General features: G+C 29.3%; 5 protein-coding genes and 2 non-coding genes across 10 annotated transcripts; 2 read left to right on the top strand and 5 right to left on the bottom strand.

The window, feature by feature from the left end:
• Window positions 1–7,092: 7,092 nt before the first annotated feature.
• On the top strand, window positions 7,093–9,566 carry LOC114193163 (transcription factor bHLH94-like). 3 transcript variants are annotated; one of them, XM_028082874.2, is made up of 4 exons: window positions 7,102–7,327; window positions 7,438–7,908; window positions 8,066–8,473; window positions 8,790–9,566. In XM_028082874.2, exons 2-4 carry the CDS (start codon window positions 7,450–7,452, stop codon window positions 8,883–8,885), a joined length of 963 nt encoding a protein of 320 aa, XP_027938675.1. In that variant the 5' UTR covers window positions 7,102–7,327; window positions 7,438–7,449; the 3' UTR covers window positions 8,886–9,566. The 3 variants fall into 3 exon arrangements, with proteins under 3 accessions (XP_085521404.1, XP_085521403.1, XP_027938675.1); XM_085665278.1 differs by having other exon boundaries at window positions 7,093–7,908; window positions 8,066–8,461; XM_085665277.1 differs by having other exon boundaries at window positions 7,101–7,908.
• A 30,635-nt stretch (window positions 9,567–40,201) lies between these two features.
• LOC114193502 (RING-H2 finger protein ATL54-like) lies at window positions 40,202–41,899 on the bottom strand. The gene has a single exon (XM_028083329.2). It carries the CDS (start codon window positions 41,806–41,808, stop codon window positions 40,699–40,701), a length of 1,110 nt encoding a protein of 369 aa, XP_027939130.2. The 5' UTR covers window positions 41,809–41,899; the 3' UTR covers window positions 40,202–40,698.
• Window positions 41,900–49,713: 7,814 nt separating this feature from the next.
• Window positions 49,714–52,000, bottom strand: LOC114195351 (uncharacterized). Its single transcript, XM_028085781.2, has 5 exons — window positions 51,540–52,000; window positions 51,272–51,328; window positions 50,855–50,937; window positions 50,567–50,766; window positions 49,714–49,921 (listed from the first exon to the last, which is right to left on the bottom strand). The coding sequence occupies exons 1-5, from the start codon at window positions 51,713–51,715 to the stop codon at window positions 49,823–49,825; spliced, it is 615 nt and encodes a 204-aa protein (XP_027941582.2). The 5' UTR covers window positions 51,716–52,000; the 3' UTR covers window positions 49,714–49,822.
• A 734-nt stretch (window positions 52,001–52,734) lies between these two features.
• Window positions 52,735–54,738, bottom strand: LOC114195205 (uncharacterized). 2 transcript variants are annotated; one of them, XM_028085596.2, is made up of 5 exons: window positions 54,464–54,738; window positions 54,325–54,390; window positions 54,127–54,212; window positions 53,818–54,017; window positions 52,735–52,971 (listed from the first exon to the last, which is right to left on the bottom strand). In XM_028085596.2, exons 1-5 carry the CDS (start codon window positions 54,646–54,648, stop codon window positions 52,870–52,872), a joined length of 639 nt encoding a protein of 212 aa, XP_027941397.1. In that variant the 5' UTR covers window positions 54,649–54,738; the 3' UTR covers window positions 52,735–52,869. The 2 variants fall into 2 exon arrangements, with proteins under 2 accessions (XP_027941397.1, XP_027941398.1); XM_028085597.2 differs by having other exon boundaries at window positions 54,127–54,209.
• A 4,678-nt stretch (window positions 54,739–59,416) lies between these two features.
• Window positions 59,417–62,590, top strand: LOC114193885 (uncharacterized). Its single transcript, XM_028083858.2, has 6 exons — window positions 59,417–59,804; window positions 59,901–60,167; window positions 61,148–61,299; window positions 61,424–61,529; window positions 61,614–61,748; window positions 62,216–62,590. Exons 1-6 carry the CDS (start codon window positions 59,613–59,615, stop codon window positions 62,348–62,350), a joined length of 987 nt encoding a protein of 328 aa, XP_027939659.1. The 5' UTR covers window positions 59,417–59,612; the 3' UTR covers window positions 62,351–62,590.
• A 1,673-nt stretch (window positions 62,591–64,263) lies between these two features.
• On the bottom strand, window positions 64,264–64,335 carry TRNAK-UUU (transfer RNA lysine (anticodon UUU)). Its single transcript has one exon. It is a non-coding gene; the product is annotated as a tRNA-Lys (tRNA).
• Window positions 64,336–71,781: 7,446 nt separating this feature from the next.
• On the bottom strand, window positions 71,782–71,853 carry TRNAK-UUU (transfer RNA lysine (anticodon UUU)). The gene has a single exon. It is a non-coding gene; the product is annotated as a tRNA-Lys (tRNA).
• Between the last annotated feature and the right edge of the window lie 236 nt (window positions 71,854–72,089).

Raw genomic sequence — 72,089 nt, 5'->3', positions numbered from 1 at the left:
AATTTTGTAAAGAAATAATCAACTTGCTCAAAAAGTAATTGGTACCAATGTTCAATTCAATCCTTAAAGTCATTAAGTTAAGTTTGTTGTTTTTCTTGGAGTTAACCTAGGGTATCGATATACTCTATAAATAGCAAACAAGTGTTATTCTACCTTGTAAGGAGTGGTGTATGTGACAAATTCAACCTTTCTCAAATTCAATTATTAACATGATCACCATAATAGAGAAGTGAATTAATTTTGATTGAGGTTAGAATGAAAATATCAATAACATGTTGTAGTGTTACAATCATTATGAATTTGCACCAACAAAAAGTCATAGGATGCAAAGAAAGGAAGGAAACATATGGTATTTGCAGACACCACAAGTGAAAAGATATAAAAGTTTAATCAAACGAATATCTGAAGTGTTTTTATTTGTATTTTTTTATCTTTCAGGATATTTTTTTTGTTCTTCGAGATATATTTTTTGTTCTTTATAAATAGTCTTGTAAAAGGATAGAATATCCTAAATGCTCTAAAATTATTATATTTTTTTATTATAAAAAAAATCAAACACTTTTTTTGTCTTTACCGGCATACTCAATAGATGTGGACAAATATAATGATATATTCGCAGTGGTAAATACATGCTACCTATAAAATTACATAAATACTCTAACTTGTTAATGGCAGAGTAGTAGGTGGTGACAAGTAACTTATAATCATCCTAATAAATCATCATAAAATATTTTTTCTTTATTAATCATAACAAATTTGCATCCGTTTGCTTACAAAGACAAATACAACCTTTTCGATATGTGGGACATGTAGTTTGATAACCACAACATACACTCCCACTAAGTGTCTTCCGTTTTTTCAAACCACAAATTTTAACGTGATCTTTATACATAACTAATGTGTGATTAAACTCAAAAAATATATACTTATACCATGAGCAATTAAGATACATGTTCGTGTTGCAGAATTGGTTATAATTGATTTTTTAACTAATTAATTAAAAATAATGATATTTTGACCCACTTTTAATCTATCATTCCAATTATTTTTAAATTATTTATTTTGATGTTTTATGGTGATGTAATATAATGATCTAAGGATGATTGGAGTTGTGAGTTAAAAGTGGATCAAAATATCATTAACTATCAATTAAAAAATAAAAATTCACATTGAATGAGGAGTAACTAATTATTAATTCTGTATGATGTAATAATTAACTGACATGTCCTTGATCAACCATTAACAACAGTTTTGTTGTACAATAACCATTAACAACACTTAGAGAGCAACAATGAAAAGCAAGTGTGAAGGTGGTGACAGGAGGGGATAGAAGAAAGAAGCGTGTGCGTGCAGGGTCGAGAATCTGTGGAGCTAGCAAAAGCCAACGAATAAAACAATGTTCAGGTTCCCACAATTTGATGAGGTCCTTTTCTTCTGAGTTTTCTTGAAAAAGTCAAAAATCCTATATATATATGAGCCAACCAGTATTGAGGTTAATTAATAAAACCAAATCTCTGACCAAATCATGTTTCACACAACATTATTGTAGTAGCATAGATTAATGTATGTATTTATGTGACTTGTGCCCGGATGCCTCGGTTGGAGTTGCTGGTGGCGTGTTCTGTGGTTGAAAACACATGCATGCAGTTCAGTGATTGACAACATAATCACTTATTAATTGCACAAAAATCTGGATTACATTATCACAGTTGGGTGTCTCATAAACAGACAAATTCTTAGATGTGATAGATTAGGGACTACGCGTTTAATTTCTTCGTCAAATAAGCTTTTAAGTCATCTGTCCCACACTATACTATACTCTTATTGACTAATATTATCAATACTTCTATGTAATTTTTTGGTTTAGAGAACAAAATGAAAGAAAAAAAATTAGATATTCTTTTGTCTTCTAATAAAAATTCAAAATGTGTATACTTTTTTATTTTTTAATTATTTTTAAAAATGTTTATAAAATGTCATTAATATTTTTAAAAATAATAGAAGAAGACTATTTCTATTTCTTATCAGCCAATTTAAAAAGGATGTATTTTTTATGAGTAGAACTGATTTGGTCCCTGTTTTTCTTCGAATGAAACTGGCAGAAGAAACAAGAAGTTACATAATTTTCATCTTCTCCTATACTCAAATAACATGGCAGAGAAGTATTAGACAGAGAGCTTTAATTAAAAGATAATATTTAGATTATACGTAATTAATATGCACTATTGATTTTGATAGTGGAAAATTAAAAATATAAAAAGGAAAATTAATGATACTATTTGCACTTTAATGAGAAGTAGGCCTACAGCAAACCAAACATGTTTTATTAAAATTAGAATTAGAATTTCTGTGAGATTTTAAGTTTCAAGTGAACGAAGAAAACATGTAATTAGAATATAATAGATCCATCTAAATCTTGTTAACTTTATTCTTCGAAAGATATTTTCTTTTTGACAAAAAAAAAATAGTATTCAAAATACTTAGACAAAAATAGAAAGATAGATTTTCATTTCCTTAATTATTTTTCCTTTTAATCGAAGAAAATGCAAATATATTTTACTTTTAAGCCATTCTAATGAATTGTTTGGAGTGTATGAAGAAAATAAAAAAAGGTTGTTTAAATTAAGAAAAAGAGAATATAAACAAGTAAAAAACAAAATAAATTCATTTGTAGCTATTAATTTTATTAATTATTTTAAGTGTTTATTTTATAGCACAAAAATATAAATACTAGTAATATAATAAATTATTATACCGAAAGATATAAATAAAAATCAATAAATATTAATAAAATATTTACAATATAATCAATAACAGAACATATCAAAAACATAATTTCTTACGTAACCATATAATTGGTTATGACAAATTTAACTCAACTTTTCCTACTATTTTTTTCATGTTTCGCGGAAAGATAACATACATATATTATTCATCGTTTTCTTTTATAATATTTCCTTCCCTCGTTGTTCGTATTTTTCATCTTTTTTCTGTCTCACGCGCTAAAGATTTAGTTTAAATAAGGGTTGGAAGATTTAGTTTAAAGTACCATGTACAGGTTGGATTGGCATTGAACATAATCAACCATATCCAAATTAAATAATTTGTTTGTGTTCAATATTGATACACGTCATAAGCATTATTATCAGATAATTTATGTAGTACCCTATTTTCATTATATTTTATTATTTGTATAGAACCCTAATCAGTTGACAACCTTGGAACCAATTGCATCAAAAAACATAGTACCACCATGGATAAGTTGTCAAAGGAAACACCACTTCCAAAATGTAAGAATCAGGAACCCCCGAGAGGGTTCCATGAAATCAGTTTCAGTTATGTTACTTTCTTCGTTAAACCCTTCATAGGAACTGAATGAATGGTCAAGATTGGCATTTTTTATTCGTATCTGTCTTGATTGAAATTATGATTAATCTCTTCAAAGCACACATGTAAATAAGAGAAGAAATAAAATCAACCATAAATTTAACTTCGATTCACTCGTTTCATCGCATACCTTCACAAATACTCACAATAATTTTTTTTTACAAAAACTCTAAACTTTCGTACAATGTACGAACATAAACTACAAACTTTCATACAATTTTTCTGACAAAAATTATAAATTTTTCCTACAATCTTTCATAAAAACTCTCTAATGACATATAACTATCTAAATCCTTTATACTACTTATGGAGTTATAATTAGAGATCTCATATCAACTAGAAAATAAAATAAATTATTATTTATTAGATTTATTATACCATCTCTCTTGAACTATTATCAAATCACCATTGATATCTAGTTTTATGTTCAAAATAAATGCTTTCACACGAAGAGTTATGTTACTCTTAGTTTTATAATATTTCTCTCTTCTTTATATTATTGAATATGCAACTTTGATAAATATACATTGGACAACCATTATGTCACAAGTTGGTGGACATCGAAGAGAAAAAGAACAATTTGTCGCTTTAGCTCTTTTAGGAGAAGTTTGATGTCCTTCTTTATATGATTCATATCTTTGAAAAAGAAGGAACAATGAAAAGGCCATGTCTGAAGTGGTTTCTGCTAGGTAAGTCCATCAACATAGATCGAAGGACTGATAAAACACTCAAAACTTCACAGATAAACAAAAATAAATTTCTTAAAAAATTGTTATCTGTACTTCATGAAGCTTTATAAATTACGCAACCAACACAGAGCACACTTTTTTTTTTATCATCTCATCTTGTATAATAATAATAATATGTGATCAACTAACAATTTCCCTCCTTGGGTCACAGCAGTTAACAGCCACATTAAACAAATTGAGATTACGATAAAAGAGATTGAGCTTTAAAAAAAATAAAATACTAGTAATGAGAAAATAGAGTACACCAGTTTCCAAGTTGTGATTAAACTTCTAAGGTGCTTCAATAATTCCAAGAAAAGTACAAAGGCAAAAAATAAAAGAGGAGAAAAACAAGAAACACAGAAGTAGAGAAGAAGAAAATGTGAAAACTAAGAAAAGAAAAAACAAGATTTGTAAGAAATTAGTATAAAAAAAAATTGTGATACGTAGGTAGTAGTAGCTGGGGGATTTCCTAATAAGCAAGTTGCCCTGATGTTAAGCGATCATGGAATCTCACAATGTACAACTTTTTCTGATACATTCAACGGAATGCCAGTTGGGTTTGGATTTTTGCATATTAGAATAATCCCTTTTATACTCGTAGATCAAACATCGCAATGTTATTCTATAATAAACCATGGTGGAACAAGAATAACACACAAACTATAGTATTAAGGTGTTAATAATAATATTGGGAATAATGAGGACCCAAGAAAAAGGGAAGAAACTCACAGAATGTCTTATCGATATGTGGTCAAATGGTTAATTAGTAGTGCCTTTGAACTAAAACAATTGCGTCATTCAGTCACTTGGTAAAAGCAAAATTTCACATTTACATCTTTTACGAAAATTAGATTTAAAAGTCGACATGAATAAAGTTTACATAATATTTTTTTCCTTTTCATATTTCAAAATAATTTTTTTAAATATTCCTACCCAACCCAACTGGCAGGATCTTTAGTAAATTTAGAAACAATCAATTATTGTATTTCTGAAATATTGTCTGTTTTAGAATTTGAAAGATAAAAGAAGAAAAAAAATATTTAAAATATATTTGATCTATTTTTGAATAAAATGAGAAAAAAAAACATAATAAAATATAGGTTTGAAATACCTGGTTGATATACGGTGATTAACGAGTTAAACACATAGATGAAGTGAGAAGAGTGTAGAGAGAGAGAGAGGGTGATGGGTGTGGTCACATGGATTCCTGTGAAATCTGAACTTGTCTTGAAGCCTGAAGTGAGTTGTTTGACTGTGCATGTTTTTCATTTTAATTTTGGTCCCTCATTTCCACTTGTATGGTTCTATCGCAGAATCTCTGAGCCATATCAGCTTTTGGTCTCTTTTCTCTGTCCCAGGCACAACTCTCGGACCACATTATTACCAAATCAAAGCCCACACGCACTTCCTTCAAAAAATTTAAAATTCTCTCATACTAATATATATTATTCTCAATACATCATTTCTTTTGTTTCATATATTTTTGTAAGAATTATTTTTTTCAGTTTAATTAAATTGTCATACTATTAATCTAATTAAATCATAGTTAATTCGATGACAGTTAAATAGTATTTTTTTTTATATATTAAGTAATGGAGTAATGCACTGTTGACGAAATATGCATCTGATACAGTTTATCTTGTATAAAGTTTTTGATATGCCTTTGTCTCCTTACCGACCAGCCGTTAGTTTCACACCTACATTATGTGCACCCACAATCACATTATTTTCTTATATATCATTTCTAATTCTTCTTATTACACTTCATTATGATGGATTTTCTGGATAAGATAGACTTATTCTGCAACACACAGCTTCAATAATTATATATTTTCATTACATTTTTTTTAGTTTGAATTGTTTTATTTCTTCAAGAAAGATATATATTGTGCATATAATGTTTTGTATGTAAAAAAAAGAAAGGTAATAACGAAGGTAGCATTTGACAAATTATAACACGACGAAATATTGTCGAAAGTGTATTACTTTTCTAACCTTGTAATATATTTAACACTTCTTTTCCCTCTTTGGTTTTTAGAAATTACTTTGAGTCTTGAGGTGGTGTGAGTCAAGTTATGTGAAAATTTGTAATAGAACATTTTGTTCTATTATTTAACTTGCCGTATAAGACTTTGATTACAAAAACAAACTGTTCTTTTTTTTGTCATTTAGACTCATGTAAGGTTGTTCAATTTCTCTCATAACTATTAGATTCATATTAGTGATAAATTCGCCCAAGATATTGAGTTAAAGTTAAAGTGACCATATAGGTGATAGATATTTATCTACAAATAATTTTCTTTTTATTTAGAGAAAGTATGTGATGAACTACATTCTCATCAATTGGGCAAAAATTTTAACCCCAAATCCAAAATATTGTTGGATTTTTGGAGAAAGATTTAATAGAAAAACACAATGTTAACAAAATATAAGTCCAATTTCAGTTAAAAGTTAATATTATTTTCAGTTTAAACCTTTAAAAAAATATGTTTATGAAACTTTCTTCTTTAACTTCCTTATAATCTCAAATTTGGATTCTCAACCATAAATAACTTATACACTTAAATAAATCATTTAGTCTCCACATTTAAATAAATGTGCAATTTTGATCCTATTAAATTTTAATTATAAATCCAGTCTCATGCAGTCTTCATAACTTGTGTTGGGCCAAAGCGAACCATTATATATGAAGACTGAGTCTGAAACCCAATATGGAAGAAATGAACAATGGTTAAACTGTGAAATTGTATACAATGAAGGAGAGAGTACAATAAATAATATGATGGAGAAAAGATAACAAAAATCATATTAGAATATTAGAATAAGAATATATGCATTTGAAAACAAATTAAATCACAAGATCGTTTAATTTTATAAAATATTTTTTTTTAATTAGTTAACATGTGTGTATTATTATCAGTCCATAATATTAAGGTTGTGTGGCATGAGAAGTGGTTGGGTTGGGAAAGTCATTGGTCTATTGGTTTGCTTGGTAGCGCTATTATAAATAGGAGATATTAAGAAATTGGGAAGAGAATCTTTCTGTGTGTTTCCCGGTGGTTAAGTTCGTGCGATCAAGGAACTCGTCTACGACGAAAAATCTCACGTGCATAGCTCTGTAGCTTTTTGTTTTTGTGGACTATCATTCCACTTTTAAGATTTCAATCCAAAAGGGAAATTCTTCTTCTTAAGCTCATCATCATAAAAAGGTTACTTTGTTTGCTCCATTACCACTACCCCTGTTTTCGCCTTTGCTAAAACGATCACCTAATCATTAACCCTTCACTTTTCTCTCATTTTTCCCGGTGTCTCTTTTCAGAACCACACAACAATGGCCCTAGAGGCCGTGGTTTTCCCACAAGATCCATTCAGTTACCCTTGCAACAAAGACTACTTCTACTCGCTGCTGCACAACAATTTTCAAGAAGCAGAAAACAAAGCCTTTGTAGGAATCATCACCAACAACATAGACCACACTCTGCATGCAAATTGGGATTCTTCTTCTCCTTCACCTTTGCAAAATATCAAAGACCAATGGGACTCACACTCCTCCCCTGAACCCTGCACCGTCGATCAATCTCTCCCCGCCGCTTTCCCTCCTCCTCCTCCCTCCGAACCCACCACCGCCACCGCCCGCCGCAAACGCCGCCGCACCAAGAGCACCAAGAACAAGGAGGAGATCGAGAATCAAAGAATGACCCACATTGCAGTTGAACGCAATCGAAGAAAACAGATGAACGAGTACCTCGCCGTTCTCAGATCCTTGATGCCACCCTCTTATGTCCAAAGGGTTAGTCTAAATACCATTCCTTTCCTCCTTACCAATCACAAATCTAAATTGTAGATTTTCATTACATGTGTTCGGTTTGTTTTACAATTGTTGTTTGTTTAAAAATTAAACCTTAATTAACTAACCTGAGCTAATTTTCGGAAATGTTACATTACAGGGTGATCAAGCGTCTATCATTGGTGGCGCCATTAACTTCGTGAAGGAGCTGGAGCAGCTTCTGCAGTGCATGAAGGGGCAGCAGAGAACAAACGAAAATGGCGGTGGCTTCTCTGACCCATCATCATCACCCTTTGCTGAGTTCTTCATGTTCCCTCAGTACTCGACACGTGCGACACAGAACGGCAGAGGCTACCCTAGCACGTGCGAAGCACGGAGCCATTCATGGGCCGTGGCGGACATAGAAGTGACCCTTGTGGATGGCCATGCCAACATAAAGATACTCTCCAAGAAACAACCAGGCTTGCTTCTGAAGATGGTGGCTGGCCTTCAAACTCTCGCCTTCACCATTCTCCACCTTAACGTTACCACTGTCCACGACATGGTCCTTACCTCGGTTAGTGTTAAGGTTGGTTTTTTCTTCCTGCTACCTACCTACCTAAACTAGACCAGCTTCTTTTTTTCTCTTTCTTTTCCAATTTTGATGCAAAACGTACACACTCATTCATTTTTCTAGCACCCCATTTTTATGTTTATCATTTACTCCTTTAGAAAATTTCTATGATACCTACCAATTTCACGAATGCTGACACCAGTTTCTGTTAAATGAATACAACCCATATGGGATTATTGATCTAAAATGATCTAAAAACTAAAGAAGTGTTAGCATTATTTTGTGTGTGTTTTTATGATTTGTTTTGTGTTATTATGTAACGGTGGAACAGGTGGAGGAAGGGTGTCAGATGAACACAGTGGAGGAAATTGCAGGTGCAGTGCATGAATTATCCCGCACGATTCAGGAGGAAGGTGTTTTGAGGTGATGACCCGTGAAGCCATATAGCAGAAGGGATAACGTTGTTGTACATGCATCAGTGATAAATAAGCTAGGAGATGCTAATTAAAGCATAGGTTTCTCACTCTTTTCTGGTTTCATATTTTTTTCCTCTTTCATGTGATTCTCCCACCTTCAAGAACTTGGCCAAAGAAGGGAAAAAGGGGTTGGAAGCGACAAGCAATTTACGCCGTGGAGGCCCCTCCTCAGAGAAGTGTGTGTGAATTATTAGCGTTATTTTTAGAGCATGAGCATCGTTAATTTGCTTGGAATGTCTGTGGACCTCTTTGCAATTATTTTGTACTGTAGAAGATTTGGATATTAAATAATGAATAATATTGGCATTTGAAGAGGGGAAAACAAAAGGAATGAATGAATGGAAGTTGATGAGGATGCAGTGTACCTAGAAATAAAAGATGAAGATCTACGGTGGAAATAATAGGCATCTACCATTATTAGTATACGCGCCTAGTGTATAATTATTGTATACCATGATTTTCCTTGTCCTTCTTTCCACCAAACCCGATATGAGATCACTCTTCTAAAAATTGACCTTTCCACCGCGTGTTTGACTCTACGGATCACTCAAGGCATGGCATCAGTGATATGTAAAGATCATGTTCTCGCTCATCGGAATACGTATACTAAACAAAACTCTCCACTTTTGCTATTTCTTACAGCAACATTTCATTTTTTTAAATTAAATAATTATACATTTCATTTTAGCGTAACTAAAATCGGAATGTACATGTATAAGTCAGTACACTTTTTAATATGTCAAACATTGTATCATAATCCACAAATCACGGATGTTTGTCATGTAAAAGCAATGTTCTTGATTAGGTATTAGATATATTATTTTTTACTGTATAAAAAATTAAGTAGAGCGCTTATGAAGTATAAGAACTGAAATTAAAATTGATCAAATGTAAACAAATTCCTTTACAAATTATGGCTAAAGTCAGACTTCTTTTTGTTTAGTTTTGACAAGTATCCCTGAAAGTGTGTTTTGCTTTGTTTTCGTATTTAAAGACTTATTTCGTATTAAAGTTCTACATAGATGTATACGCTAAAAACCTACTATTCTAATGAGAAAAAATTATAAACTATTAAAATTAACCATGCTGACCTAAAACAAGAAAAAAATATCATATGATTAATGTTGGACTTAAATGTATACAACAACAAAAATTTAGCAGTGATATTTTTTTTTTTAAATAAGTGAAATCTATTTACTTTAACTATTTCAAAATTAATGTAAAATCATATGTTTATGTCAATGTGCATGTGAGTCTAGACCGGTTACTTAAATGATTTTGCGTATAGATATGGTGATCGTTTATTATTATTTTGTTAAGTTGGCTCGGTGTGGTACAAAATATATATATATATATATATATATATATATATATATATATTTATATATTTATATTGTAGAATCTTTAAGTTTAATAGAATAGTCATAAATTTTGAGATATAAAAATTTGGTGGAGAAAATTTTCATACACCAACTTTTGATAGAGATATCATCCTAAATTAATGTTGCTTGAAATGAGAAGAGGAATCTGTCGGTCAATTTCGACAATTGAGGTGCCAAAATTTGTCCATTTACTAGAACTTGTTTACCTTTTTAGTGTTTTCGAGACATTTTTCTAGATTTTAAGTTTTTAGTTCATACTTATATATGTGAAAAAAATATTGAAATATTTTGTAGTGTTTCCTTATAGAAAATAGAGATTTATCAAACATTTGCATCTTAGACATTTTATATTTTTATGCGCAAAACTTTTTATTGTGTGATTCTGTCATTTTGCGTGTTGTTATTATTTATTTTGACTTATGACCAAGTCCATTTCACATGTTTTACATCCTAGATGTAACATAGAAGTCGGTGATTTGTTTCTATTAGTGGTGTTGTTTTTTATTTGGACTATAATTTTCACAACACTTTTGTTCATTTTAATTGTGGAAACATGATTCATAATAATACGAGGAGTATGAGAGAGTTGGTCTGGTTACCAGCCATTATGCCTTTAGAATCATAAATTGAAATTTGGATTAATCTCATTATTAATGCTTTACTTATATTTGTATTTTATGTAAATAAACATGGTATACTTTTGTGTTCCGAGTTTTGGTTTTAAACCAAAACCAATTTAATTTTAAACAAAACATAAAAAACAACTTGTAAGAGATGTAAAGAATCTTAAATATTCGATGTTAAAAATCTCTTTTGTAAGATAATAAAATATTTATAGAGTTAACTTTAAGATGCTTAACTTAGTTTTATAAGGTCTAATGTCTTGCTTTTTAAGTAATTTTTTTATAAAAATAGCTGAAAATTAATGCCAGGTTATAATAATTATAAAAGTTACTTTAGTTAAAAGTAATTATTAACTTGTGTCTGTCTGATATTATAAACGTGTTTTTTATTTTACAGTTATATAAAAGATCTTATAAGCATTTATAACATGTCTGCTTTTTTATCTTAAATTAACCGTTTGTTTTCAGAGGGACCAAAACGCAGCGAGAGAAGAAATGTATCATTTTTCAGAAAACCATACACAAAATCATAGAAAACGAGAAAAAAATAATGCATCAGATCAGACTTTCCACACTTATATGCGAAGAAAGTCAGTATTTTAAATTTATATTAACTTTTACTTATAAAATAATCTCATAATCCATTAACAAATTAATCGATTAAAATTAAATAAAATTTAATAAAACATTTAATATTATTTCATTTTAACATAATAGATAATTAAAATATGTAATATAAATAATATTTAAATATTTGTAAATGCATTTTGTTATAATTATTATTATAATTATATTTTTTATTTTAAATTATTTTACAAATATTATTTTGTAAATAATTTATTCAAATTTATTATATCACGTCAATAAAATCAAATTTAATTTTTTTTTTATTCTCTTTCTCTTGACTTAAACAAATCCACTTTCTCTTCTTTTTTCCTTCCTTTCTTTTATTTTTCGGTTACTTAAATTCACTCTTTAATCAAAAAGTACCCTACAACTGATCATTATATTTTTATATTTTTAACTTTCAATATTAACTAAATTTAAAACAAAAAACTTGCATTAAAAATAATGATTGAATATTAACTAAATTTAAAATAAACAAGTTGCATTAGAAATAATGATTGTATTTTCTCAACTTAAATTATCTTAGTATTCTTGGATATTGACTTGAACTTGCTCTTGTTCTTCTTTTTACTATCCTTTGATTTCTTTTGTTATCTCTTCCACAGTTCTATTTGACAACACCTCAAACTGAGATGAAGAACTTTGTGTCTTCTCATCTTTTCATTAAGAGTACAACTATTTGTCCTATAAAAAGAAACAATGTCAGTAGAGACTAAGTGTGTAATTGAAATTCAAAATATCACTTAAGACTCTGGTAGAGAATTTAGTTGTCATAGTCTCAAAATTGATATTCATTCATCAAACAATTCAAATAAATATAATTTGTTATAGCTTGACTTAGAAACATACAAAGACTCGATTTTCTTCCACAACGTTCATTATCAATGTGATTATAAACAATGTTTTCTACATATTGTCGAATAAAATCACTTTTTTGTTGGTGCTCAAAGTTCATTCTTCATTAGACACTTGTCCTTCCAAAAAGGATAATTTGTATCATTTAAAGCAATCATTTAAGTATTGTCTCCATCATTCAAGCAAATAAATATAGTCTCAAACCAAAGAGCTTTGATGCTACTCTATTGGATCTTTCCAGAGGAGAATTCATTTGAGAATCAGACTTGAGCCCAATCCACATAAGGGATTAACAACATTTCCAATCCAAAATCTTAAGACAATAAGCTTATGAGTTTTTTGTCTAATATGTTGTTCATCTTTCTCATCTTTACCCCATGTGGGACTTACACTCACTTTAGATTTTCAACAAACAGTTCATAAAATTCATTTTCATGTCATTACAATTAGCTTTTGCACCAATTTTTTTTTTTTTATAAACTACCGAGTAAGCTTATAAAATAAGTAGTTTTTAGTGTGTTTTTTTTTACTTCTTTTTTTGTAAGTTTAAACAAACAAATAAAAATTTAAAAGAATTGATTTTTTTCAACTAAAATAAGTTGTTTTTTCTTATAATTTTTTCAATAAACTCATGTAATTTATTTAAACATATATTTCACAACAAAAGCTTCATATAGGCATAATTTTTTTGTTGTTGTATTTTAATAGAGATATGCATTACATAATTAACTATATTTTTTTTAGTATAATTAACAAAGACATATTTTTTTTATTTTAATATAATTGTCTTGGTGTAAGAAAACCATTTTATATCGATTAAAATAAATTATATATCAATTTCATAACCGATATATAAATAAATGTTATAGAAAGTTTTTATTCCACATCAGTTCTAGAATCGGTATAGAAAGTTTGCTTTCTATACCGGTTAAGGCCGGAATCAATATAGAAGGTTCATAGTAGTAGTCGATGTACACTCTAATCAACCTTTCAGTGTCAGGAATTCTGGTTTTCTTCTTGAACACTTCTTCATTCATGTTATCACCTCTGTAACTAGGGAGTTTCACCTCGTTCCTCTCCTCCAATTGCTATGATCTCGATTTCGTGAACTAACCTCACATTCGTCCTACTTAACACAAACACTCAAATGCAACGTCATTACTATCATCATTAAATTCCTTGAAGCTCTCGACGTTGTCTCCACCATGGAGGAGGTATGGTTCCCCATGGCAACGACGAGGAGGTGCTCCTCTAGGTTGCGAGTCGACGAAGACGATGGGATGGAACATTTCGAGGCTCTTGAGCATCGCTTGGAGCTTTTCTTGGTTCAAGTCTACGCAAGATAGTTGATTACATTGATTGTTGCATTTAATACCCAAATTACCAAACTTTTTCTGACTTAGGCATCAAAATACCTTTTGTAGGTACCATCTGAGCAGTTGTGGAGAGAACAAATGACTACTTGTACCAAACCAACTAAAGAAGACAACACGAATCAAGAGAACGAAGAGAAGAGTTGAACCGCCTAAGAGTTATTGGCACTCAACCGATCTAGCACAAAAATTTTCACATCCATGAAGAATGTGCACCGAAGTCACTAACCTTAACAACGTATGCTCCACAGTAGACGCCAAAATGTTTTTGCTAAACTGGTTGGACCCTCCATTTACACAAATTGTAATGGGTTTTTACTTATCATCGGTCTAATTATGACCCAATCACACCTTAATCCTAATTACCAGGTTGATTTATGCTAATCTCTACAAATGCTCTTAATCGTGTTGGACTCATGTCCGATCGGTAACTCGACCAACTGGTCTAATTCGTTTGTGGAGATGATACAACTATACTTACTAATCTCACCAATGACTATGTTGGATTTATTTATAACATGGTTGACTCAATATATAAGTCATATTGAGATGATTAGCCTCATACTATACAAAAATATTATTGAATGACTTTTTATAAAAACTATGATATAATATGATATAAGTATGTTGGTAACATCGATATAACCAATCTCACATTTCAAGTATTATATATTTTAAAGTTCAAAACTTTTATTACAATTTTGTTTTTAAAATATATATAAAAAGTATATTAGATTATTTTTTTAGTTGTGGGACTATTAGACCTAAAGACTCTCCATCCCCTTTATTTGTCCTTGATCATGTAAGATGTCTCAAATCCCTTACTTCTCCATCACTTTAGTGTTCGTATGCTCGTCTTTGTGGCTCAACCTCATATTGACTCTTCCAACAACAACACATGGAAACGTGTTGTCGATTTTTCTTTTCTGAATAAATTGGTATTTGTTGATACTTCATTCAGAAATATGATAGAACGAATTTTAAACTTCTCGATTTTTGTGTGACTATGTCATTTCTTTTGGATATTACATTTTCTATTTGCTAACTCATTTATCGAGACTCAACTTGCTTTTAATATTACCTCTATCGATATGACAATTATTACCCAATCTACTCTCAATGCTACCCTTTTTATCCATAATTTGGCTTCTAGTGTCACTCTAAACATATTTTTTATGATAGGTTGAATATGTTATATGTTTCTTATAATCCTTTCTTTTTTCTTGAAATTGTTTCAAATTAGGTTTATCATTTAATTTAGCACCCTAAACTTGCTAACTTGTCATCTCATCCATTTATACAATTAAATAATAAATACAAATTTACAGATTCAAAGTTACGTCATCTCCCACGACATTTTGTCTTAGAGCAAAGTAAGATAAACTTTGCTTTATTTCTGATAATCATTTTTCTACTAACTAGTTTAAAGTTGTGCTACGTGACGCTTGCGTACCATATCATGAATCATCTTTTTGAAATTAACAATTTATATCTTGTTCATTAAGCCAGTTAAAAAATAAATAAATAAACAAAAATAATAAAAAAATGTACATAAATATAGTAGACAACTATTTTAGTTCAATAAATGTTGGAATTATGGTTGAAAAATACATATCTTGTAAATTCTTGCAAAAAGGAATAAATTCCGTAAGGAAAATCAAAGAAGCATTTGCGTTGCTCAATGAGGAGACAACAATGATATAAATGAAAATTTCGTGGTACTAAAAATATAAGCCAAGGTGTTTGCATATATAATTTTGATTCTTTTATTGTTTTATTAAGTATGATTTAATCACAATGTAACTTAATATCGTGAACTAGTTTGTTTACCAATTCAAAGACCAGCCCATTTTATTTTTAGTCTCTGTAAAACCTAAAGTTAACCATTTAAATTTCTAGTACATGCATAGTACTGGCTCGAGATCTAAGCAGGTAAAGACTTTGCTTTAGTCTCCAAAAAAATAAAAGTTATTTTTTTTTAATACTAATTGTTTTGGACTTCTAAGAAAAAAAAAGTTTAAATTATTTTTAGTATTAATTGTTTTAGACCTCCAAAAACTCAAGAAATAAATTTGAAATAAAATTATAATGCATTTTAACATAGATTATTTTATTAATAAATACAAAAATCTAATACTTAAGTTTTTGTTTTAAACCTCCAAAAGGCTAAAGAAGATTTGCAATTCAAAATGATGATAATGTAAAATAAAGTTAAACAAACTACTATATAAGATTTTGTTTGAAAAGAAGACACATGTACCTTGAGTGGATCAAAGGAAAAAGTGATCTAACACCCATTAATCCTTGAAAAGATAAAATGTTGCACAGTACTAAGATTTAGGTCTACATATTTAAATTGTTTATAAACATCTAAATCAGTTCCCGGCATAATCATTATAAATATTTGAAAACAACATGAACCAGTATAATTGATTCATCAAAAGCATCGAATATATATATACACATGCACCTTCCAAATCATCTTTGACGTCTGAATACTTTTAAGCACTTTCTTTTGTCTGCTTCGCAATATCACAACACAAACGACCCGGTGGTTTCAGAAAAAGCATAGCAATGAGTATAACTTGATGATCAACAAACTTTGAATTTTTGTGTACTTTAAATAAATAAATAAATTATATATATATATATACACATATATATATCAATTATTACAAATTGTATGCCATAATTGATGAGAAACTTATATTGGCCGCACATGATATTGAAGTTCTAAAATATATATATATATATATATATATATATATATATATATATATATATATATATATATATATATATATATATATATATATGACTGAAAGCATCTCAAACAATTAATATAGTATGAAATTTTTTGGCAACATGTTAATAAAGATTAATCATAATTAACAAGGAGATTTAAGACATAAGTTAGATTAAGGAACCCAAAAATATTTAGGAAAGATAATCATCGAGATAGTCTAGGCCAAATTAAATAAAAGTCCATAAATCCATTATAAATAACAATGTTCACAGAGTAAATTATACGCATTCAATATAATATTAATTATAACGCACATGTTTGACTTGAGTATTGGAATATATTTTATAGGAGCATATCCATCTTAGCTATTGATGATATCTGAAACCTAACACATATCAAGCTACATGGAGCCTAAGTGGGAATATGAGTTTTAAGGGATATCTTATAGTCGATATTTCAGCTTTGTAAGAACAAAAAAGTAATAGTCACCGTATAATATTCACTAGTCCTCTCCTCATATAATATTTTTTATAAAGGACAATGATACGTTGACAATCAAATTTTGACAATTTTCTCTTACAATCTAAGGTGTTATCTTCTAATTGGTTTAGAAATATAAAAAAATGAGAAAATAAAAAGTGGGAGACAACTTAAAAAATAACACATCAAGTTATAAAAATTTAATAGTTAAAAAATTATTTTCCTTTTATAAAATGTGTCGATGACTAGACTTTTTAAGTGATTGTACTCTACCGAGTTTGTATCTATCATAATTGTGTGGATTCAATGAATTTTGAATCATGTCAGTTATCTTATGTATAAGAGATCTTAACAAATTTTTAAACGAAAATTTTAAAAATAAATTACTTTTTCTTTTTATATTGTATAAATAATTCTTAATGAACTTTAAAATTAACTTATTTTACAAAAGGTAAGATTTGTACTGGTTTTATATAATTTAAAATGATCTTCTGGTTGATGTGGATCTACATTAGGAACTCATCTCCACTATGTGAGAGTGCTCATTCTACACTTGAATTCCTTACTAGTAGAATGATGAGTTGGTGCTTCTTGAACGTGCTATTGGTCCATAATGTTTCTTTTATTAATTAAGTTGGTCCACTTTTGTATCTTGCTACGAATAGAATATTAGGGTATACGTCCATTTCAACAAAGATTCATTGTTTCCTTTTATTTTGAGTTTGAATACAACGTGACCCTGTATATAAATATATAAGCCCATAGATTTGGGTAACCACCATAATACCATGTACGTATTCCTTTGTTAATTCATTATAGTTCATGAAGAATGGCCTCCCTCACTGCCATGGACCATTTGTACAGACAAATCACAGTGATGAAGCTTTGAATACGTCTATATATGTATTCAAATAAATAAAAATTAATTGTGTCTATAAAAGTATTTAATAAAGTTTCAAATCAATGGCATAAAAGATCCATTAGATTTTTGTTGGCACTTTAGGGGAAAAAGAGAGAGCTATAAAGGCATACCTAGCTTAATCTTAAGTGGTTTTCCAAGGGACGTTCTTACCTCTTATTTCTTCATTCCTGTCATGTTCAATGGAGTTATATTTGCCACCTCATAAATTTTGGTACAAAGAATAGCTTAACCAAACCAATCAACAAAACTTTCATAATTTTAACACACCAATTATTTTTCTTAATTGTGCTTGCTTGCTTAATTGATTTCTATATATTAAATTTCAGTCAAATCAGTTATAATTTATTCGATTGTTATATTCATTATTTTTAACCTGTCGTTGAACTTTTAAATTAATATATTTTAGATTACATTTCCTCTACTTTATTTTTTCTAATCATTTTTGTTTTTTTCGATAGTTTTATTTAATTACCAAGCGTCTTAATAAGGCACTAAGGAACAATATGAATATCTGATACTAAATCATTATTAGAGTTGGATGTGAGTTACACGCGTATAAAATTTTAAAATTATAGATGATAATTTGACAGTGTTACCTTTTAAAAATTGACTCTAAAGTGTTAGACATAAATCAAGAAATTAAGTGTGAGTCAAAAGTCTCATATTAAATAAAATAGAGAAAGTTGAACACTATATAAAAATAAAGATTTATAATACTATTTCCTATATAATATATATATATATATATATATATATATATATATATATAACCACGATCTCTCAATGACTATAATCATAACTAATATGAAATATAATCCAAAATAAAGTAATGTTGATTTATTTGTCATTAATTTATTATTAATTTTTTAATTAAAACAATTAATATCGATACTACTGTGTTTTTATTTTAAAATTTATTTAATTTGATATTAGCTAAATCAACACTAAAAAAGATCTATTTTTAATATTAGTTTAATTTGCATTGACCATCACTAATTAAATTAACATAAAAAAATGTATTGTAACTCCATGTTTAAATAATATAAATGAAAAAATATAAAAAATATTATAATGAATGGAGAAAATGAGTGTAGATGAAGAAAATAAATGTGAATAAAGAAAATGAATTTGATAAAAAAAAATAAGTACAAATGAATAAAATGAAGAGACAAGTATAAATGAAGACATTTATAAATACAAAATGTATAAATGTTAATGAAAAATGTAAGTATGATGTAAATACAAAAAATAAGAGAAGAAAATTGTAAACAAGAGGATTGGTCAATTTTAAATATGAATCTTTAGAGTAGAAATAATTTACTATTCATATTTGATATCAAGAACATTCAAAATATATACATGAGCATCAACTCCGGTATAACTTAAATAAATATAGATATTAAAAATAGATAAATTAACAACCCTTAAATATGCATATTTATTTTAGTTATCCTCTAATATTTGTTTAATAAAAAAGATTAAAAAGTAATTTTATATTTTTCTTAATTTTTTATTTTAAAAGAATAACTTAACCCGGCTTAATTGGTTTTAGCATTGCTGTAATTTCATCGACATTAATATTTGAAACTGTAGTGTGATTACATTTGTTATGCATTCTTAATGTATTTAGAAGGAAAAGTTAATGACATTTGCGGAGTAAGAATTCTAAAAATATAAATATTAAATAGAGTGAATAACTCGCCATTAAAGAGAAAAAAAAATATATAATGTTTAGCCTGTGTTAACAAAATCTTTAATACTTATATGCGATATAAAAAGTAAAAGAAAAAGATGAGTTAAAAAATATAACAACTCTTTTTAATCAAAACTCAATGACCTAAATAATAGGAATAAGATAAATTTGCTTAAGATTAGTAAAAATTCATAAAGTTTTAAATTAAATCAATTTAATTAAATATATTTTATTTAAATTAAATTTTAGCTTATAAATGGTAGGTGTTTGTATCTTTTAGCTAGTGGTTTAAGATCTAAATCCTTGGTAACCTCAAAGATTGGACATAAAAGTAAATGCCTGCTTAACCAGTGTTATATTAATTAAAAACATAAAAAAGTGTATTACTACGTTTCTTAAATAAGTTTTCCACATTTCTAAATATAATAATTAACCTTTTCTATTTTAAGATCATACTTTTGACAAATATTATACTAAGAAGCTAACTTTTAATTAGAGCCTATAAGTTAAAACTTTCTTGAGTAATCCCAACACACTTATAGTGGTGTGATTAATTTGAGTTGAATCGGACGATTAATGTTTTCTGAGACAAACGAGACACAGTACACTAAACTAGAAATAAATAGTTTAAACCCTAATATTGATGATACATATTTTTATCTTATTTTTGCTAATTTTTAATCCTTTAAATCTGTATCAATATTAATATATTCATTTTTTAATATTATTACTAGGTATGTGAATAGTAGAAAGTAACAATCTTAAAATCCTTTTTACACAAGACAAAGATAGATTCTCAAACTGTTGAAGTCAATCATGCATCACACTTATTATTAATTAAACTTCAAAAAGACTTAGAATTGAAAGTAATTTTTTAAATTAATTAAAAAATCAAGCCAATGAGCCTTTTAAACCTATTATTACAGAAAACATAAACAAAAAATAGTATTTACTTTAGCTATTATAATTACTCTTATTAACACGTTTGGCAAACAAAAGCAGAATTCCGAATCGTGAGGATTGGAAACGGTTCCCCACTTGATTGGGTAGTTTGGGGAATGATATGACCCAAAAGTAAAAATTTGGGAACAGAATGTTCTACTCACACTTTTCCTAATATATAATATGCCAATCATTTCGTTTCTAAAACATAAAGCAAATCACCTTTCCACCACAAATAAATAATAAATCATTTCAGAGACAGCAATTACATAAAGTCTTCAAAGATGATTAATTAACCATACATGTAACCATGGTTATGTTTTAATTTGAATTAACTTTGTGGATTTCATCTAATTCATTCGTAAAAAGTAAACATAATTAATTGAAACCAATATCAAAGTTTAATTCAAAAGAGTTTGATTTAAAATTATATTACTTGTTTTAATAATATGATATTGTTTATGAGTTGAGTTTAATGATAATTTAAATATATATTTTCTCCCAATCTTCCTAAGTTTCTTTTACAGATAAAATTGGGATAGAACCAATAATATATTATATAGAATTGATTCTAATGATGGTCAGTAATAATGCAATAAAGAAGTAAGTAGTTATTTCAATATACTAAATATTGATATATTTCATTTTTAGTATAAAAAAATGGTTAAATATGTTTTTAGTTCCTAAATTTATATGTAAAATTGAAATTTGATTTTGTTTCAAATTTTAATACATTTTGGTTTCCAAACTTAAAAAATGAATGGATATAATTATTTTAATCTAATGGTGTAAAATTTTTTTTGCCTGTTAAATGATGTTCTATGATAACATTTGAGTTATAACCTATCAAATGGTGTAAACAACTCAAACGTCAATTTGAAACGTCATTTAACACATCAAAAACAAAATCACACAATTGGATTAGAAGAATTATATTTAGGTTAAAATATTCCATTAGTCCACGTTTTTATTCAAAAATTCCAATTAGGTCCTAAGATTTTTTTTTAGTCTCAATTAGGTTCATATTTTTTAAAATGCGTAACAATTAGGTCTATTCCGTTAGTATGGTGGTAACGGTGTTAAGATGTGTCACATGTCAGCTCCTCATTTTTTATTTTTTTTTTGAATTTTTTTTTTTGAAAATTTTTCATGCCACATGTCATGTCAATATTGTGCCACGTGTCAAGTCAGTAAGGTGACATGTGTCAAGTCACTGTCTGAATCTCAATTTGGTCCATATATTTATTATTTTGATTATATTTTAGTTCATTTTTTTTAATTTTCAATTTCATCCTCTCCAAATTGAGACCAAATTTAATTTTTATATAAATTTTATAATGATATTTTTATTAAACATTTTAATAATATTAAGTTTATTTAAATTTATATTTTACATTAAACTTTACTTATATTTTGTTTTAAAATTTTAAAATGTTTATTTTAACTTGTTACAAAATTGTTTTAAATAATTTATATACAAATGTTAAATTTGGTTTAAAAATAACAATTTTATAAATTTAAATATAAATTTTAAAACAATTTTGTAAAAAATTAAAATAAATATATTTAAAATTTTAAAATAAATGGACTTAAATGTAATCAAAATAACAAATATATAGACCAAATTGAGATTTAGACAATGACTTGACATGTGTCACCTTGACTTACTTGACACGTGGCATAATATTGACGTGACACATGACATGAATAATTTAAAAAAAAATTAAAAATAAAAAAAATTAAAATAATAAATAATAAAAAAATAAGCTGACACGTGGTACATCCTTAACACCGTTACCACCATACTAATGGAATGGACCTAATTGTTACGCATTTTCAAAAATATGGACCTAATTAAGACTAAAAAAAATCTTAGAACTTAATTGAGATTTTTGAACAAAAACGTGAACCAATGGAGTATTTTAACCTTATATTTATTCATTTTAAAAGTTTGAGGATCAAATTATATCAAAGTTTGTGATATTTGTGTCTACGTATATACTTGAAACTCACCTTATCTCTAGTCGATGTGAGATCTCTAACACACTCTCCCATACTAAGGTATATACATCTTGACTGTGATATTGTACATGAATGAGTGGTCTGATAGAAGATGGCATGATAGGCCCAATAAACAATAGGATAAAGGATAAACTTTAACCCATGACTTTGATACGATGTTAAGAAGTGAATTTTAAGCGTAACTCGACCTTAAAAAACAAGCTTGTAAGGTGAGATTTGAATTAGATACATATACTTTAAATTGACCTTATCTCTAGTCAATGTGTAATCTTCAACAAATGACTAAAAACATATTTAACTTACAAAAATTACAATTTTAATATAAAAACTTTACTTTTATTTAAATTCGATTAATGTTTAAAATGAGTTTCATTTTTTATCTTTAATAATTATTACATATATTTATTAAAGAGAAAATTAACAATATATAATTAACTTAAAAAATAATGAATTTTAAATTTACAAAGAAAATAATTAATAAAAAATTACAACAATCAAAATAGAAAAACAAAATTGGACAAGCCTTATTTAGACAATGTTTAATAAAAAAAAGATTTAATTAGTCGGATACTACCAACTTTTGCTCGAATGTGTGAGTCTTGTACCCGCTTTGTCAATTGAGTCCCAATTTTTTAAAAGATGTCACAATTAGGTTCCTTTTAGAAAAAAAATAATTGACGTCGTTAACAGTATTGGTATTCAAAATGACTTACAAAATTAAATATTGATATTTATATTAAAATTTAGTGATAAAAGTTATGAATAAAGTTAATGGGGTTAAGGATTTTTTTTTCTGAAAAGGAGTTAATCGAGATATTTGAAAAGTTGAAACTCGATTAACACCTTTTTAAAAACGACTACCAAACTGACACATCTAAATAAGAGTGGTTATCATCTGACAAATTAAACCTAAACAAATGTATGATTCTTTTGTTTATTTAAATACGTTTTGAGATAGTCGATTCTTAGGGTTATGTACAAGGAATGGAAGAGCATGTATGTGGTAGAAGAATAATACGTTTGAAATAATGTTTAAGAGGCACTTAAAGACAAACTCGCATCACAACAAACAAAGTTCGGAGATACAGAAACAATGAATACATTCTTCTACCCTGGCACAAGTACAACAAAATTGTTATACCAAAAATGTTAATAAGTTGTTTATTAAAATAATTTAAGCTATAACTTTTCTTCTTTAATTCTTGGTATGAGATCTTGGTTCTATTTTTTCTTACAAATTTAATATATTTTTAATTTTGGTAAAAACTTGTTAATTAAACAAGATAACAAAGAAATTAAATGTTTTAAGTACTTTTAGTATATTTATTTAATTAAACAATTTTATTATTCATCAATTTTTTTATTTAATAAAATTTGTAATTAACAACTTCACAATCTCTTTATTTAAGGCAATTAAAATACCTTTCTTTTAAAAATATTTATAAAATTTTATATTTTTTAAATTATATTATTTTACTATAATAAAAATATAAATTGAAATCGGTAAAAACACATGTTTTTGCTAGCTATATATAAATTACACCGAAAAGAGAATTCAAAATAATTGATGCCAAATAAGCTCCCTTCAATCTGTGAAGAGCCATGACTTTCAGGGCTGCTTTCATGCTGCTTGCAAATAATAAGTTACGCCATCAGCCCACGAATCAATTAAAGAATCACTCTCAGAGTATTACTTTTTACACTCCTATAATATTTTCTCACACCCTCAACTTTTTTTCAGGCTTAAATACATCATTGATTTCAAATTTTGTCTACTTTGTTTAATTTGGTCCTCATTTATTTTTTTTTGAAATGTTAGAAAAAGTCCTACTTTTTGTAAATTATGATCAATTTAATCATTTTTAGTAAAAATGTTCAATTTGTTAACCAAAAGTGAATAGTGATTGTCATGTATATATTTTGATTTTCTTATTTTATACAATTTTTCATTTAAAATTTTTTTTTTAATTTTAAAAAGGTTGTTCATATGTCAAGTTAGTATTGTCAAACATGACAATATCAGTACCATGTGTGAAATTAGTGTTAGTGTTATGTGTCTTACATTTAATTCAATCATAATTTTTGTTAATTCTATTCAATTTAATTCTAGTTTTAGTTAATTTTCTTCAATTAAGTCTCAATTTTATCCCCCTTTACTAAATTTATTTTTTATATAAATATTATAAATTATTTTTATTAAAATTCACATTTATATTAAATATTTCTTTCATTATTTTTAAACCAAACTTAACTATACCTTTAGAAGGAAATTACTAGATTTATATTTGATATTTTCTACATGTAAAAAATAGGGTTAGAGTTAGTTTAAAATTAGAAGAAAAATTCTTCACTATTTTTAAAATTAGAAGGAAAAACTCTTGGTTCTTTTTTAAAATTAGAATGAAAATTCTTCATTATTTTTAAAATTAGTAGAGAAAATTTTCATTATTTTTAAAATTAAAAGGAAAAATCTTGGTTATTTTTAAAAATTAGAGTGAAAATTATTTATTATTTTTAAAAGTTAGAAGGAAAATTTCTCATTATTTTTAAAATGATAAGGAATTTTTTTAATTATATTTAAAATTAAAAGGAAAGTTATTCATTATTTTTAAAATTAGAAAGAAAATTCTTCATTATTTTTAAAATTAGAAGACAAATTCTTCATTATTTTTTTAAATTACAAGGAAAATTTTTCATTATTTTTAGGATAATGATAGTTTAACCTGGTATTTTTTACCTCTTTTTAACCCACCTATGTGTCACCGTCTCATGCCATTTTTATTTTTGTTTTTGAATAATTTTAAGTTGTGTGATGTGGTAAATTAATTGCGTGTTGGAGTGGAAAAATAGATGGCGCGTGTGAAAGACAAAGAACACCAGTGAGCGAAGCGGTTCCATCACTAAAGCGGCGGTTCATGTTTGATTTAGGTTTTCCTTGATCTGGTAATCTCAACGGAAGCGTTTATGGCAGCGACAATTTCTTTCTTTCTGCTAAGGTACCTGTTTGGTTTTCATCTTCTCGCTTCCATTTAATTTCTTTGTTCCGCTTCAAATTCGTCCGCTCGCCATTGAAAGTGGCAATACCTTTATCTATCTCTGTTTCCATTTGAGATAAAAACCACAAACATGGCCAACACATAATGTTTATTAATTTCAATTTTTATTCCCATAAGGATTTAGGTTGCAATAGTGCCTACAAGTTTCTGTTTTCTTCTGTTTTCTTTCTTTAAGAAACCATTGCTGCCACATTCGAGAAGGTAAATAGAAATAGCAAAGGCTAGCCAAGTTTAATATTTTCTGTGAATCCTAACCGAGAGTAAGGATTTAGGATTTGAGAAGAGTGACTGCAGCTGGGTATTTTATATAGGCTAGATAGGGTTTGATCAAAGGGGTAAAGGGGAAGAAGGAAGAGAGGCGAACCTAAAAAAAATTATTAAAAGTGTGGGTCTTAAAAAATTGTGGATTAAAAATTGCTTGAAGGTTTTAGATATGATGTGCACAAAAGGAGAATAAAGACATTGAGGGATGAGTTTATTTGAGTAAGTAGATATTGTACTCTAGTTATGAGCTTGCTCTTATTGCTCTTATAGATGTTTTTCGACATCCAGCTTACTTGTTACTTGTTGGGCTTTAGTACTCATGCCACGAAGAAGAAGAGGTTGCAGCAAAAGCAGCGGTTAATTTTGACAGTGAAGCTCCTACATTGTAACAACCTTTCCACTTGCATGATAATTTTTTTAGTATGGTTTTCTTCTTATTCATGGATGTTTAGTTATATTGTCATGATTATTGATTAAACTCAAACACAATGTATGGCAGGAAGTGTGTAAGCTTCATACTATATGCAAGTTATGCTATATGCAAGTTATGTATTTCTTGATATTTATTGATTCAGTAGCGTGGTTTTTGTTTTTTTAATTAAACTGAGGTTGTTATATTTGCATAGGTAACCAATAAGGAGTTATTTTTCTTTATTTCTATTCAAACCTTGATTTCTAATCCAGTGGACACAAAGCCAAATCGTGAGGATTCTTCTCTTGAGGCAAAGAGACAAAGGAAGGCTTCTTCTCTTGAGGCAAAGAGTTCAGCTGAATAGTTATTAGTTTCAACCAAAGGCGGATCATCACAAAAGAAGTCTGGATGCAACAAAAGAGTGCTCTCTGGTGCGTAAGATTGCATGTGTGCAAAATCTTAAAAATAAGAAAATAGTTAGTTGTACGTAGAGATGCACTTAGTGTTGTTACTGAAGGTGTGTGGTAACGAGGAAGTCCATATGTACAAAATCTTATAAACAAAAAGATAGATAGTTGTACATAGAAAGACACTTACTATTACTGATAATGAGGAAGTCCATATGTACAAAATCTAATGAACAGAAAGATAAATAGTTGTACAGAAAGACACTTACTGTTACTGATATACTGATAATGAGGTAAGGAGGACGTTTAAGATGTGGTAATGACAGCCTTAAACATGTGCATTTATGTTATCAATGAAAATTTATTTGTTAATGAAAATTAATATCATACGAAAGTAATCATTTACTATTATGATATATTGATAATGAGGTAATGAGGACGTTTGAAATGTTGTAATGAAGAGCCTTAAACATGTGCATTTATGTTATCAATGAACGTTTATTTGTTAATGAAAATTAATATCATACGAAAATCATTTACTATTGTGATATATTGATAATAAGGTAATGAGGACGGTTGAAATGTGGTAATGAGGAGCCTTAAAAATGTGCATATATGTTATCAATGAGCGTTTATTTGTTAATGAAAATTAATATCATACGAAAATAATCATTTACTATTGAGGAATATACTTAATCGACAGAGGGAAAGGAAGTGTGTACAAAATCTTACAAAGTAAAAGACATTTAGAAGTACATAAAAAGACACTTAATGTAATCACTGGTGGTGTGATAATGAGATGACCTTTAAAATATGCATTTGTGGTATGATTCAATGTTTATTTCTTGAAGCAATTAATGAAAATTAATATCGTAGTAGAAATAATCATTTACAGTGGAGGAAACTATTTAATTGACTGAGGGGAAGGAGATGTGTACAAAATCTTACAAATAAAAAGGTAGATAGTTGTACAAAGAAAGTTACTTTTGAAATGTGCATTTCTGCTCTGATTCAACTGAAGCAATTATTGATAATTAATATAATTATTTATTGTTTAGGAAACTACTTGATTGAGGGAATTAATATAATCATTTACCGTTGAAGAAACTATTTGATTGATTGAGATAAGGAGATGTGTACAAAATCTTACAAACAAAAAAGACATATAATTGTACACAAAAAGACACTTAATGTGGTAATTGATGGTGTGATAATTAGATGGCCTTTCAAATGTGCATTTGTGGTATGATTTAACGTTTATTTCAATCGTTGTACACAATCGTTGTACACAGGAAGATACTATTGAAGAAACTAGTTAATTGAATGAGGACATCCTTGTGTGCAAAATCTTACAAAGAAAAATACACATACTTGTCCACAGAAAGTCACGAAACTAGTTAATTGAATGAGGACATCCTTATGTGCAAAATCTTACAAAGAAAAATACACATACTTGTATACAGAAAGTCACTTAATGTGCACTAGTACAAAAATTATGTTCTACATCAACTTTTTACGACCTATTACATCAGTTTTATACTCGATGTAATAATCAACGATGTAATAAATTTGGCACTCTTTACATCGATTATGGAACAACCAATGTAACACACTGTATTAGAAAGAAAAAACTACAAATATTCTAGTCCTTGGAGCCGACAATCTTTACTGGAAACTAATGGAAACTTATACAAATATTCACAACATGAATCCATCCAAATCAAATTTTTAAATTTTCACTAATGTTTTTACTAACATTTATGATGAAAAAAATCAACATTGACGTTCAAAGAAGTAGTAGCGATGTAAAGACGAGTATAGCAAATCCAACAATGGCAGTAGCGACGAGTGAAGCAAATCCAGCAGCGAAGCAACGAGAAGAATAGATCTAGCATAAATAGGGTCGAGCAAAGCAGATCTAGCAACTCCTATGACGATCGGAGCACCACTGGCACGTGGTTGTGCAGTGGAAATAGAGTTCCAAACCAGCGGCGACGTTTGCACGAACGACGCTGTTTGAATAGAGAGCGAGCTGTGTGAACGGTGGCTCCACGCGAGCGGGTTGCATGAACGAGGGTTTGCACCAGTGGCTACTTGGACGACGTCAGAATAACCTCAATGCAAAGGATTGCAGTGTTTGGCGATGGAGTAGAGCGGAAGAAGACGAAGCACAATAGTGGAGCGCGAAGAAGAAGATGAGAAATGAGGGAGCACAACAGTGAATCATAACAAGGATCTATTTTTTTCTTTAAAAAATAGATGTTACATCGGTTATTAGAGTAACCGATGTAATAAAGTTCCTAGTATTTTCAAAAATGCCACCGCACACTGTGTTACATAAGTTTTCGTATAATTGTTGTAATATCTTGTAGTATGCCATTTCTGCACTAATGGTGGTCACTGATACTGTAAACTTATGAGCAAGCACGCCATAAAACTTCTATAATTATAGTTCCAGCCATAAAACTTCTATAATTATAATTTCAACCATAAAACTTCTACAATTATAGTTTCAGCCATAAAACTTTTATAATTATAGTTTCATCAAAATGCGTTGAACAAAGTTTACTAATATCAAGAAAGTGACAATCAAATCTACCCAACAAATTATAGGGTTGGTTCAGAGCCAATAACTAGTGAACAATATAGTGTATCATATATGAGCAACTTAATGAAAAAATAAAAACTTATCTAACATTTTTCTAATGTATCTAAGCTGGTATATCATCTATGAGAAACTTCAACAACACTGATCTTTAGAGTTGTAGATTGCACATGATATGATCTTCTTTAGGCATACATTGTGGCAAATTTTGACTTGGGGAACACGTGAAACCTTTAATACCCCTCCATGTATAGGACTTGCCCACGAGAGTGTTGCAGTGCAGTAATCACTGGATTTGGCAAAAATAAAAATGAAAAACAAAAAATCAATAGTTGATAATTTGATATTATATATACATATAAGAACCATGAATATGGTAGAATATCATCAACTTACAAAACTAGTTTTATTGTTTTGCTACTTAGACAATATGTTTGTGAGCTGCTTTTAGCATTTTAGCATTACCTCGCACATGGCCACTTGAACTACTTGGGTATCCATAATAGCCCTTTCTAGCATTGTTAACTTTTCTAGTTAGCACCTAAAATATAAAAAATAAGAATTCAACAAAAATAAAAGAAGAAACCATAGTACAAAACCTTTGTTATAGAATTTGATAGACGAATTTAAAGATATTAATTTTAAGTTACGGTCTTAAGTTGATGAATGACCTTGAAAGAAATTTGCATCAGGGTGCATAGGTGTATCGAAGTTGGCTTGGGAGAAATTGTCTTCTAGATGCTCCATTCACAAAAAATACAAATCGAACACATTATATTATAACACAATGCATCACTAGAAATTTCTCCATTAAAATATCACCAAAGTATAAAAATCAAACCAAAGATTTCTTAGTAGTCAAACAATTGTGATAACAAGGCATCAATAAAATCAATAATAGGCTCGTTGCTCTCTTCCTTCTTCCCTTTTTCCCCCATTAATCAAACCCTATTTGGCGTATATAAAATATCCAACAACAGTCACTCTTCTCAAACCCTAAATCCTTATTCTCGGTTAGGATTCACGGGAAAATATAAAACTTGGCTGGCCTTTGCTATTTGCTATTTACCTCCTCGAATGTGGCAGCAACAGTTTCTTAAAGAAAGAAAACAAAAGAAAATAGAAACTGTGTAGATACTACTGCAACCTAAATCCTTATGGGAATAAATCTGAAATTAATAAACATTGTGTTGGTCGTTTTTGTGGTTTTTATCTCAAATGGCAGCATGGATAGATAAAGGAGCAAAGATAGATAAAGGTGTTGCAACTTTCAATGGCAAGCGAATGCATTCGAAGAGGAACCAAGGAAATTAAATGGAAGCAAGAAGATGAAGACTAAACAGGTACCTTAGCAAAAAGAAAGAAATTGTCGCTGCCATAAACGCTTCCGTTGAGATTACCAGAGGAAGAAAAACCTAAATCAAACATGAACCAAACTGTCGCTTCAGTGATGGAACCACTTCGCTCGCTGGCGTTCTATGTCTTTCACACACACCCATCTATTTCTCCACTCCAACACACAATTAATTTACCACAGCACACAACTTAAAATTATTCATAAACAAAAATAAAAATGCCACGAGACGGTGACACATAGGTGGGTTAAAAAGAGGTAAAAAATACCAGGTTAAACTATCATTATCCTTATTTTTAAAAGATAGAAGGAAAATGCTTCATCACATTTAAAATGATAAAGAAAATTCTTAATTATTTTTCAAAATTAGAAGTAAAGTTATTTAATTTTTTTAAAGTTAGAAGGAAAATTCTTCATTATTTTTAAAATTAGTAGGAACATTCTTCATTATTTTTAAAATTAGAAGGAAAATCTTTTATTATTTTAAAAATTAGAAGGAAAATTCTTCATTATTTTTAAGCCAACTCTAAACCTATTTTTTACATGTAGCAAACATCAAACATAAATCTAATATTTTTTTCCAATAATATAATTATGGTTCATGTAAAAATAATGAAAGAAATATTTAATTTCAATTTAAATTTTAGTAAAAATTTAAGTATAACATTTATATAAAAATTAAATTTGATCAATTTGGAGAGGGACAAAATTGGGATTGAATTGGGCAAAATAAACAAAAATTGTGACAAAATTGAACAAAATTAACAAAAATTGTGACTGAATTGAATATAAAACATGTGACACTGACTTGACATGTGGCACTAACACTGGCTTGAAACGTGGCAGTGACATTGCCACATGTCATATTGCTGAATTTTAAAATTAAAAATTTTTAAAAAATCACGAAGTGACACATGACATTCACTGATCACCTCATGTTTAAAATTTAAATGTTGTCACAAAAAGGGACTAAAGTGACCACAAATTACAAAAATCAGGATCTTTTTGAACATTTAAAAAAATGAGGACTAAATTGAACAAAGTATACAAAATTTGGGACAATGATGTATTTAAGCTTTTTTTTTTATAAAATACTCATTTTGCCCTTTATGATTTATGTGTTCAAACTTCTTAAACTCCATTTTTTTGGGCTTCTTTTGCCCAGGTTACCTACTACTTTAGACATCAAGGTTTTGTTTTGGTAAAAGATTTAATGTTTAACTATTCGGATGGTACTCACTTTGATAGGGATGTGTCAATTTGGTACCCACCCTTAAAAAAATGTCAATTACGTTTCAACTTTTGAAAAGTGCCTTAATTAGGTCATTTTCAGATAAAAATTACTAACGTCGTTAACGGTGTGCCACATGTCAAATATTGGAACTTTTTCTTTTTTATCATTTTCAAATAGTTGAGTTTGATATCGATTTTTAGTGGATGTGGGAAAAAAATCCATTTATACTAAATTGGCCTATTTTTGCTATGATTCAATCTAGGTTAAAATACTCCGTTGGTCCTCGTTTTTGTCGCAGAATCTCAATTTGGTCATCGTATTTTTATTAGTCTCAATTAGGTCCTCATTTTTGTAAATTAGTATCAATTAGGTCCTTTCCGTTAGTAGAGAACTAACACCGTTAAGTAGGTGCCACGTGTCAGCTCCTCGTTTTTTTGAATTTTTTTAAATTTTTTTAAATTAATTTTTTTTAAAATTTTTAATTTTTAAAAAAAAAATTTATGCCACGTGTCATGTCTGTAGTGTGCCACGTGTCAATCTAATATGATGACACGTGTCAAATTAATGTATGAATCTCAATTTGGTCTTCATATTTGTTAAATTGATTTGATTTGAGTCCCAATTTTTTTTAAAAATTTTCAATTTCAGGCACTCCAAATTTAGACCAAATTTTATTTTTATGTAATGTTATGATTATTTTTATTAAAATTGATATTTTTATTAAATATTTTAATAATATTAATTATATTTAATATTAAAATTTTAAATATATTTATTTTAATTTGTTATAAAATTATTTTAAATTTTTACATTTGAATTTATAAAATTATTATTTTTAAGCCAACTCTAAAATATTGTTGATATCGAATATTATACAAATATTTCGAATATAAATTTATTAATGTATATATTTATAATTTTAAAATAAAGTTTAATGTAAAATATAAATTTAAATAAATTAAATGTTGTTAAAAATATATAATAGAAATATCACTTGTAATAAAAGTATTATCATTACATTTATAAAAAAGTTAAATTTGTTCTAAATTTGGAACACATGAAATTAAAATTTTTTTAAAAAAATTTGGGACTGAAATCAAATCAAATTAACAAGGGTTAAATATGTTTTTGGTCCCTCAAGTTTGAGCGAAATTTGGGTTTAGTCCCTCATCAAAACTTTTGACCAATTTAGTCTTTCATCTTCCAAAATGCGTGAATTTAGTCCTTTTAACCAAATTTTGTTAAGTTTATCTAACATTTCAAACGCATTTCATGATAGTATTTAAATTATTTATACTGTTTGACACATTTTTGCTTCAATGTTAACTTAAATACTATCATGAAATGCGCTTGAAACGTCAGATAAACTTAACAAAAATTGGTTAAAAGGACTAAATTCACGCATTTTGAAAGATGAAGGACTAAATTGGTCAAAAGTTTTGATGAGGGACTAATTCCAAATTTCGCTCAAACTTGAGGGACCAAAAACATATTTAACCCAATTAACAAATATGAGGACCAAATTGAGATTCATACAATAATTTGACATGTGTCACCATATTAGATTGACACATGGCACACTACAAACCTGACACGTGGCATAAATATTTTTTTTAAAAAATTAAAAAATTAAAAAAAATTAAAAATTAAAAAAATATTAAAAATTAAAAAAATATTAAAAAATTAAAAAAAAAACAAAAAAAATAAAAAAAATTCAAAAAAACGAGAAGCTGACACGTGGCACCTACTTAACGGTGTTAGCTCTCTACTAACGGAAAGGACCTAATTGATACTAATTTACAAAAATGAGGACCTAATTGAGACTAATAAAAATACGAAGACCAAATTGAGATTTTAGTACAGAAACGAGGACCAACGGAGTATTTTAACCTTCAATCTATTTAAAACCTTTTTTATTAAAGATTCAATTCATTTAAAATTCATTTTATTAAATGTGGATTTTAATATGATATATATATATATACATATATATATATATATATATATATATGTATATATATATATATACATATATATATATACATATATATATATATATACATATATGAGTCAACTTGGGACAAAGGTTGAGACTGACCCAATGATCAAGACAGGCTGACCTAGGCCGAAGGTCAAGATTGATCGACTCGGGCCAAAGGTTGTGACAGGTCAACCTATGCCACAAGTCAAGATTGGTCGACCCAACCCAAAGGTTGAAAGGGGCTAGCTAAGGCCAAAGATTAGGACAAGGAGGACTAGACGTGAATGTCGAGACATATCGACCTAGACTGAAGGTCGAGACAAGTCAACCTGATCTAGGCCTACGTCACACAAGTTGGCCTGGATTGAAGGTCGAGAAGGGTCAACCGCGCTCCAATGACAAGATGGGCCGAACCAAACCAAAAGTCTCGATGGGCCAATTCAGACCAAAGGTTGAGACGGGTCAACCATGGCCGAAGGTCGAGCCAGGTCGGTCTAAATCGAAGGTCGAAATAGGTCGACCCATGCAGAAGGTCGAGACGAACCAACCCAAGTCAAAGGTCGAGATAGGCCAGCACATGCTAAAGGTCAAGACATGTTGGGCCTGACTTAAGGTCGAGACGGGTTGGGTCGGGCCAAAGGTAGACATGAATCAGGCTAGGCCAAAAATCCGCCAAAGTTGGTCAAGTTAAGAACGACCAAAATTTGGCCAAATTTCGGCAACTTGGCCTTGATAAAAATTCTGCCGAGTTTGGCCAAGTCGACCCCGATTGAAATTTACAAAAATTGGTTGAGTTGATCTCGTCCAAATTTTGGTGGAATTCAACCGAGTCTTTCTTCACTAAATTCAACTGACTTGGCCTTGATCAACATTCGTTCAAATTCGGTCAAGTCAACCCAAAAAAATGCGACCATATTCGATTTAATCAATCCTAATTGAAATACATAAGAGTTTGACCATATTGACTTCGACCAAAATTCAATAAATTCGGTAAAGTTGGTCCGGCCAATATTTGGTCGAATTCGGATGAATTAACCCCGGTTGAAATTTGGTTGAGACAATCAAAATATTTAATAACATCAAAAGAGGTGGAAAAGACGGTGGAGTGACATCACTAAATTACTGGATAACAAAGGAGATATAAGGCGAAAGGGATCTAAGGATAATTTGAAAAAAATAGGATTATTTTATATATTTAACAAATGGCATTTTGGTCTTTACATCACCTCATGAAGTTACAAGAAGGAACCATTAGGTGCAAAAGGAAAGTGTCATTTCTTTAGTTTAGGATTGACCCAACATGTATATAAGCGTGAAGCCGTTTTCTATGCTAGATTTTTTGAATGAATGAAAATAAAAGTTAATGATGATTTTCAATTTGGAAAAGAAAATTCTAAATTTTAGTTATAATCTCTCACTTTTTAAATCAAGAAAGTGTTGGATCCATCGTCGGGGTGTTATTATATTATCTATTATTTTACTCATATACAAAAAATATGTGTGATGAAAGAAAAATCTAATATCTCTAACTTGGTTTATTCTTATAAATCTATGATAGAGCACCAATAAGTTTAACATATGAATGAGATGGTGAAAGAGGTGTCATGGTAGTGCCATTTTTTTTTAGTCCCGGAAAAAATAATGTTAAAACAAAGTAAAATATTATTGGGAGGATACAATAAAAAGGGACTATTGAGAGAATAGAAAGAAAATTGTTAATATGGATAAGCAAATTGTTTAATGCTACAATGGAATTGAAAATAAAATTATTCATCCTAATATAACACTATCTCATCATATTAGAACGATTAGGTACACATATTAATAAAAACTTGAAAAATAAAACTATAAAATCGATCCAAATTAAATAAAAAATAGTTTAATTTAGTTCAAATTTATTTTATGTTCAAATCAAATCACACCACATATAATTTTATATTTAGGTTGAATGTATTGTTTTTTAAATTAAACCAAACTACAGTACGACACCTTAATCATGTCCGTCATTAGTATATTTATTAATGAATGTGGATTTTTTTTTAATAAAATCTTACAACGATGTCAAATATGAACTTTTTGAAATGTGCATATTTTTTAATATAATTATATATGTTAGAGGTCAAGCTAAAGTCCAATACTTTGTTTTTAATTTCATCGTAATCTTCTTTAGTCCTTCAGATGCTAGGTCCAAATTATAAATTATAGGTTTGTTTCAAATTACTAGAAGGGTAAAAAAGAGGGTCAACTTTGATATTGCAGTAATTTTTACGTGGGAAAATAAAATTATTGTGTGAATTGTTTTCCTACATGTTTGCTTGACCAAAGTCTAACTACAAGATCTTACAACAATCAAAGTTACATAAAGCATTTTAGATTAGTCAGTTAATTTTGATTTAAGAGTTATTTATCAAAATGGTGCAATTTTGGATTGATTTTATGTAAATAGGTAGATTTTGAAAACATTATGAGAGTAAGTCGTAAGTTGGAGGATGAAGTTCAAATGAAGAAGTCGTGGTAGAGAACATATTTTTAATTTTAACCAAATGGTTTTGTTTTGTCGAAGTTGTATAAAGGAAAAACGACTACAAGACATTTGAATATTGAAGTCGTGTTTCATAGCACAATTTTAATTAGGGGCACAATGTTTTTTTCATGACCGAATTTGTGTTTGGAAAAACAACTTTAGTGTTTAATAATATATTTTTTGGTTCAAGGGTTGAATTCATGCAATCAACAAAATTGGAGTTAGTGATATTTCAAAAGAAGAAAACAATTTATTTGGGGTGAATAATGGAAAGAAGGACCAACTTATTATCATCACATAACTTTTTAGGTGGAGGGAATCTTTACACTGAACCAAAAAGTAACAGTTTCGGGTATTTCTTCATACACATCCAAGATTTCTCATGCGACTTCAAGAGGTTTTTAAAATCCCAAAATACCCTTTACAAATTTGGAAAAGTTACGCGAACACTCTCTCAAATTTACTTTCGGACGTCGATTTCAAAAAAGTCAGAGTTAAGATGTTCAGGGGAAAAAAAAATACATACCACAGACTTCCGAATATATATATATATATATATATATATATATATATATATATATATATATATATATATATATATATATATATATATATATTGTCCATTTTACTTTTTCTAAACTTTAAGTTTAGTTTTTTTAATTTTTTAACGCATTATATTAAATCAAACTTAAATTAAAAAATAAAAAATAAATATAAGGAAAGATAAAAAAAATTAAAGAAAAAATAATTAAAATTAAAAAATTAAATTTATAAACAAAATATTTCTCTTTTTTTAATTATATTTGTTTTTTTATTCTATTATATAAAAATTAAATTAAATTAAAAAAATAAAAATAAAAGAAAAAGAAAAAAAGAAAAAATATATTAAAATTCAAAAAATTTTAAAATTTTAAATAAAAGGTTAAAATACTCCCTTGGTCCATGTTTTTGTTGAAAAATCTCAAACAGGTCCTAAGATATTTTTTAGTCTCAATTAGGTTCATATTTTTGAAGATGTGTAGCAATTAGGCCTATTCCATTAGTATGGTGTTAACGGTGTTAAGGATATGCCACGTGTCAGTTTCTCATTTTTTTGAATTTTTTAATTTTTTTAATTTTTTTTTTAAAATTTTTTTAATTTTTTTTTGAAAATTATTCATGCCACGTGTCACATCAATATTGTGCCACGTGTCAAGTCAGTAAGGTAACACGTGTCAAGTCATTGTTTGAATATCAATTTGGTCCATATATTTGTTATTTTAATTATATTTCAGTCCATTTTTTTTTAATTTTCAATTTCATCTTCTCCAAATTGAGATCAAATTTAACTTTTATATAGATTTTATAATGATATTTTTATTAAACATTTTAACAATATTAGGTTTATTTTATATTTTGTTTTAAAATTTTAAAATATTTATTTTAACTTGTTACAAAATTGTTTTAAATAATTTATATACAAATGTTAGAGTTGGTTTAAAATTAACAATTTTATAAATTTAAATATAAAATTTTAAAACAATTTTGTAAAAATTTAAAATAAATATATTTAAAAAAATTTTAAAAAATGGACTGAAATGTAATAAAAATAACAAATATATGGACCAAATTGAGATTCAGACAATGATTTGACACGTGTCACCTTACTGTCTTGACACGTGGCACAATACTAACGTGACACGTGGCATGAATAATTTTCAGAAAAAAAAAAATAAAAAAAATAAAAAAATTAAAAAATTTATAAAAAATTCAAAAAAATTCAAAAAAATGTGGAGCTGACACATGGCACATCTTTAACACCGTTAACTCTATACTAACAGAATGAGCCTAATTGTTACACATTTTAAAAAATATGGACCTAATTGAGACTAAAAAAAAATCTTGTGACTTATTTGAGATTTTTCAACAAAAACATGGATCAAGGGAGTATTTTAACCTAAATAAAATTTAAAAAAGTCAAAAATAAATTATAACTATATATATATATATATATATATATATATATATATATATATTATTTTGTCGTTTTTAAAATTTTTTAATTAAGTTTAATTGTTTTAATTTTAATTTAGTTTTATTAATTTTTTAAAATTATATATAAAAGAAATTAAATATGTATAAATTTATATATATTTATATATATATATATATATATATGTTTTATTTTATTTTAAAATATATATTAAAAAATATTAATATTTTATTATATTTCTAAAAGTTATATTAATAAATAAATAATAAATAATACAAAAAATAATAAATTAAAAAAGTAATTAAAATTGAATAGAAATTAAACTTTAAATTAAACTTAACTTTGGAATATATATTAATGAATATGAAAACATAAAAAATAAATAAACAAAAAACAAGGAATAAAAAAACATTTAAAATTTAGAAAAATTAAATTTTATTTGAGTTTTTTTTAATTTTACTTAAAGTTTAATTTTTTTAATTTTTTATTATTTTCTTTTACATATATTTTTTAACTTTTAATGTATATTTTACAAATAAAATAAAGTATTAAAAACGATGTTAAAATATTAAATAAAAATTAAAATAAAAAAATATTAAACTTTAAATTAAAAAATGAAAAAAATATATAAACCAGAAGACAACTTTCGTTTTTTTTTTATTTATATATATCTATAACTATATATAAAGGGGATTCCCTCTTTTGTGTCCACATTTCATAATTCCAATTTTACCCTTTATAATTTAATTATTTATTAAATTTTTAAAAATTAACGGTTATTTTTATAAGTTTTTATAAAATTATTTACTTATCTCTTTTTTCTTTTTTTCTCTTACTATTCATCAATAGTTATTTTTCTCTTATTTTCTTCGTACATTTTATTTTATTTTTTATAAATATACTTTTATTTTGTTTATTAAATTAATAACATTACAATATCATCAATTCTTAATATAATTCAAAAAATGCGTACACACAGGCGCGATAGCGCCTGTGTTTACACTAGTATATATATATATATATATATATATATATATATATATATATATATATATATATATATATATATATATATATTTTACATTCAGAAGTCGACATATCTTTCTTGAGAAGTTGACGTCTTGGAATAAATTTGGTGGTGCAGTTTATGTAACTTTTTTCAAATGGTCCAAGGGTAATATTTGATTTTAATAAATTGTTGGAGGTACAAAAGAAATGTTGGAGGTGTAGTAAGAAATGTTGGAGAGTGGGTTTTTGGCCCAAGCATCACATATGCTAATCACAATCACAGATGTTGATCGCTGTCTTCTATGGGTCGCTAGTGAAACATTTTTTTTTGTAGTAAATTAAAAAAATCAAATAGTTTACATCAAATTAATACAGTTAAATTTTTTTGTTGATCTAGAAGAAAAATGAAAAGTGTGATAAATAAATCTAAGAAGTATTCGTTCAATAAGGAGATATATCACTTTGTTTTTATTACAAACTTCTAAATTCTTCCTTGCATTTGTACAATTTGAAACTGCAATTTCAGAACATGTCATGAAAAACTACTGAATGATTCAAGATTACCATGATTTTATCCAATTTTCATGTAAGTTATAGAATGCTACTAATTAACTTTTACTTTGTTTTATCACAAATTAAAATATTCAACAGTATATACGGCGTAAATTAGTTGGGCTACAGACATAGAATGATCCATAACCTAATAATTTGTCACTGATAAAAAACATATTTACAATTTAAAACTTTGCTTTCTTCTTATGTTCTTATGATCTGCACATTTGTAATACAGTAATCACAGACATCAATGCAAATTTATTTTGGTCCACTTCAATTACATAATGATGACCTGGTTGTGCTTTATCATATCCAATTTCTTATGTAGGACTACGATAGCATACCACAATATCATGTGGGAAAAATCAAAAACTTTTACTAACACACGATGTAGAACCAAAAAAAAGAGCACTTAGTGTGCCTCATTCCCTTTTGTAGGAGCAAACCTGTTATGTTGTGCAGTGCCGTTGAACATTTTGATTTGTGGTATAGCGCACAGCATAGTTACTTTCACATGTCCCATCACTTGCTAAAACTTCAATTACAATTAACATTTTATTCTTCACAATCAAACCTCTTTCTCTTTCCCAATTTGCTGTGTACACCATGTCCGTGTTCAAACTCCAACCTACGAAGGGTGCCCTCAAAATTCTGAGAGTAGTAAAATGAACATCATATTTCATGATACTGATGAATAACAGTATCTCATGTCATGCTATGTTCGTCTCTAACAGATTGAAAATTCTGGCAGAGATGAATGGAGCATAGAGTTTAGAGTCATGCAACCTCTGGAAGTTAGAATCCTTCCATTGCAGGAGAATGATCTTTTCATGGATACCGGGCTTAAATGCAAACACTCTTCAATAGAGGAACAACGACGCATTGTTTTACACGTTTTTGGGTGGTAATCACCATCTTGCTCTTGCTTCCGTCGATTAACATGTTTATGTTCATCACCAACATGATGGCTTTCAGATTCTGTGGTTGAAACAGACCCCATTTCTGTGTGAATCTCAATTTCCAGAACGTGATGGTTCTGAGTTTGATCATGCACGCGATCCTTAGAATTTGATTCATCAACCAACTCTAGTGCTTCACTTGATTCCCCTGCAACCGTGTTGCTGTTTAACGAGCCTTCATTCCTTGAATTCTCCATAAGGGTCTCTTGATTTCTTCCCAAATTTGCATTCTCGTGCTCCAAATTCGACACGGGTGCTTCAGAAATAACACTGCTAGAGACAATACCTGCGCGACAAAGAGGACAATTGGTGTGTGATCTCAACCAAGTGTCAATACAAGGGATGTGAAAAGCATGGTTGCACTTTGGCAAGAGTCTCAAGGTCTCTTCCTCTTGGAACTCGTTCAAACACACCGAACACTCGGTTCCTTCAACCAACCCTTCGTTGCTTTTGTACTTGCACACCGTGATGGAGTTTATGATGGATTGTTGCAACCCCACCGTGGCAATGAGCCACACGGGGTGGTCAACTTGGTTCTCATGGAGAAACTCCTCGGTGGTGGTGTCTGATTGAGAAGGAAGGGACCCGTTGAGCCGCCACCCACACCATGCAGCATAGCACTTCACTTTGATCACGTAGAAACCTAGGACAACAAAAACGACAGCGAAGAGAGTTCCGAGGATGATCACGTAGGAGGATATGTGGTTAACTTGTGTTGATGGTGAAACAAATGGTGGTGGTGGAGACAAGAAGTAGTCTTGGTTAGTGTAGCAGTTGTAAGGGCATGCAGGGTCGCATAAGCCATAGCAATCTTGTGTTTGGGTTTGGTTTGAGGTTGTTGTTTCATCTGGGAAGAGTTTTCTGAGTTTTTTGGCCATTGAAGTGTGTTTTATGAAGAAATTTAGGGACGCAAAGGGACATAGAGAAAATGAAAAATAGGGTTAAGCGTGAGATGGATTTTGTTTGGATTAAAAGAGAAGGAATATTTTTCTTTGTTTTGCTGTCTCTTTCGAAGGTTTAGGAAACTATTTAGGTGTTTGTTGGGTTTGGTAATCTGTAATAAGGTTGAAAGATCCTCCTTATCTTGTTTGGTTGGTGCATTAAACAAGTAACAAATTAGAGTAGTTCAAGTCTCACCAATAAACATTTTTCAAAGAGTTCAGGTATCATAATTTGGCCCTATCATACATATTTGTTCAAGCTCCTTGGTAATTTCGTCTAACAAAAACTAAGGAAAACACTTTTTACCATACTTCTAACACTTTTTTTGTTAGGTAAAGTTAGATTTAAAAATCCACAGAATTAATACAAAATGCTCATCATATAAGAAATAAAATATACCAAGTTTTTTATTTTTTATAAATTTTAATAAATATTTGATAATTACTGATCACTTCTAATTTTATATCGGTACATGTTGGTGATTCTCTTTCAAAATTAAAAGCTATGTAGCAAAACATTTGTTAGAAATTTCTAATAAAAAGAATAAGGCTATTTTTAAGGAAATACTTCACCAATTAAGGTTTAAAATAATGGATGATGGATCGTTATCAATGTTAGAATAATGGTAAATACGAACCTTCTGATCTTAATTAGCTTTACAATAATTAAATTTAAATATCACTTGAAGATTCAATAAAAACATCATTACTCTTTTTAAAAGTATGAATATATTAGGAGTACTTGCAAATTGTTGGTATAAAGTCTTTATCATGATAGCCATATCCCATCTTAAAGTTTGGTAAATTAATTCAGTAATCGTATTCAAAGCTCAAAACAAAATAAATTCAACGAATTGATATTGAAAAGCTTGAGGTAGTGATTGCTAGTGGAATTCGTGGCCTTTTTCTTTTTCTTAAATTTAAATAGTTTTGTTTAAATAGAAGACTTGTTACGGATATTCTAATCAATTAATAATTATATATTATATCCGTGATACTTTATAATCATTTATAGCTCATAAGTTGCTCTCCATTTTTATAATCCCATTACCCTGAACATACTCCTCAGCAAGCGCCATAAACGAGAATAGAAAATGACTTTACCAAACTAAAAGGAGTCAAATATAACTATTTTTGAATTACTTGTTATTTTATGGGTTGGGTGTCTAAAAGGTCTAAGGCCATTACTTCCCACACTCTATCATTTTCTTCCTATACCCTATTACTTCTCATATCAGTTTCGGAATTTAATTTTTGGAACACAATAAACAATATTCCAGAATTTGTTTTTTCGGAAATTAACACTCCTTTTTGCAAAAAATATTTTTTGGAATATTTTGATGTGGTGAGAGGTGAAATTTGATGGCGTGTAAGAAGCTTTAACTAAAGTTTAGCCTAGTCAAGCTCATTTGGTCTCAATATTTTTACCAAGTGGAGAAGGTTTTTGAAGGTCAAGAGAGAGTGTTTTTTCACAGTCCTTGGAAGAGAGAAAAAAGAGAGCAAATTTGTTGGCATATGCACCAAGCCACCGCACTAACATTTCTGCTTTGTTGGATGGTGTTGAAATTTTGACAGCAAGTTCGAAGAATAATGTTATTCACTTTGACCGTTGAGATCATCAATTGTGGGTATGAGGTTAGAAAAATCAATATCACATTGTTCTCTATTTTAGGTTTTTCTTTCTTTGTTCTTCATATTTGAGAGTATTATTGCTTTGATGTATTAGCTAGTCATAGGCACTTGTTTGTGCTTTTAATTTGACTCTCTTATACCTATATTTGATTTTAGTGGAGCCTGATTTACCAGCTTGTGTCCATGGATTTCTACTTCCCACATTAAGATGGTTTTGTCATATTAAAATTATTGGTGTTCTTTTTGTGTGATTATTATTGCAATTTTATTTTGTTGTTGCTCCACGTATATTCTTTCAAGTTTGGGGGAATTATTTTTGTTGCATACTTTAGTATATGTGGTTGTTGTTATTGTTTCCCCTATCAAAGTGATATCAAAGCTCCTTGGTTTAGAGTTATATTTACTTGCTTCAATGATGGAGCAAATACAATGACAATTGTTTTAAATGGTACAAATTATCATTTGCACAAGGATAAGATGAAAGATTTGTTGTTTGTGAAGAAATTGCATATTTTCGTCTTTACTACCCAAAAGTTGAGCACCAATAGGTGTGTGGTTTTATTCAATGTAGATGACATGCTAGAAGTTTAGGGGAGAAGATTAAGTCTTTGTATGCTTATAAGTTAGGCAACAATAAATTATATTTGTTGAATTGCTTGATGAATTAGAGGTACAGGGAGAATTCTTCCATTTTCTATCATTTAAATTAATTTCAAGGTCTCCTACATTAGCCATCAGGAATGAGTATCAACTTTGATGATGAAGTTTTGGGACTATGGCTATTGAATACTTTACCAGGGTCTTAGGAGATATTTCAAGTTTTGATTATATATACTCAGTCCCTAATGGCATTGTTTCTTTCCAAATGGAACAAAGTGATGCTTTCAATGAAGATATGAGAAGGAAGACACATAGTTCTTAATCTCAGTCTAAGGTGCTTGTCACAAAAAATAGGGGGAAGTCAGAAAAAGGAACCGAAGGATGGTAGACAAAAGAGTAGCAAGTTCAAGTCGAGATATAAGAATGTGGAGTGTCATTATTGTAATAAAATAGGGCACATTAAAAAAATACTACTTTAGGAGGAGAAAGGAGAACAAAGACAAAAAGAGCAAACAAAAAGAGAATGATCATGATGATGATGATGATCATATTACTACAACTACCACATGCGGTGATCTTGTTCGTCTTCATGACTATGAGTCTATTAATCTTGTATATGATGAGAGCACGTGGATTATTCATAGTGGTTTTACACTACACGTTACATCGAGGAAGTATTTCTTCACATCTTACACTTTTGGTGATTTTGGAGTGTTGAAGACAGGTAATGATGTTGTGTCAAAGGTTGTTGGTGTTGGGAGTGCAATTACTACTCAGACGAGTCAAACATGCTCTAAATGTTTTTTTTAATGTAATCTCAACACATTTGATTGATGATAATGATTATGACAATCACTTTGGTTTTGGTAAAAGGAAACTCACTAAAAGTAACTTGGTAATGGCTATATAGGGGGAGCAAAATTCTAAATTGTATTGGTTCAAAGCTTTGGTTGCTAAAGATAGCGTGAATGCTATATGTATGTGTTGCCACCGAAATCACGAAATGTCATAAAAGGATTGGACTTAATCACACAAAACTTTTCTTTTTTCTTTTTCCTTTATTTATTTATTTATTTATTTTTTATTTTAAAGGAAATTAAAATTTCAAAGAAACTTTAATTTATTTTTTTTATTAAACCTATTTTATTTTTATTATTATTTTATTTGTTTATTTATTTTTTAAAAGGATTTTTATTAAGCCGGACGAAATTAGGTGTTGACAATATGCAAGCATCTTTGTGGCATCGAAGGATTGGTAATATAAATGAGAAAAAAGGCTTAATTACTTAGTAAAAAATTATGTACTTTTGGGATTGAAGAGTGTTGAGTTGGAGAAATGTTCTCATTGAAGGTAAACAAACCAGAGTATCCTTCAAGAAACATCCTTCTTTAAGGAAGTCAAAGTTGGTGAATTATGATGTTTGTGGCCCATTAAAGGTAAAGACGTTTAATGGTGCACTTTACTTTGTTACTTTTATTTATGATTGTTTTAGGAAGCTATGGGTCTATGTAATTCAGTAAAAAGATCAAGTACTTGAAAACTTCAACGAATTTCATGTTTTGGTTGAAAGACAATCAAGCACGAAGCTAAATGTATCCGTATTGATAATAATGGTGAGTACTTGATAAAAACCCATTTTAGAATTTAGCATTTTATGGTATTTTAGTGATTAAGAAAGCTAACAATGTTTTGTGTGTACGGGAAGACAATGTATCTTTATTGGTTATGAATATGATGAATGTGGATACAAGTTGTATGATCCTATAGAGAATACACTAGTTCGAAGTCGTGGTGTGCAATTCATGGAGGACCAAACAATTGAAGACATTAACAAGGTATAAAAGACTACACCTGAGAAAGATAGTAATCTAATTGAGGGTAATCCAATGCAGTTACCTGTTCACAATCTGAATAAAGTTGAGATTGATGCTAAAGAGGATGAACAACATGGTGATGTTGATGATCAATAGGTTGGAGATAGAGTATAGTTTCAAATTGATGATGCTTATGATGATATCGTTATACACCTAAATTACCACAAGTTCCTACCAAAAGGTCCAATAGGCTGATAAAACCATCTTCCATGTATCCTTTTGATTAGTATGTAACCTTGATTAATGGTGGAGAACCCGAGTGTTTTGATTAAGCTTTGGATAGTGAAGAAACCAAAAATTGGTTGGATGAAATGCAAGATGAGATAAAATATTTACATGATAATCACACTCATGACTTGGTGAAATTGTCTAAGGAAAAAAAAAATTTAGAGAATGAGTGGTTTTTCAAGGTGAAGTAAGATGCTAATTATATATTTCCAAGGTACGAGGCCAAATTAGTCATGAAAGGGTTTAGACAGAAAAAATGTGTTGATTTCAATGAGATTTTCTCACATGTGGTGAATGTCATCCATTAGTACTGTGCTAAGTTTAGTTGTTATTCTTGTTTATAGGTTGAGTAGATGTGAAGATAACTTTCCTTCATGGTAATTTAGAGGAAGATATTTACATGAAACAAATTGATGACTTTCTTGTTGAAGGCAAGGAAGATTGTGTGTGTAGAATGAGGAAGAGTCTATATGGTTTAAGGCAGGCTCCAAGATAGTGGTACAAGAAGTTTGAATCATTTATGTGTAATCAATATTATAAAAGGATTACTTCTGATCATTGTGTCTTTATTAAAAAGTTCTCTAATGATGAATTTATTATCCTATTGTTGTATGTTGATGACATACTTATCGTTGGGAAAAATATTTCCAGAATTAGAGACTTGGTGAGTCTTTTTTCATGGAAGATTTGAGAATTGCTAAAAAGATTATTGGCTTAAGTATCTCACATTATATAAGAGAAAAGAAGATTTATCTATCACAAGAGCACTACATTAAAGTGTTGCATAGATTCCAGATAGAAAAAGTTAAAGCTATGAGCACTTCTCTTGCTACTCATTTTAAACTAAGTGTTAAATAGAGTCTTCAAATGAAGCTGAGAAGACATAAATAAGCATAGTCCCTTATGCATTTGTAGTGGGCAATTTGATGTATGCAACAATATGTACACGACAAAATATTGCACCTGTTGTTCGTATAATCAGTCAATTTCTGTCAAATCCTGGTAAAGAGCATTAGAATAATGTGAAATGGATTTTGAGGTATCTTCATGGTACTAGTGATTGAAGGCTTTGTTTTGTTTGTGATAAACCTACTTTAACGGGTTACTCAGACTCAAATATGGTTGGGGACATTGATTCTCTAAAGTACATTTCATGCTATTTGGTTAAGTTTGCGGGGGAGTTGTGGCTTGACAATCAAGGCTATAAAGGTGTGTAGCATTGTCTTCGATAGAAGCAAAGTTCATTACCTTTACAAAAGCAAATAAATTCCTATAATAACTTGGTTTTGTGTATAACAACTATCCATTATTTTGGGGATAGTCAAAGTGTTATCTATCTCGGTAAGAATCCAACTTTCCATTATAAGTCCAAACATATTGATGTGAGGTATTATTCGATATATGATGCTTTGGATGATAAGTTGTTAGAGTTGGATAAATTTCATATAGAAGACAATGGTGTTGATATGATGATTAAGGCACTACCAAGGAAGAAGATTGAAGCTTGTAGTGAGATTGCCGAATTGGCGGTCACCTCCATATAGTTGTAAGAGAGGATATGTGTTGGGTTAGATTCCCAACTATGTGTGTAAAAAGTCCAACCTAGTCAAATCCATTTTGCCTCACTTATTAATCTAAGTGGAGAGGGGTATTTTAGGTAAAGAGATAGTGTATTTTTGCAATCCTCAAAAAAGAGAAAAGAGAGAATAAATTTGTCGGTATATTCTATGAGTCACCTCAAAAAAATTGTAATTCCTTCTTCATTTACTGTTGCATTGGCTAGAAATTTTGATTGTAAGTTCAAGGTATATTGTTCTTCATTTTCACCATTTGGATTGTCAATTGAAGGTTTGAGGTTAGAGAAATCAATCTCGTGTTGTTGGTTGATAATGATCTATTTTGCCTAATTTGGTACATGTCTTTGGCACTTAAATTGAATGAAATCTCCATATTATTGAGAAAATCAACCCTCTTTAGCTTAGGATTCCATAATGGGATAATGAGAATTAAAACATTGTGAATTTAATGAAAATTTGATGACTTATAGTGAATTTTATAAGGAATTGAACACTTTGCAGATAAGCCCCATAACTGTTATATAGCATTGAAAGGCAGATTGTATAGGTTAAGCATCAAGTATGGTGGAAGCCACGAAGGAAACTTCTGGTCAAGGAAATCCTCCAAATAAGGAATCCTCTACTGCTTAAGCACTAAGAATGGAGCCAACCCACAATCTTATTTTGTATAATAGAGAACTAATGTCTTGGTTTTAGGCATTGAGTGGAGAAATAAAAACTATAGTAGAGTAGGAATACAATGCTATGAGTCTAAATAGAGATGCTCTTAATGTAAATATTATGTCAAGATGTAAACTTGAATACTAATTTGCCTTTGCATTATCTTTGTGATTTTGAACTGTGCATATGATAGTGATGGAATGAACTGCGAAATCACCTGTGTATTCTCAATGTTTAAAATTATGTTTGCTGTGTTATGTAAATAGCCTCATGCTAGAAGTATCATCTGAAGAGAGGACACCCTTTCCATCTCAAGTTAGGGAAGACCTTATTGGTGAGGTCATATTTGATAGCAATTTATGGCATGGCCTAGGGATAGTCCATTCCTTCAAAGGGAGGCCAGTCTAACAAATTTTGAACCTACTGCAACAACTGAAACAAAGCCACCACAACAACAACCATAGCCACAACCTTAGATACAAAAGGCTAGTACTAAAGCTGACCAAACATATAAAAGAATAGAAATTGTACAAAAGGCCAGTACTGAAGTTGGTCAACCAAATTACAACCCTACAAAAACCTTAGTGATCCATGCTAATTGTGTGTACATAATGATTAGAAACAAAATACAAAACTAAGTAAAGTTTACAAGGTTTCCTAGAGTGAAACACTCAACTAGGAGGATAATTGATGAGTGCATATATTTTTGCCTTCGTTCAATGTTTAATTATAGAATTTTAATTGATTGTTGTGCTTAAAAGATTAATTTAATTAGAATTTATGATAATTAGGCTTAATGAGTTTGTGAAATAAAAATGACTTAAAAAGTGATTTTAGTTGTATAAAATATTTTTGAATATTCTAACATTTATTGATACAATCTGAAATTAGATTTGATTCATTAAAAGTGTGAAATTGAATTATTTCCGATTACAAACCAAAGTTAATAAATTCTAAAAAAAATATAGAAGGAGATGAAAAAAAGTATACAAGCAGCTAAATAATAAAAATACACGCACTGTATGTATGTCACTTTTTTTTTATAATAAAATATAATTAAATATTTACAATTTTATTGTAGATGATTTTTTTTTATTTTGTAGATAATTTTTTATTATAAATAGTTAGTCCAATTAAAAAAATGATTAAACTTGAAAAGAATTCGTTAAATTTAAAAAAAGAAACCGTCACTTAAAATATAAAATTGGTAAAATTGATTTAAAAATAATACTTAAAAAGTAAAATAAAAAATAAAATGTGAACATAAAAGAAGAATCTTCATTATAATAATAATAATATAGATAAGAATTATAATAGTATAGAGTAACATATAAGAGTCATTACATGCTAAAATGATGGATCTGCGACATTGATTTACTCTATTTTGGATCTCTTGAATCTGTAGTGGGGACAACACTTTCCTCTTTAAGAGTAGTTGATTCAAAGAAGGAATCCACTTCCTTTTCCAATTCTTCTACCTGCAATTTTATCTTGTTATCTCTCATCCACCTCATCACACACTATAATCTTACATATTCATGTCTAAATTTTTCATTACCCTTCAAAAAGATGCTTCATACTGTAGCAAGAGCTAAATATTAATTTTATCTGATATATCATATCATCACGAATCTCATTCAAATCATGAACAATACGTTTTTCTAGTAAAAATAAAATTAGTGCTCAACATATAATTAATAATTAAATTATACATTTTCTCAAGATGATAACATCTGCATTGACTGAAAAATTGACTGAAAAAGGTATTGACTGAAAAATTGAGTTTGGGACATCTTGCGTGTTAAATCTTAATATTTCCAAATGTTTTCTCTTGCTAATGCAAACTCAGCAATATTAACATATATAATTTTTTTAATATTGTAAAATTGCAAGACTAATTCAAATGAGATAATCCATATATATCTCAGGTTTATCTAACCTACCACTATATTTGACTTTTTTACTTTGAATTTTCAACGGCTGATAATTCAAAGGGTACCTAACATGGGCTATTATAATTATATTCACATGATTTTGAATTATATGTACAAGGTTTTAATTAGAAGAATATAAAGGAAGGCATCAATTTATGCATAATTGTGTTTGAATTAAAAGATTAAAACCTTTTCTAACAGATCTTCTGCATTTTGGGCATGCTGGTATACATTTTCAGCTGCATTTTCAACTAATTCAGCAGCATTCTGAAGTTTTCCTTCGGGAAGATGCTTCACAACCCCTTTCGCAACCTTCTCCACTTCCTCAGCCACTTCTTCTACTATATCTGCCACACGTTCTGCTTCCTCTATTGTTGTCTCAATTTTTTCTGTACAAAGATAAAAATTTCTACTATAATTCTGAGAAATAGTTCCTTTTAACGTTATAATTAACAGGGTTCTTATTATTTTTATTACCTTTGAATTGTACCAAAGGTCCCCATTTGCCCCTTGTAAATGATAGAAGTGCAGTGATTATTGTTCCAATGATCCAAACATTCCTGTCAGATAATAATGTCTTTTCTTAAACTCTGTTAATCGCAGATTTAGAACATGATAGTGGCGGAGAAATTATTGTACATTCTAAACATCACTATCTAATTAACTTTTACGTAAGTAAGAAGTTTCTTTTTTTACCTTTCATCGTAAATGAAAATCTCGCATGCATATCGCATTAGTATTAGTTAAAATCACAAACACATTATTTTAGAGATCATGCCATCATTTTCAGACATGTAACAGATTGAGCCATCACAATATATTAGTCCAAGCTGTATCAACTTTGTGCATTCAAAACTTCTGAATCAAATCAAAGTTAGGAGGTTGATGAATTACCAATCACCATGAGAAGAATCAGATGGGGGTGGTATGCTGGAGTACACAATCATGCTCCTGAAAAAATCGAAAAAAATTGTTTGATACTATTTGACAACATTTTGACATTCATAGATAAAATAATCATAAAAAAAAAAGAGTAAACTTTTGTATTTGTAAAGAAAAAGTGAAAAGTAGCTAAACATAAGATAAAAATGAGTTTAAAGAAATTTTGAGCGTCATAAAATAACATTGTCCAAGAAAAAAACTGTACGAGGATTATACTTACATATTTCTTGTGCTTTCTTTTTGGAACCTCAAACCCAAGTTCTGTTGTTGAACTGATAAACCCTTAAGTTTGACTTTGGAGTTGAATCGAAAAGGATGAAAAGGGTGATGATGATCGACCTTTGAAGCTTGACATACCATGAAAGTACACTTTTGAGCAAAGCTTGTATTTGCCATTATGTGAATGAATTCAATACATTCAATTCCGAAGATAACTAGAGTTTCTCAATGAGGATGATGGAAGCTTTATAAGACTATTGATCAACTGGATAAGACGATGGAAAGGTTTATATGGATAACGAACGTAGACCAGAATGGTACAACGTTTTTATTATACAACTTTGTCACTTCTAATTAGTAGGTAATACTATTCAACCGCCATGTTATATCATATGAATAAACCAATGATGTCGGTGTTTGTGATAGAAAAAGAAGCTATATAGCTCCACGAGGAAAATCTATTGATTAAGGTAACTCGGTTTCTTCATGCACGCCATCATCTCTCACGTTATCTCAATTTTATATAATTTAACTTTATTATCTATTGATTAGAGAGTAACTAAATAACTATGCTAAAAATTGTATAATATGAGTTTCGATAACATCTTTAGTTTTTAATAGATTGAAATTTTAAATTGTTTTACAGAAACAATTGTAGGTGCTTTGTATATATTTATTGACCTGGAATAAGGAGATGGCCCACTCTGCCCTCTAATTTGAAATATTTTGTAACAAATAATTTTGTTCACTTTCTTGTTTAGGTAGGTTTCACACTACTATTGGATATTAAATCATTCACATATCTTTCATTGTATACTTGTTTTAAACGTGGCTTTAATAAAAACATTTTATAGCATAATTTTATTTTGTACAAATATAATATTAGGTACCCCATGTGGGTTCTATCCGTAGTTTAAATATTACACGTGAGGAGTCTAGCTAAATAGAGTGAGAATAAATTTGTTAATTTGATGAGATTACTTAAAACTCTATCCAACAATACAATGAATTCATTATTGACAAATAGCCTAAGATATTAACACAAATATTATGATACAGACAATTTTACATAATTTGGTTTTTGTTTACTTTCCATATTGATGGTGATGTTTTTCTTTTGTAGATAACTAATTGATAGGTATGCATCTTTCATTTCAACATGGGAAACAAGTTGCTGAAAATGTTAAGCTTATGCGTGAGAGAAGAAATAACTTGAGGAATAAAATTTGTACAAGCTAGATGTTACTGTAATAAAAAGAAAAGATGTAAAAACGTGGTGTTTGATTTTTCAGTAGAAGAATTGTCGCCATGCTCAGCAACCGTGTTTTTCTCTATTTCTGTTCTTTTGCTTCTGAAGTCGTCGTTACGCTACTTTTATGATGAGTGGTTGATTCAGTAATGAAGGACTCCAACTCCTTTTCCATGTTCTCAACCTACACGTTAACCCAAATTCCAATCTCAATTATCGTGTTAAGTATAAGCTTGATTACTACCAAAATTAATAGATAAATTCTGCAATAAGTAATAATAGCAATTTGCAAGTTATTATAGCTTGAGCTAGATTTGAACAAAGCAATTGCGACGAAAATTGACTCTGTCAACTTGCGTGTTGGAGATTAAAACAAGTAATTTTCTGTTTATTGAAGTCTCATCTAATGAGCAAGGGAAGTTACTCTATCGTTTGGCAACTTGTAATAGCGTCATTGTAAGACTAAGCCAACTCCGATGAACTACAAGAAAATTTTTAAATATTAATTAATTTTAGTGATTAAGAATTGTTTGTGATTATAATACCATTTTAGATACTAAATATATAAAATTAAAAATTATTGATTATTAAAATAATTATTATTATGAATGAAAAATTATAATTAGTCACTAAATTGGTTTCTGAAATTAGATACTATGATTTTGGCTGTCAAAATAATTACTTTCTAAGTTGGTCACTCAAATTTAGTTATCAAAATTTTGACTACCAAAAAATTTAGTTTCTAATTTGTGACAAATTTAGTGATCAATTATAATTTTTTATTTATAATAGTGAACACAAATAATTTTTAATTTTATAAATTTGATATCTAAATTGATTATTATAATAAGTAATTATTTTTTTTAAATTGATCTCTAATCGAAAATCTTTTTGTAGTGACAAAATCTAACAAAGATCTGCCTATGTTCGAATATTACTTACTTTTTATTTCTGGTTAATAAATAATTTCATATTTCTAAACATTTAAACCTTTGTTTAATTTGTATTGTTTCAAGATAGAGATTGAAACCTTTTCTAATGCATCTTCAACACGTTGGGCACGCTTCTCGACATTTTCAGCTACTTTTTCAACAAGTTCTACAGCGTGGCGAAATTTTCCCTCTGGCAGATGCTTCACAGCCTCTTCTGCCACCTTATCTACCTCTTCAGCCACTTCTTCTATAATGTCTACTACACGATGTGCTTCATGTATTGTTGTGTCAACTTTCTCTATGCACAAGAAGCAGAAAAACATCATCAGATGAAAATTATTTCAGGTCTAATTTATGCCAATAATTAATTTGTTTTTTTCTAATGTTCAACTTAGATGATCTCTTACCTTTCAGTTGCAACAAAGGTCCCCATTTTCCCCTAAAAAAAGATGCTAGTATTGAGAATATCGTGCCAAGGATCCAAAGTTTCCTGCTGGAGAATATTTCTCAAACTTTGTTATTGCCAACTTAAACTAAACTAAAAGGGAAAAGAAACAAGTGAATAATAATACATATGATGGGAGATTGGTAAGGAAATGAATTACCAATAATAACCAGGAGAAGAATCATTAGAGTGTTCTGGTATTATGCAAGAGTAGACAACCATATTCCTGCACGAAGGAGTAAAGAAATTGTAATTACTAACAAAAAAAAATGTAATAAAAAGCTAAGATTTTTACGTACATTTTTCTTCTGTCATCGTTTTGAAATCTCAAACCTCGGATCTTTTCTGGAACCGAGAAACGATTGTGTTTGATTCTGGAGTTGAATCGAAGGTGATGATCAACGTTTGAAGCTGGAAATCTACCGAATGTTCCTACGGCTACGCAAGTAATTGTCGGAGTAAAGATTGTATTTGCCATCATCATATGAATCTAATGTAAAAGCAACGAAACTGTACAAGAGGATTGGATTATCTATGTACACGACAGGTTCAAGTGGACAGTAGTTTATAAGACTTTTTAAATGAACTCGTTGTTTCAAAATACATATTAAATAACCGGTGACGAATCTAAGAAATTAAGTCAATGGAAAAAATAAATATAAAATTAAAGAGGACGAAATAATTCTTTTAAATATACTTAATAATAATTTTAATGAAAGGTGTGCACTTGCTCTTGTCCTACCTGTAGGTCCAACACTGCCAATAATATTGTATGAAAAAGAAGAGTTGAAGAAAACAAAGTAAAAATACATCAAAGTTGTAATTGATAGACATAAATATTAGGAAAATGATTTTTTTAACAACTAAATTTTGACAATTTTTTCTTATAATCTTAAGTATCATCTTTTAAGTAATTTTTTATTTTTCCTTTTTTTTATTTTTAATATTTTAAATCTATTTAAAAGATAACACCTCATGTTATAAGAAAAAATTATTAAAATTTAGTAGTCAAAAACTATCATTGTCCTATTATTGTGTTCTGATTATTGTTTTTGCCTGACAAATCTGAGACTAAGATTCGTTTTGCAATATCTATGCAGAAATGCTAACGTACTTCTTGTAATAACTTCTATTTCTTTAGTAAATAACACAGGTCGGTCTTAGATTTCTGTTCGAAAATCATTTCTGGCTTTGCACATGCACACACACTTTTAAAAAAAATCATGTAAAATCACCGTCCATGATAGATCTAAAGGTTAAACCCATGATTCCTTTTTCTTTTCTTTTTTTAAAATTCTTCATACATTTTTAGCGTCTTACCATTTCACTTGGAGAATCATATCAAAATGTTCTGAAACACAATTCGACCTTTTTCATATGTACCTATTCGCACACAAACCGGCACATGGTTTGGATTCAACAACCAAATACAATCCATAGCATACGTGATTGAATAACAACTGTGTGCTTGATTCAACAACCAAATACAATCATTTATAAGGTCAGGTCTCTTTCTCTCTTTGTTTGATTTATTTATTTTTATTTGCTTTTTTCTTTTCATAGATATACATTCACTTACTTTTTTTTTGTACTTTTGCTAGTTCTATTAGTATGTGGTACCTCTTCTTTTTCACATCACTCCATTCATCCATGTGTGTGAACTGTTGTTATATGTTTGATTGTAAAATTTTATTTTATTTTTTCTTAAATAACTTTAAAACAACGAATCGTCGTGGTTTGAAAATATAATAATAGGTTCAAAACCCATCATTATTTCAAACTTTTAACATTAATTCAAAAGTCGTAATAGAAAATCTATTTTAACCATCGTCAAAACACTTTTTTACAGTAGTTATTGAAGAGATATACATTGACCAAGAAAAGTAGAACGATTTGAAGTTGATTAGAAAAGAAAAAGAAAAGAAGAGCTTGAGGTAGATGCAAAGTTGAATGGGAAATTGAGCTAAACCAAGGTCAACTCAACTAGACTATAAGAAGAAATTGAGCAATTACACATGTTTCAACTTGAGTTAAAAATTGGAAATAGTAAGTTAATTTCAATAGGTATTGAAAGTTTTGTTTAGGAATAATGCAATCCACCATGTTGATTTATCTAGACAAACATAGATATCATATCACACTTTTTAATTTATCAAAAGATGTCTTTGATGACAAATTTATTAATGATTAAATTGTATTTGAAATATTTATTATTGACGAAGCTTTTTGCTTCTACTTGGTCAACCATTTTCATTTTATTTGATCAATATAAAGATAGGTTGAATCATACAATCAATTTTCATTTGACCTAATAATTGAAAACTTCTCATTTCAACATTGACTAAGAACTTTCATTCTCTTAAGAAGAGAAAATTAAGACTAACTCAACCTTACAAAATCAATTTGAAAGGTGAAGTTTGTACAATTTATATACTATAAGTTTGTCTTATTTCTAGTCGATGTGAGATCTCCAACATACCCTCTTACGTCAAGGCATATATATATATATATATATATATATATATATATATATATATATATATATATATATATATATATATATATATATCGAGCATGAGACTAGATATTAATAGATGGTTCAATAACAAGTAACATGATAATTATATATAGCAAATAACAAATCTTGCTACGATAGGTTTCGAATGGTTTTGATACCATCTTAATAAGTAGACGTTAAGCCTAACTCAACCCTACAAAACCAGTTTTGTAAGGTTGAGTTAGACTTACTTTTTTTTTCTTAGGATGCTATCAAAGTCACCTGAAACCTATCTTATAGCGAAAAATTTGTTGTTTGTTGAACCTATCATGTCACCCTCAATCAGATCGCTATCAAACCACTAATTAATGTTTAGTCCCACACTCGAGGTATATGCTTTGGCGTGAGGGGGGGTGTTCAAAATCCCACACTGATTAGAGATAAAAGGTGAATTTATAATATATAAATATATGTAAACTTCATTTACAAGTCGATTTTGTAAAGTTAAGTTAGATTTAAAGTCCACTTCTTAAAATATTAGATTTTATTGCTTATTACTTTCATTTAACTAGGTTGATGTTAAGTTAAAAACTTTTCATTTCAACTTTGACAAAAAACTTTTGTTTAGATTTTACAATCAATTACTTTCTCTGGACTAGTTTAATATTAAGTTGGAATATTCTTATTTAAACTTTGATCAAAAAGTTTTTCGCATTGTGATAGGTTATGAAATGAAAATACCTAGACTTCAAGCAAAGGTATCTGCTATGAGAGCTGGATTTCAACAAGCAGCTTCTTGGATAGACCAACTACCATTGGAAAAGTGGACCCATGCTTATGATTAGGGGAAAAGATACGACCACATGACAACAAATTTAGCCGAATGAATGAACTTCGTTTTGAAGGGAGCAAGATCATTGCCAATTTATGCTGTTGTTAAAACAAATTTTGAACGAACCAAAAAATGGTTTGTGGAACGAAGGACATAGATTGAATGCATGTTACAAGCTGCCCACCAATATCCAGAGGATATTTATGCTTTATTAAGAAAAAATGAACAACAATCTGCCATGTGCCTTGTCCATAGATATTATCGCTCAAATTCAATGTTTGATGTTCAAGAGATTTCCACTCCCCAATTTGGACGTCACCCAATGTCATACATTGTTAAGTTATTTGAGTGGTGGTGTGATTGCGGGGAGTTTCAAGCTCTTCACCTACCTTGCACTCATGTCATGACTGTTTGCTCATCCTTCCATTTACAACCTTTGACATTTGTGGACCCTATATAGTCTCCGAAATATCTTCAAGGCCTATGAGGTGCAATTTCAACTTGTTCAAAATGAAGATTATTGGTCTACTTATACTAATCCAAATTTAATCCCTGACCCCCACATGCGACAAACAAACCAGGAAGACGAACTACAACTTGTATCCAAAACGAAATGAACCGGTCACTACCAAATAAACCAAAGAAATGTTCTTTTTGTAGAAGTATTGATCATAACAAAAGCAATTGTCCAAATAGATAGTGAAATTTCATTTTATATATGTAACTCTCATTACTTTAGTTTACAGACTTTCTTCACTTTAATTTTAATATATGTCATCCACAAAAATGATTTATTTCATGTATTTCTTGTTAAGAAAACCTTTTCTTTTCTTCATCTTCATATCTATTTTATTCTCATATAATTTATACAACAAAATTTTAACTTCTTTATTTAATTTAATAATATTATCAAAAACAATTGAACAAAATCAAAAATTTTATTTACAATAAGTTACAATGCCAATACAAAAATATTGATTCCAATCGTTATGTCATTATGGCATGACTTTGCTTATTGCCAATTAACTGAAGTCGTGCTATTATGACAAGACTTTGCTTAACTGAAATTCTACCATAACAGTACGACTTTACTTATTCTCATAATTAACTTAAGTGAAGTCTTCTCAGACTTTGACGACTTCTCTCAAATACATGAAAGTCACTGTGACTTGGTATGATTTCAACTCTACTTAATTGAAATCGTTATACTTTCACACGATTTCTTCATAATAAAGTCATTCCATTTTCTGACGACTAACTTCTTCTGATATTTTTTTTTAAAAGTACACCAATGGTTTAAATTGCCCTACGATAAGAAAAAAACCAAAATTTTTATTCTATATTAGCACGTAATTTGTTTAGTAATTTTGAATATTTATGAAGTATCGTTGATAGAAGAGAGATAAAAAGTGGCATGAGAATGTGTCTAGTTAAGAGAAAACACTCCTTAAACATAAAAAAATAAAAATAAATAATACATCATTCTTCAATAAATTTTTTGACAATTTAACTATAATAAGTTTTAGAAATTGCAAAATCTTAATACGAACTTGTCAGTCAAATCTTTAAGTTATATGCATCACTTTGAAGGAATCAACAATTTATTATGGATTTTTTTTCTGAATAACATTGTTTTTACGAAAACCTCGTTCTCTCACTGGAGTAAATGAACAACCTCTCTCACTCGAGTAAATAAACAAGCCACACAACAAGATATCATGGTTCTATTACAGAAAATAAAGCGAACATAAACAATAAAACGAAAAAAACTTCGTATGATATTGCAAAGTTTGTATTTTTCACAAATTTAAATGTAATTTATTATATATTATATTAAAAATATTTATTTATTATAAATTTAAAAATAACATAGTGTGTATGGGAAGAGATGTATATACAATCAATTGACAATGGTTACTGGGTAAAGGTAGAGAGAGGAAACATTACATCTTACATTATCTCGCAACGGTACCAAAGTTCAATTTGAATCTCCCAACGGCTACCAAAATTTCAATTAAACCCTATTCAATTCACAATACACCATTCTCAAATATTGGGGTTTTGGTGGCATCGCTTTCTTCCTTAATCGCAACCCTACCTTAGACTTTGAGCAACAACAATGGATCTTCCCCCACAAATCGACTGTTACATCAAGGAATCCATCGACCACATTGTGGGCCTTCCCGTATCGGATCAAACCCTCCTCACAAAGCTTCAAGCCTCCGAAGAGTTGCGGCGCCAACTCCGACAGCAGCGCCTCTTCCTCCTCGCCAAGCTCAAGGAGAAAGACGATCTCATCGAACTCGCTAGAGTTTGTAATCTTTTCTGTTTTGCTTCCACGATAATTGTTGGTAATTAATTTTTTATTTTTTATTTTTTTATTTATGGAGTTTTTTGTTGTGAGCAGAATGAGGCGACCATGAACGCGCAAGCGATGAAGAGGTTCGTTGAGGAGAATCAGAAGTTGGCGGCGGAGTGTGAGAGACTGGTGGAGCAGTGCGTGAAATTGGAACGGGAATGCGCCCTCTACGACCACGATAGGGAAGCGTTGATGGAGTTTGGGAACGAGGCTGATGAACGCGCGCAGGTGGCTCACGCGCGTGCTTGCGAATTGGAACGAGATTTGTGTCTGTTGGAGCGTCAATTGAACAAATACAAACAGCAAAACGAATCAGTATAGTTTTTCTTTTGTCTTTATTGTTTGATTTCTCATCTACGGTTATTCCTAATGTCTGATTTATACGGTTTACAAAAGTAACTGAGACTTTTCCAAATTGGTAATGTTGAATGGTTTCTGTGTAAACTGTGATGCTTACATTAAGCGTAGATGAATTCAGTGCAGAAAAGCCTGTCCTAGTGTGTGGAGAAATTATTAGATGTTTCGTAATCACACGGTTCCTAATCAACCAAAGGTAGTCTAGCTTAGTTGATTAAAGAGTATGTGGGTTATTTTGAACCCAACCTACTAAGACTATAGAGAATTCTTGGTGTCTTGAACTACCTGATAATTTTTATATGTTGTAGGTCATTCGTTGGAATTTCAGTTTATGTATATGTATCAATTTTTAGTTGAAATCATCCTTTTTCATATGTAGATTTTGTTTGGTTTCTTATGCAAAAGCCAATCTGAACTGTTTGAGAGAATTATTGAATGATATCTGATGGGAAGGGGTTTAAAACTTGATTATGTGAAATCTGTTGGGAGGAACTTTGGAACTTATTTTATTCATTGTTTTGCAATTTTTAGCTTATTTATCGTCTAGGTACATGTGCTGAACTAGATTGAAGTTTGAATTTGGTGGTGTTTCTATTAAGCCAAAGGAAAGAGGCCTGGAATTTGATATCATGAAAATTGAAATAATTTTTCATTGCTTGTAGCCGCAATATACCCTGTTCAAATAATCTGGAACATTCGTTCAGTATAACTACAACTACGTGTGGTACAATGGTGTTGCTAATTCCTAAGTTAAAAAACATATTATTGAACTTGGATTAGTTACTGGCAGACAGGCACGCTCACTTCCTTGTTTATAGTTTCTTTGTTTTTATCTATTTTCTTAACTGTGAAATGGTAATGGCTTTCAAAGCCTTCCTCAAATTTTAGTCCTTTGGTCATGAATGTTAATGAATGATATTTTTTACTTTCTATTGAAGGTTGATTCTTCTTCCGGAACACTTGATGAAGAAAAATTGCTTGACTCCCTGTTGGCAACAGTTACTAGTGCAGATGAGTCTTGTACATTTGCATTCTTGAATTCAAATAGTGAAAATGATCAGTGTAAGAAGTTGCTGACAATGTGGAACTGGTGAGCCTTCTTTAGCTGTTATTTCATGTGCCAGTCAATTAAACACATCTGTGGCTAAACCATAAGATCAGTATGTTTTCTTGTTTACGATTTTCATACTGATTTTTTATTATGGATTTTCTAGTTTGAAGCCATCAACACAGAGAGTTTTGGGTCTTGTTGCTGAAGTCAAATCTCTAGAAAATGATAAAGAAAATCTAAGGGTTAACCTTCACAGAGCTGAAGATGAGGTTAGGATTTCTTTCGTGGACCGTTCCAATTTTCATATTGTTAATGAACATAAAAAATAACTAATTTGACTTGGTATACCATAGGTCAAATTATTGTTTGAGGAAAATAGCGTGTTGCATAACGAGAATAAAAGATTGGCGAAGCGATGCATGGAAAGGAGCCATAGCGGTTCTGATAGGAAACATGGCCATAGCCATACCGGCAGCGTTTCTGCGAAGGTGAAACCCTCTCGGATTAATACATTTGACTTGTCATGTAGAGAAAACCGTCTTTCTTTGCTTATAACTGGCCTATGTGTTACAGTTTCCTTTTAAAAAGATAATTTTTTTAACAAAATAATAATTCTAAGAACAATTCCTGCAAAAAAATTCAATGTTTCAAATCTAGCAGAAGCGAAAGAGAATGAAAAAGTTATTTTTAGAGTTTTTCATAGAAAAAAAAGTTGATGTTATTTCTACGATGGAAACAGACATATATTAGTTTATATACGAAGAAAGACTAAATTTATTCATAATTATAAAGACGAAACCATGTAATTCCAAAAGCTTATTTTATCTTTGTATAATATGAGAAGCACTTTTTTTGTTTTGAAGATATGAAAACAAAAGCTTATTTTATCTTTGTTGTACATGACATGCAACAAATGGATGCTTCTTTATTAATTTGATTATTTTGGTTTTTGCAGTCAAACAAGAGAAAGTCTAGTCGCAAGACAAGTAGCCCAATGGGGAGAAAGATTGATTTTGAAGATTTAATAGACTCAGCAAGAACACCCTTGTCACCTTTGGGAAATAAACTCCTAGAATTGCAGCATGAATAAGAAATCAAAGTGACTGATGTCTCTCATTAACAGACAGGCCTGACAGTTCTTTAATTCAAAGTTCTGATAGGGTTTTGGTTAGTCCATGCCATATTCTTAATGGTTGAACTCATGACATGTAATTCTCTGAATACTAGTCTAATTGTTAAAATGTATTTGCTATTCAATTTTATTGGCATTTATGACTTGGAAAAAAGTATAAGTATAGAACAAAAGTAAACACTGATGATGGCTTGAATATTTCGGGACATCAAGTTTTTTTTGCATTAGAACGAAGTGTATGTATTCTTTCATTTGGTTTGTTTGTATCTAATCACGAAGTAAACATAACCGTTACGATTGAGTCGAACTTATTCAGAATCACTAATTCTAGTCCATGTTAGTGAAAGAAAATATAATAAAATGTGTGACCGGCATTTTTCTTTAAGGCAGAACAACAAGTCGTATCAGATTCAAATAATCAAATTATTTTGGGTTAAATATGTTTTTTTTCCATTAACTTTAAATGAATTTTGGAATAGTCTATTTCGAAATTTTGGACCAGATTAGTTCTTCATCTTTCAAAATGTGTGAATTTAGTTCTTTTAATCAAATTTTGTTAAGTTTATTTGACATTTCAAGTGTATTTCATAATAGTATTTGACTTAACATTAAAGCAAAAATGTGTCAAATAATATAATCAACTCAAATACAATTCTAAAATGTGTACGAAACATCAAATAAACTTACCAAAATTTGATTAAAATGACTAAATTCACGTATTTCGAAAGATGAATGACTAAATTAAGGGACCAAAAATATATTTAACCAAATTATTTTCATCATGGGGGTTAAATTCTATCCAACTTTCATCATTACTTTCTAGTTATATTGCATAATTATTGCCTTTTTTTCTTTATTCCATGCATAACTCCAACTGTATGTATTTTTCTATCATTTTTCCTTTTGCTTCCACGAAAAATGTACTATAAATACCACTAATTAGGAATGTCAACGAGACGGGTAGGGTACGGGCAGTAGTTCCTCGTATCCTACCTGCTGGATAAATATCAGTCCCGTGTCTAGGGACTGGATAAATATCAGTCCTGTGTCTAGGGAAGTCAGAAAAATCTGTACCCATGAGGGAAGTCAGAAAAATATGTACCCACGAGAATCCGCATATAAAACTCGCAACAGGTAGGAAATAAATATTTAAAATAGATACCCACAGTTAATGAGTAAAATATTAAAATATTAACACATTGATTTTGAATAGGTTATTTTTTATCAATTGGTTTTAAAAAAATCTCTATTTATTTGTAAATTGTCATTCAACAATATTTAAATGGGTTATTTTCACTTTGTGTGAAATTTATAAATGTTATGTATTGTATTTTTATTTGAATTTATAATTTACATTTATTTTTAAATATTAAAATTTTCTTTTGTAAATACTCGTGAATATTAAAAAAACATACGAGTACTCGCATATCGGATACCTGCACAGATATTGAGTACGGGTACGGGGCGGATATTTATCCAGCAAGTAGGGTACGAAAGAGTTACTACTCGTACTCTACCCGTCTCGTTGACATCTCTACCCGTACCGTATCCATATCCGTATGAGTATCCATTATGCGAGTATCCACATATTTTTTAATATCCACATATATCTACGGGTACCCACGGCTATTTACAAAAATAAAATTTTAATATTTATAAATTCAAGTAAAAATACAATGCATAACATTCATAAATCTTAAACAAAGTGTATATAACCCATTTAAAGAGTGTTGAATGACAATTTACAAAGAAATATAGATATTTTAAAACCAATAAAGACAATTCATTTACAATATTCATTTCCCATCCGTTACGGGTTTTTTAGCAACAATTCATCCATGGTATAAAGAGATTAAAAAGGACAAAATCAACACCGTCTATGGGGATCGAACCCATGACCATGTGGTTAAAAGCCACGCGCTCTACCACTGAGCTAAGAAGGCAAATTTACATGTATAAAATTTGAAATTATTGTTTTTTAAGTTGGAAATGACTTTAAACTAATTAATCTTTAAAAGACGCCGTACTTATATTTTATCTATAAAAAAAATAAAATCTAAGGAATAGAATTGGAATAAAATCTGAATACATTTGATTAGGCTGCACGAAAAATTATTGAACTTCCATTAAGAGTTCCCAAAAAGGTCTTAGAAGATTAAAATAGGTCCATTGAGCGCCTCACTCTTATGTTATAATAGATTCAAACAATTACCCCAAATTGACTTCGAGATCATAGTTGTTCTAGTGAAAAACTAAAGAAATGAAATTTACTAAGATATCCAATACATGAGAGATAAAGAGAACAAAACTCAATATATCATAATTTCGCTCCGCCGTTGTTGTGGCTGGAATCACTGGTGAAAGGAGAAAGACGCCCACCTTCCATTATTTTCGTGTTGTGTTCTACCTTCCTTATAGTTCTTTTGTTGCCTTTATTACATTGCACATGGTAGGTTTTTGTTGTTCTGCTCCTCCTCACTTTCCCTTGGTTTTTCTTTTGTTGATTATACACTTCTATTTGGGGGAAAAATTCTCGTGCCTTTGTTGAAACTACGGTTTGGTGCATTTTTTTTTATTTGTTTGTGTTCCGATTTGTTTTTTTGTTAGTGATGCTAAGCGTTGTATTATGAAATAAGAGTTTTCTTCATTTTTTGATGTTGGTTGATTGTGTTTCTTTTATGTTTGTTGATTGTGAACCTAATTTTATATGTTAAAAAATGTTGTTTTAACTATTATGTTTTTTTTTTGTTTACAACGTATTTTTCTGTTTCAAATTTGTTGTTAGTGACCAATTTTTTAATACTTGACTTATATTAAGTGTTGAACTAAATTGTATATTTTGCACACAATACATCAAATATTGTACAACATTTTTTTCCCCAAGTGATTAACTTTACCTAATCATTTGTCATCTTCACACGTACTTACACTTGACCATACATGGTGGTCATTGGTGGTTCCATATACTTGTGGTTGACACTATGGTTATTTTTGTGAATGCATAAATTGAATTTGTTGTCGGTTGTTGAAAAATTTGGAAGATTGTGATTGATGTTGTTGTGTTAAAAGAAAAGCTTATTAATTTGTTGTAAAAGAAGCTTTGGAAGAATATGGATATGGATTTCGAAAAGGTTAAATGAAAGATGAAAAAACATGCGTTTAAGAAAAAGCCTACTGTACAGATGAAAATAATTTTGGTCTAATGGGGGAGGACATTAGTACCTTTGATGATTTAGGTGATAATACCCTTGATGAAGGTGAAGAGGAACACAATGTTAAAAATGAAGCCACAGAGCAATTGTGACAAAGTAATCTATAATAGTTGTAATAGTCCACTAATGAATGTTTTAATAGTTTGCACTGCTCTTATTTGATATCAAAGTTCTAAACTTTGCAATTGTTTAAATGTTTGGAAAAAGTTATAAAGGACTACTGTTTTGCAATTGTCTTTTGCAAATTTATAGGTTTTGTTTCCTTTCATTATTTTTAGTATGTATGTTTCCAGGACAAGTTCTAAGGACCTAATTCACATAACTCCACAATGTTATCCAAAGAGGATTTATTGTTGTGAAGAAAGTATTACATCGATAGTTAATGGGTCCACCTTATGAGGGAGTCATTTATACGGACCTATACCATGTTATGTTAACAATAGTTATTGATGTGCAAAAAGTGTAACATGGGTACACACTTAATGGTTGTTGACTGAGCACTTACGTGTTACAATAGATTTGGTTACATGTTTTGAAATTTGGTTAAAACCAATTGATGATGTAAATTAAATATGTTATCCATTATCAAATTTATAGTCCACCCTATGAGGAGGTAATTTATAGGGAACTTCACCTTATTATGTTAACACTAGTTACTGGTGTGAAAAAAATTATAATATGGGTATGCACTTAATGGATGTTGATTGAGCAATTGTCTAAATTGATTTGGTTACTTGTTCTATTGTTTGGATAAAACCAATTAATGATGTTACCCATTATCTAAATAGATTTATGGTCCACCTTATGGGGGTCATTTATAGGGACATTCATCATGTTATGTTAAAAATATTTACTCATGTGAAAAAAGTGTAACATGGGTACGCACCTAATGGATGATGATCGAGCAATTACTTGTCACAACATATTTGGTTACTTGTTTTACAATTTGGATAAAACTAATTGATGACGTAAATCGAAGATGTTACTCATTATCTAAACAAATTTATGGTCCATCTTATGAGTGGGTTATTAGGGACCTTCACCATGTTATGTTAACAATAGTTACTCGTGTGAAAAAAGTGTAACATGACACTTAATGGATGTTAATTAACCACTTACACATTACAACAAATTTGGTTACTTGTTCTGCAATTCGGTGGCAAAATAAGAAAAATCAATAGAATAAGAAAATCAAAATATGATTAAAAACTGTACCTGAAATTTGAAAGAAGAGATAATGAAGATGAGAAGTAACTTGAAATTTAAAACTAAAGATAAATAACCTAGAAAAACAGGGAAAACGAAGAATTATAAAAGAGAGAACAATGAAAAAGTAAAAAACCACGAAATATTTATGCAATATGAGTGTCCAGCCAATTTGAAAATTCCACCCAAACCAATTTGAAAGTTGCATGTTGCAATATGGAGTGTGCAACGAATTCGAAATTACTCATCTAAAGCTCAACTAATTTGAAAGTAGCTGATGGAGGGTAGCGTACCGCATATTTGAAATTGCTTTGATAAAAAATACCACACTCTAACCTAATTCCTCTTAATCAAAGCCAATTTGAATATTTTTTAATAAATAATCTAAAATTCAAAATCATGGAGCATTTGTACAATTTAAATAAAAATGTTAAAATGATATAAAATTTGTATGTAGTGTTCAAAATTATCGATAAAGAAAAATTACATTTTAGCAATGTAATATAACTGTTACAATATATGGCTAATAGAATATGTATCTTTTAATATATATATATATATATATATATATATATATATTAACATTTATATAAAAGAATTATTATAATAAGTAAAATTTATATGTTGTAACATTCTAATAAATGTTACTATGAAAATGTTAATATGAAAATGTTACCAAAAATGAAAAATGGTGTAGTGCCATATGGAGAAGATGGTTATCAATAAAATATTCCAACAAGAGAATCTCATTTCCAAGGTAAAAAAAAAGATAAAAATTCATATTTCTTTGAGAAGGTTTATTGCATTTAGAATCCTAGAAATGTTCGTGGAGTTTGATAACATTGTTAATGCATGTCGATTGTTTCAATAATTTTTGGTTGATTGCTACACAATGATTGAAGCACAACAAATATCTTTCATAAGAGAAAATCAAAAACTAATTATGATATTCTTAATGGATTAAATAAGTAGTTAATAGTCAAATCTTTGTTCAATTAGAAGTCCTATAGTTTTGCATGCTTCATTTACTGATGGTATGAGATACATGTTCAACAATTATCAATATGCTATGACTTTTTGTAAAAAAATTGGATATTTGGATTTGTTCACAACTATAACATGCAATGTCAATTTGACTAAAATACATGACTTTCTTTTGGCAAAAGGGTTATCCACTTCCGACAAACCTGATATTGTTTGTAGAGTCTTTAAAATGAAACTATGAAATTATTACATGTTTTAAGAAAAAAAAATTCTTTGGGAAATCTACCGCATGTATGTTTTTTATGAACACGATCTTATACATATTTGTATAATCTTAATGTAGTAGTAATTTCAATTATCTTCTTTGTATAAGTTGGAATGTACACACTAGAATTTCAAAAAAGAGGATTATCTTGCATGAAAGAAGATAGATTTGAGATTTAATGGTCCCTTTGGAGTTGTAAGATTTAATTCACCTTGCATGAAAAAAGATAGATGATCCAAATTTTATCCAAAGAAATTTATCTCTTCAACTACAATTAATGAAGAAGGATATTAATCTTATATAAGACGTGATGATGGTAGATTTGTTGAAAAAAATGAAATTAAACTTGACAATACCAGTGTTGTTCCTTACAATCAATCTCTTCTAATGAGGTATTAAGCTAATGTTAATACAAAATATTACAACTAGTCAAATTCAATCAAGTATTTGTTCACATATGTCAACAAAGGTCCAAACAAAGCTACAATTAAGATAAGTAATGACTTTACAAAATCTAATGAAACAAGTATTATTGATGAAATTAAGAGGTATTATGATTGTAGGTATCTATGACCATGTGAAACATTTTGGAGAATATTTGCTTTTGAAATCCACCACCAATGACCTTATGTTCAAAAATTAACATTCCATCTTCCAGATCAACAATCAACTTTGTTTAAAGATGATAATGATATTGATATTATCTTCAACAATATCAAAATACTAACACAATGTTTCTATCTTGGTTTCAGGTTGATAAAATTTATGCTAAAGGACATAATTTCACTTACTTTGAATTTCCAACCAAATTTGTTTGGACAGCTAAAAAAAAAGAATGGAAACCAAGGAAGGAATGTTACAAAAATGGAAGACTTATTTATATTCCTCCAAGATCTAGCGAGTTGTATTATATAAGGATATTATTGAGAATTCAAAAAGTTTGTACTAATTATGACACCATAAAGACGATTGATGGACGAAGTTTTGAAACCTACCAAGAAACTTGTTATGCTTTAGAATTATTGGTAGATCACATGTAATTTTTCAATGCCATAAAATGATCGATGGACGAAGTTTTGAAATGTACCAAGTAATTATGATAAAAAACTTGCTTCTGGTAGGTCTTTAAAATATTATACTTGCTTACCTCAACTTGATCTTTTAGATTCAATTCTATTCGAAAATAGATTTATTATTGACGAGTTGTAGTATAATAAAGAAGAGATGACTAAAGAACATGTGATTTTGTTAAAATCAACCACTGATGAACAACTATATGTATATGAAGATACCATGACATCAATGCTTTCAGAAAAAAGGGAGGATTCTTCTTTTTATATGGTTATGGTGGAACAAGAAAATTTTTATGTGGAAGACATTGTCAACTCCTATAAAGAGAAAGGGAATCATTATTTTAAATGTAGTTTCAAGTGGAATTGTTTATTTACTACTTTTTAGTGGAGAAACAACACATTCTTCATTTTGTAACTCACTCTTAATAAATGAGGAATCAACTTGCAACATAGTTCAAGGTAGCCTTTGTGCTAAGCTTTTGATACAAACTAAATTAGTTATATGGGATGAATCACCCATGATGAATAAAATGTGGTTTTGAAGCATTTGATAAAACCTTGAGAGGTATTATAAAAAATGTTGATGACCTCAAAAATCACAAACCCTTTGGTGATAAAGTTGTTGTCTTGTACGGTGAGTTTTAGCCAAAATTTTCTTCTTGTAAAGAAAAGATCTAGATATGATATCATAAAATCATCAATAAATTATTCTAAGCTATAGAAACGTTGCAAAGTGTTAAAAATGTCCAAAAATATCATATTAACTACTGCCAAATATAGTGACAACGCAACATATATAAAAGAGTTTACTGATTGGATCCTCAATATTCGAGACGTAGATATGAATTTAAATGAAAATGTTGAAAGCATTGTTAAAATTCCAAAAGACATTTTGATTGAAAATACAGAATCCTCTTTACTATCTTGGTTAAATTTGTGTATCCTCAATTTATGGTAAATATGATGAATCCTGGATATTTTGATGATGGAGCACTAATTTGCTCAATAATTGAGTTTGTAAAGCAAGAGAATAAATTCATGTTGTCATTATTAAATTGTCAAGAGGAAACTCATTTTTATTTAAGTTCAAACACACATTGCCAATTAGATGAAGACCAAGAAATTCAATCTGAATGGTTTACATCAAAATTGTTAAATGAAGTCAAATATTCAGGCATACCAAATCATTGAAAGAAGTGGAAAGTCGGTGTATCAATTACGCTTCTCCGAAATATTGATCAAGAAAAAGGACTTTGTAATGACACACGATTGTAAGTTAATGACTTAGGAAATAATGTGATTTCTACAACTATAATTAAAGGGAAAAACATTGGTGACAAAATATTTATCCCAAGAATGGATTTAGTTCATTGTGATTCAGAATTGCCTTTTAAGCTTCAAAGAAGACAATTTCTAGTATCATTATGCTGTGCAATGAAAATCAATAAGAGTCAAGGTAAGTCACTTTCTAAAGTTGAACTTTTTCTTCCATGTGTAGAATTCAAACATGGGCAAACCTATATATAATATTATTTCTAGAATTAAAACAAAGAAATGATTGACAAATACTTATTCTAGACAAAGATGGAAATGTCACCAACAACTTGGTCCTCAATGGGATTTTTGTGATAAAAAAGGTAACAAACATGTTACCTACAATATGTTTCTACACAAACCATTGCTTACAAAAGGATGGAGTGGTTTGAGAGCCTTTTATGGTTTACAAAGAGACCATTCTATTATGTTGCGTACATAAGTGATTCTTGGTTTGAGATCACTATTTTCTAAAGTGTATGTTCTACCAGGTCATTGAAAAGATTTTATCCAAATTTGCAAAAGTTGAACCTCTAATTTATGAACCACTCACTCATTTCTGTATGACTCTAACGAAAAACCAAGTTGATGAAAGTCATCTAGTAAGAGTTTCTGCAATATTTCATTTTTGTATTGATATTTCATTAATTGTTTTCACTTATGTTTGAAATGTCTTATTCTATAAAGACTACAATTTTTTATCTAGGATTTACCATCATACTTTGCAAAATACGTTTGTTTAGGGATATTCAAATATATTTTTTATATGGTGTACATGGACCAATCAAATGCAAAAATGTTGATGAGAAATTCTTCAACAAAAAGCACCAAAATTGGAAGTGGACGGAAAAAAAAAATTGTAAAGGTAATAACTTGAAAGAAGATTGTCAAATAGTGTTTAAGTTTAATAATATTAGATATAATCAAAACATTAAAATTCTTTATTTAAGTAGTATACAACATTTTGTAAAAACAAGTAAAATCTGAAACAATGTGAATAAGCAAAGCAAAGATGTCAAAATCTCCATCCAAGAAAACCAATTTCATTAAGAACGAACCATCGTCAGCTAGATTACGAGACACGCAATTACCACTGAACGAAGACCACAAATTTATGTATTACAAAAGTGAAGTTATTAGGTTTTAAGGCTTTAAAATAATTAAAGTTTAAAACAAAAATTCACTAAACCGGTGAAGATCGAACGCACATCAGTTAGATTTAAAGACACGCAATTACACCACCGAACTGAGACCACAAATTTGTAAATTATAAAATTAAAATTATTAGATTTTAATCTTTTAAACTAAATAAATTTTAAAATAAAATTTAAAGAACGCCGTCTGTGGGGATCGAACCCACGACCACGTGGTTAAAAGCCACGCGCTCTACCACTGAGCTAAGACGGCAATTTCTGTTTACATTTGACAAAAATTTCTAAATAACCACTAATGACCGCGATTTCCGCAAGTTCTTTTTCTCCCCTTTGTAGTTGTTTTAAAATTTACGGCTATCAACCATGTTTTTAACGGTATTTCACAAAAGAATTATCCTCCAACTATTTATAATAAATCCACTTTGTCAATACAATTTAGAAGTCGAGTGGGGATGCTACTTTTCAATGGCATCCTTGTTGTTTGATTTT

The sequence above is a fragment of the Vigna unguiculata genome, chromosome 8 (assembly GCF_037176805.1).
Source record: "Vigna unguiculata cultivar grain cowpea cultivar isolate G323 ecotype 2 chromosome 8, ASM3717680v1, whole genome shotgun sequence".
Lineage (NCBI taxonomy): Eukaryota > Viridiplantae > Streptophyta > Magnoliopsida > Fabales > Fabaceae > Vigna > Vigna unguiculata.
Note: the sequence above shows the minus strand (reverse complement) of the source record. Positions and strands in the feature narration are given on the sequence as shown.

What these genes read in the sequence shown, in the direction of transcription:
- LOC114193163 (XM_085665277.1), top strand. Translation starts at nt 7,450, where the DNA reads ATGGCCCTAGAGGCCGTGGTTTTCCCACAAGATCCATTCAGTTACCCT. An exon ending in CACCCTCTTATGTCCAAAGG is followed by an intron (nt 7,909 to 8,065) that starts GTTAGTCTAAAT and finishes GTTACATTACAG; the next exon opens with GGTGATCAAGCGTCTATCAT. An exon ending in TTACCTCGGTTAGTGTTAAG is followed by an intron (nt 8,474 to 8,789) that starts GTTGGTTTTTTC and finishes ACGGTGGAACAG; the next exon opens with GTGGAGGAAGGGTGTCAGAT.
- LOC114193502 (XM_028083329.2), bottom strand. Translation starts at nt 41,808, where the DNA reads ATGGCCAAAAAACTCAGAAAACTCTTCCCAGATGAAACAACAACCTCA.
- LOC114195351 (XM_028085781.2), bottom strand. Translation starts at nt 51,715, where the DNA reads ATGGCAAATACAAGCTTTGCTCAAAAGTGTACTTTCATGGTATGTCAA. An exon ending in GATTCTTCTCATGGTGATTG is followed by an intron (nt 50,938 to 51,271) that starts GTAATTCATCAA and finishes ATTATCTGACAG; the next exon opens with GAATGTTTGGATCATTGGAA. An exon ending in CAGAAGATCTGTTAGAAAAG is followed by an intron (nt 49,922 to 50,566) that starts GTTTTAATCTTT and finishes ATAAAATTGCAG; the next exon opens with GTAGAAGAATTGGAAAAGGA.
- LOC114195205 (XM_028085596.2), bottom strand. Translation starts at nt 54,648, where the DNA reads ATGATGATGGCAAATACAATCTTTACTCCGACAATTACTTGCGTAGCC. An exon ending in ACCTTTGTTGCAACTGAAAG is followed by an intron (nt 54,018 to 54,126) that starts GTAAGAGATCAT and finishes TCTTGTGCATAG; the next exon opens with AGAAAGTTGACACAACAATA. An exon ending in TTGAAGATGCATTAGAAAAG is followed by an intron (nt 52,972 to 53,817) that starts GTTTCAATCTCT and finishes GTTAACGTGTAG; the next exon opens with GTTGAGAACATGGAAAAGGA.
- LOC114193885 (XM_028083858.2), top strand. Translation starts at nt 59,613, where the DNA reads ATGGATCTTCCCCCACAAATCGACTGTTACATCAAGGAATCCATCGAC. An exon ending in ATCTCATCGAACTCGCTAGA is followed by an intron (nt 59,805 to 59,900) that starts GTTTGTAATCTT and finishes TGTTGTGAGCAG; the next exon opens with AATGAGGCGACCATGAACGC. An exon ending in ACAAACAGCAAAACGAATCA is followed by an intron (nt 60,168 to 61,147) that starts GTATAGTTTTTC and finishes TTTCTATTGAAG; the next exon opens with GTTGATTCTTCTTCCGGAAC.